Genomic DNA, 72,089 nt, shown 5'->3' with positions numbered 1-72,089 from the left:
ACCCCCAACTCTTTGGGCCCCCAAATCTACTTCCCTTCTTTGCCATGCTTATGGTCCAGGCTGGCATTTTTCTTTTTCTACACTGCAGCAAAAGCTAATGCCTTACCAAACCGTCTCCTTTCCTGTTTAATTCACTTTCACACTGACATCTGTTCCAAACAGCTATAGTCATGATATGCCTAAACCCGCCCAAGCTCCTGTTTAAATATTTCTTCAATAGTTCTCCATACTTTTAGAAGGTGATTTTTTCCATATATAGTGAAACTCCATCTTTAATTAGGTTTCTCTTGACATGCTGAGCTCTGGCCTGTCTGGTCATAGTATTAGAATAATACAGGTCTTGGCACACTTTCCCCAGTCAGGAAAGTGCCTTGGTTTCTCATCATAGGTTAATGCACAGGCATCCTTCATTTGCAGCTGAAGTGGCACTCTTTTTCAGAGGCATACCTCAGACACGATCATGCTATAAGATTTCGAAGCATTGTGTGTTTTCATGTGTCTTTCTGTGTACAGCTTATGACAGCTGCCATTTTATATTTATTCATGAGATCACTTAATAATATCGGTCTCTTCACTAGCCTACAAATGCAGGGGAGCAGGGTCCATGTCCGTCCTTGTGCTGTGTACCTCACCTAATGCCAAGCAGGTAGTAGGCAACCCATAAATATTTATTGAATGGATGTGGAATGAATAAATATTCAGGGGATTGTTTTAGATGCTCTAGGGCATCGGTTCCCAAACTTTAACAACCAGATCACCCAAAGGCTTGTTAAAGCACAGATTGCTAGGCCTCAACCAGAATTTCTGATTCAGTAGGTCTTAGGAGTCACATAAAAATTTACATTTCTAACATGTTCCAAGATGCTGACATTGCTAGTCCAGGGATCAGGCTTGAGAGTCATTGCTTCAGGGAATTGAATAGATTATGATTGCTCATATCATAAAATTTACAAGTATATTCTGTATGAAAATCATAGATGAGACAAATTTTATAAAAGCACTATTTAGACATGAAGGAAACTGGACTTACAGAAGACAAGGCATAATCTTGTATATTCTTGACGCACATAATTGATTGATAGGTCAATGTTATGGTCAACAGTTGCTACTAGTTTTTGAGGAAAATAAATATTTCAGATTGAATAATTAAAAGTTTAGAGGCTATAAAGTGGGCCTTAAAGGAGACATAAGAGGACTGTAGTGATGACTCAGGACTTAAAGTCCTTGACACACAGACAGGAAGTCCAGTAGTCAGACCCCCAGAGTGTACATAAATGGATATGTTGGCTCATCTGAATCTATCCTCACAAGAGACAGATGATCCCTGGAGAAAGCTGGCAAGTGACATTAGACATACTGTCAGGCTTTGGGTTGGACTGAGAGTCATCTCAAGAAGAAAAAAGGTAGAGCAAGGAAGATTTAGGCCTCCACGCACATTCATACACGTGTTCGTGCACCTGCACACACAAACATACACACATAAGAAACACGCGGGGCTTACAGTTTAAAGGGTTGAATTGTCAGGGCAGGGCAGCTTGTACAAATATCTGAGAGACAGCAATAGGTCAGAGGAAAGGATGCAATCAGTGTACCTGGAGACAAAGGGGATGAAGTAACCATGTTAAACCTATGACTGATGTAAAGGTAGAATGTAAAATTAACTAGTAAACGGAGAGATGCTCCGCTTTGGCAGTAGCAGTGCAGGAAAGGTGGGTTAATAACTTCAGTGTGTAGGTTACCAGATGGTGTTGGTTCTTGACCTCCACATATCTGCCTCACAAACAGAAGGACAGTGAATGGTTTAGGGGAAACATGAAACCTGCAGTTATAGAGCAGCAGTCGTCCCTCGTTGGCCTATGCTTCATATAGCTTCTGTGAGGATTTCTGCATCCCCCAAAAGGAGCACCAAATAGGCCAACCATTTCACAATGCTTTGTTCTGTGCTGATAAAAGTAGGTCCTTGCTTTTTCTCTGTGAAAAATGCTACCAGTGTTCCTACTGTCCGAACCGATTCCTTAACCATCGTCTGGGCCATTTCCAGAGACAACTGTAGCATATCCAGGGATACAGTTGAGAGCCCACTGCTCACCACGAAGGACTCTATTGTGAAAAGTAAGACAGATGCCAATCTCCCTGACCAAGTAGCAGCACTCATGCCATCTTGCCTGCTGTCATCCCAGAAAACATGAAAACTCACCTGACCAAGTGTATGCCGTAGCAGCTGTTCATTTCAGAACACATCAGCTTCTTAACCAACTTGTCTTCCGTGTGATGAGATACAAACACTCAATTAAAATAAGCCGAATTCTTCAGAACTTTTTTGTTTACTGACCAGAAAATGTACAGATATGGTTTATGTCATGTTCCGACGCTGTTAGACAATGAGCATTGTGTTATTATAAAGTTTGCCAAATGTTTGCACACACTTCAGGCAAGTGAGAAAAATACGGCCTTTTCTCTAGTACTGCTGACTAGGGGAGACGCAGAGTATTAGCGTCTGGCTAACATAACAGAATAATGGTAGCTTAAACAAGAGAGCCTTGGGGCCTGGCTTGGGCTTCCAAAGCCTCAAAGCTCACCCCCCAGAGACAAATTACCTTCACTCAGGCCATACCTACTCTAACCAGACCACACCTCCCAATCCCTCTAAGTGGTGCCACTTCCTGATGACCAAGCATTCACATATATAAGCCTGTGGGAGCCATTCTGATTCAAACCACCACACTCTTCCCTGTTTTATCCTGAAGTGCACCTGTCTTAGGTGCACTTTCTCCTTTCACTGTACATAAAGCAAGCAGAGGAAAATGCCCTACTCTCCCTTGGTCTAAAGGAACTGCTGACTAGGGGAGATGCAGAAGATTAGCACCCAGCTAACACAACAAAATAATGTTAACTTAAACAAGGGAGAGATTTCTCTAGCTGTTTGGGGGCTTGGAGTCCAAGACCACTGTCCCAGTCATTTCCAATGAGGTCATCCTGAGCTTCAGAGCCATCTTCTCTGTCTCTTCTCCTGGACCTTTCCAGCACATCCACAGACTTGTGAGGTATCGAGGACAGAAAGTTAATCATCGACTCCAGTGTTTTGGCAAGGTGACCGAATTAAACCAAGTCTTCAGTAAAAGAGACTCATAGCCACACTCAGTTTTGAGACAAACTGAGGCAAGTTTGGGAAGAGAGAAGTCAAATGAGAAGTTGCCTTTTTCACATTGGTCTATGGGCATGTCTGTGGGGCATCATGGTGAGAGCGTCCAACCCACTGAGTGGTGCCATGGTGGGCACAAGGGCCTGGGCTACAAAAGTAAAGTAGAAAGTCTTTCATGGCAAGGTACGGAAATCATGCCAGTAAGAAGCATGCCTCATGGTCTGTGCTTGAGTTTTGCTTTGGCTTCCCCTAATGGTGGGCTCCTGTAGGATACATAAACCCTTTCCTCCCCGCATTGTTTTTGGTGAGTATTTTATAACAGCAACAGCGATGCGAACTAGGACACCAGATTATGCCCTGTGCCGTTTGGGGAAATCTGCTAGCAATAAGCCCTTTACCAATGTAGTCCCTGAACATCACATGAGAACATAAGCCAATGTAAGTCTCATGTCTTTGTGTGCCAGTCTCTGGTACTGGGAAAACAGAACATAAACCCAAGGAGCAGCCTCACAATGCTGACACTGATTCTGCTGGGACCCTGTGTGCACATATCACACTGGGAGACCAGTATGTGTTCATGAACAGAATTGGGGGAAAATCCATCACACAGAGCAGGGACCATTGGATCCTCTTGTCCCAGGCCCTGTGCAAAGGAAACTAACCTTAGTTTTTCCAAGTCTTAGGATGGCCTTTGTTTTTCCTCACACACAGTATCTTGGTGGCTTAGAGTTGTGCTTTTCCTTCTTAATACGATTATTAGCCATCTGCTTTAAACTAATCGGAGCATCATGGTGCTTGCTTTATTCACAAAGCAAAATGACACCACCACCAACAGAAAAATTACTTAATGAGTTTTAAGCTTCTACTCATTACCAAATAATCAATACCCGAATGTTCTGGAATTTCCAAGTGCTTTCTAAAAATATTTCTTTTTATTATTTCTAGTTATGTGCCTGTATGTTTCTGTATGGGGGGATATGCACATGTGACGGATATCCTTAGAAGCCAGAGGGTCATCTCTTGGACCTGGAGTTATAGGCATTTAAAGTTTCCCAACCTGTGTGCAGGGAACCAAACTAGGGTCCTCTGCGAAAGCAATCCATACTCTTAACCACTGAGCAATCTCTCCACACCCCAGCCCCAAGTGCTTTTCTTTAAATCCATTAGTGTAGAGTCCCTAAAGATCACAGACAAATCATATAGCATTGTCCTCAGATACAAGGAGCTTTCAATCTCAAGAGAAAAGATGAACGCAGGCCATGAAACTAAAAAAAAAAAACGATTTATACCATGACAGTCAAGTGGCAAGGTGCCAGACACAGCACGAACGATGGAAAGTCAGCCATCTTCTTTACCACATAAACCACATGAAGCCCTGGCATTTCTAAGAATGGAAATAGTGTTAGGTTTTTACATTTCAGTGAACTTTAATCAAACGTTATCTGTGAATTCCAAAACAACAACAACAACAAAAGAAAAATAATAATAACAACCTCCCTGATTAAGAGAAAGGAGAAAAGTACTTGGAGTTAACGAGGAGAAAATAGACCCCTTCTCTCTCAACCCTGGCACACTCAAGAAAGGAAAGGCCTGAGGGATACCAGGGACAGCTGTATAAAAATTCTTCCTTTTGATTGTAGGCTTGCTACTCTTAAAATATCTTTATAAGTTTTCAACCACAGATTATAACTGTACATATTTATGGGGCACAGTTCAATAGTTCAGCTTATGTGGGTATTGTTTTGATGATTAACTCAGGGTATTTAGATGGCCTAGCATCTAAAACACACATGCACACCTGTGCACACACACACACACACACACACACACACACACACACACACACACACACACACATACACACACACATTTTTATGAGAATCTTTGAAGTTCTCTCTCTTTGTCATTTTAATCCATAGAATGCCGACAACTATAATCACCTTTCTATGCGATGTTGCAAAAGGCCTGTTTCCTTTGTCTGTGTACCCATCAATCAATACTCTATTCCCCTGCCCCCAGACTTTGGAAACTCCGACTCCACCCTGTCTCCCTGAGCTCAGCTTTTATATCACATTCAGTGGAGAGTTGGGTACCATTTGTCCTTCTGTAGCTGGCTCATTCCATTTGTCCTTCTGTACCTGGCTCATTTCACTTAAACATTCTGCATCCCAGGTTCATTGTGTTGACACAAACGGCAATACTTTACTTTTACAATACAGCTGGAAAGTCAGCCCTCCAGGCCACCAAACGGCACAGGGCATAACCTGGTGTCCTAGTTCGCATCGCTGTTGCTGTAATAAAATACTCACCAAAAACAGTGTGGGGAAGAAAGGTTTGTGTATCCTACAGGAGCCCACCATTAGGGGAAGCCAAAGCAAAACTCAAGCACAGACCATGGGGCACGCTTCTTACTGGCATGATTTCCGTACCTTGCCATGAAAGACTTTCTACTTTACTTTTGTAGCCCAGGCCCTTGTGCCCACCATGGCACCACTCAGTGGGTTGGACGCTCTCACCATGATGCCCCACAGACATGCCCATAGGCCAATGTGATAAAGGCAACTTCTCATTTGACTTCTCTTTTCCCAAACTTGCCTCAGTTTGTCTCAAAGCTGAGTGTGGCTATGAGTCTCTTTTGCTGAAGACTTGGTTTAATTCGGTCACCTTGCCAAAACACTGGAGTCGATGATTAACTTTCTGTCCTCGATACCTCACAAGTCTGTGGATGTGCTGGAAAGGTCCAGGAGAAGAGACAGAGAAGATGGCTCTGAAGCTCAGGATGACCTCATTGGAAATGACTGGGACAGTGGTCTTGGACTCCAAGCCCCCAAACAGCTAGAGAAATCTCTCCCTTGTTTAAGCTACCATTATTTTATTATGTTAGCTGGGTGCTAATCTTCTGCATCTCCCCTAGTCAGCAGTTCCTTTAGACCAAGGGAGAGTAGGGCATTTTCCTCTGCTTGCTTTATGTACAGTGAAAGGAGAAAGTGCACCTAAGACAGGTGCACTTCAGGATAAAACAGGGAAGAGTGTGGTGGTTTGAATCAGAATGGCTCCCACAGGCTTATATATGTGAATGCTTGGTCATCAGGAAGTGGCACCACTTAGAGGGATTGGGAGGTGTGGTCTGGTTAGAGTAGGTGTGGCCTGGGGGGAAGGAAATTGGTCTCTGGGGGTGAGCTTTGAGGCTTTGGTAACCCACCAGGCCCAGTGGCTCCCGCAGCCTGGGGATCTGGATGTAGAACTCCCAGAAACTTCTCCAGTACCATGTCTGTCTGCTTGTCACACTATGTTTTTGGCTGTGATGACAATGGGCTTAAACCTCAGAAACTGTAAGCAACCCCCAATTAAACATCTTCCTTTATAAGAGCTGAAGTGGTCATGGTGTCTCTTCCCAGCAATGGACCTCAGACTAAGACAAGGGGCCTGGCAGATGTCATTCTTAATTTATGTCACAAACAAATTTTGAGAGTTTCCTTTGTGTCTGGTACTGATCCAGGTGCCGGTACTGTAGTAGACAAAGGCAATGTATCCCCCACTTGCAAGAAATTTTTGTTTTGTTTTTTAATTTTCTACCTTGGCCAAAGAGCACAGGCACAAAATATAAGTAGTTCTTAGCCGGGTGGACACAGGTCTGTAGCCCCAGCTACTCAGAGCAGCTAGAACATCCAGACTGCAAAAATTAAGGCTTGCCAGAGGTAAAGTGTTCATTTCCAGGTCTCAAAATACAAGTTCACACAAATAAACAAACAAACCCAAGACTGTGGCTGTAGCTGAATGATGGAGTGCTTAGTTAGCTTGGGCAAAGCCTTAGGTTCAAATCCTACTGGAGGGAGGGATGGAGAGATGGAGGGATGGGGGAAGGGAGGGAGGGAGGGAAGGAAGAAAGGAGGAAAGGAGGGAGGAGGGAGAGAGAGAGAGAGAGAGAGAGAGAGAGAGAGAGAGAGAGGATTCTCTTCCAATAATGAGAGACAGTAACCAAAGAGAAGGGGTGTACTGGGTGAGGGAGGTTGATTTCAGGCTTCACTTAGACAGGTATCGAGTAAGGGCCCAGGAGGGCAATGGGAATGTGTTAAATGGTTTTCTGTCAAGAGTTTCTGGCCTGAGTGGTATTTGAGGAATAGAAAAGACCACGACCTGTCAGAAAGTGAGATCCAGGACAGAGAAGCTCAGAGCTGAGATCATGCCAGGTCTTGTACTGTACTTACTGGACAGTCTTAATTCTGGGAAGTGGGTGCAAGTGCACGTGCACACACATACAGAGATGGGATGCAGGATATCGGTGTTAGTTTTTGTGTGTTTGTGTGATGGTGCAGGGGGTGGAAAGGTTGGAACCTTGGGCCTCCTACCTGGTGAGGCAATGTCTCTATTACTGAGCTAGATGTCCAGTGCTAATATTTTAATCCAGTCCCTGGGCTGTGGGGTTGAGCCTTGCCTGAGAGAGACAACTGACTTGTTAGGAGTTTATTGAGAAATACAGTTGAGAAATGCTGGTGGGTTTAATCAGATTTGAGCAAAGAAGCAGTAAGAAACAGCCATATTTAGAATATCTTAATAAATTGAAGGTTTTGCTGACCTGGTATGGCATATGGATGAAAAGGAGTTATTTCAAAAATTTTAATCCCAGTAGCCAGAGAATGGTGACACCATTAACTGAGGTTTCGCTGTGGGAGATGTCTGGGGCTTGGTACTGGGACAGCAGGATCTTGGTTTTAGCCAAGTTAGACATAACTCTTATGGAACAGTATGCAGTATCTAAGAAGGAATGACTAACAAAATACATGTTTCCTGGTGGGAAATATATTTCTCAGAGAGGGGATATTGATAGTGGACAGGTTGCTGAGTGTGCTCTCAAGTAGGTGAGCCGGCCTGGGACTGAGGAAGCTCATTCACAACAGCAGGAAAAGGGCAGGCGGTTGCATGGGATGCTGGGCACCTGGAGAAATTTGTAACCTACTACAGTGCTCTCAGTGGAAAAGAAGCAAAGTGGCAGGAGAGGAAGGGAGGGAGGGAGGGAGAGAGAGGGAGAGAGAAGAGGTGTGATGGTATTGGAGGCACGATGAAAAAAATGTAGGAAACTTTGGTTTAGACTAGCAGGGTACAAGGACTTGGCAAAGGCAGTAGAACTGCCTGCGACTGGAAAGGGCCCCCCTCTAAGGTTCCAGTCTAGAGGTAAAGAGAGCTGCCTGTCTCCAGCCACAATGGGCTCAGCAGGTGCAGCGCAGATTAGGCAGAGAACTGGAGCTCTGCCAAGCCGGGAAGACAAAGTGAGAGAGGGTCCGAATAGTGAAGGGTCTGACCAAGGGAGCAATTACCAATGATGGACCACGGAGGCTGAGCTGTTAGAGAAGAAGGGTGATGACAGGAAGGGGCCGTGGGACCTTGAAAAGGTGGTAGGATCGACAGATTGAGGTTTCCTTGGCCGGCAAAGGATTGTGGGAGAAAATGGTACCAGAGGAGAGCTGGTAGGAGAGCAGAGCTGGATGCAGAGAACAGTTCATAAAACAGACGGTGCCCACCATGTCCCTAGTCCAGGGCTCCAGGTAAAAATCTACTAATTAATATGACCTTGAAATAAAGTCTAAAAATGCCCCAAACACTTCCTGTTTATTACAATTTCCACAAAGTCAGACTCATAAAGAACGTTAAGGAATTCCTAAGAGTTAATAACAAAACCACATGCCTGGAAGCAAATTCAAGAGGTCCCGGTACAGATGACTTCAGTCTCCCACCAACACAGACCCTCTAGGAGGAAATGCTACCACCAAGGTGAGCTGGCTATTTGCAAGCTCCAGAACTCTCTGAGGTTACAGATTTTGTAAAACACTTTCACAAAGTTGAAGGCCTTGTACTTTGTTCTTTTTCTGGTGCGAGTAAGAGAATGTCAGTGTGAAGAGGTGGTAGTGGCCATGTTTTTATTCCCAGCACTCAGGGACAGAGGCAGGTGGATCTCCAAGTTTGAGGCCAGCCTGGTCTATAGATTGAGTTCCAGGACAACCAGGAACCAGGGCTATACAGAGAAAAGGAGAGAGAGAGAGAGAGAGAGAGAGAGAGAGAGAGAGAGAGAGAGAGAGGAGGGAAGGAGGGAAGGAGGGAGGGAGAGAGAGAGAGAGAAAAACAGAGCCACAGAGAGACAGAGACAGACAGAGAGTCAGGTCAGAGAGGGACAGAGAAAAAGGGAAAGAGAGGGAGACAGACAGGAAAAGGGGGAGAGAGGGAGAGAGGGGAGAGGGAGAGAAGGAGGGGGTTGTGATAGAGTGGGTGATACCTGTTTTACAGCCTTAATGGTGCCGGAGGCATTTTTTTAGTTGTGGCTTGTTATATGTAAGCAATTATTTGTGAAGATGGTAAAGAAGACAATTTAGGACATGGAAGTCTTATCCCTCAGTATTCCCACCACAACTGAAGGACTTGCCTGTGATGACACGGAGCCGCACTCAGAAACACCGAGCTGATGGAGAGAGAGCCTCTGTCTGGTTTTCTGAAAACCCATGGTGTGTCCCTGGTCAGTCTCTTCTCTTGCTCAAGTTAGTCTGGAATGTTTCAATTGCCTGTTTGGAAATTTGCATCTTCCTGGTTTTGCTGAGCTTGTTAGGGGCTTTCCTCACAAGGACAGGCTGAGTCAGGGGCTCTGGAGAAGGGTTTTGTTCCTATTGTCAGGTCTTTTATATAGTTTTGAATTGTGGGCTCTTTGCGGTGCACTGCATCCCTAAAATCTACGTAAAGTCAGAGAGCAATCTCTCTCCTTTTTCTTCTCTGCGAGACTAGAAATAAGCACACTGGAGAGACCAGCCAGATGTGACAGTGCAGAGAAACAGCTGCTTCTGAGGCCGAGCTCCCAGTGCTGTTGCTACAAACTCCTGATTATCCACTTCTGGTTCTTATTAAAGGCAAGCAGTATTTTAGAAGGAAGTGCCCTTTAAGAAAGGACTCTACAAGCCCTGTACTCAAGAGTGAAGGAGAACAGGTTAGATTATTTTGAACTTACCTTATTTGCTGCAGCAACTTAGACCTTCAGAAACACTGCCAAGGAAATCTAAGAGAGCACAGAGACTCTGAAGGAAGAGACTTTGGAAAGAAATACATTTTTTCAAGGTGTTGCGCTTCAGATGGTAGGAAGGAGGCAGGAAATGATCAGATGGCTGAAGGAGGAGGGATCCAAGAGTTGTTATAGACTGAGTTTAGGAATGGCCTCAAAGGAGCTTCCAGGAAAATGGAACTTGGGGGACACAGCCAGCTGATTCCAGGGGATTCCAAACAGGAGCGGGCATGATGTCAGCCACCACCCCTCTCTCCTTCCAGCCACACGGGGGGTTCTGGGTTTCTATCTGTGCTCCCTTCTTTACTTAAGCCCCCCTCCCCAACTCCACAACGCCTCCTCCTTTCCTCTCCATTCTCCTTCTCTACCATTGAGTTTTTGCTACTCAGCATGGGATACTCATGTATATGCCCGGCAGCTCTTTGAAGCGTATGTTCTGACATCAAGAGCCAAAGGGCCTGAATTGCCTTTACACAAATTCTTACTCCTTGAGAGAAATTCTGATAAACACCATTACGGTCAAGGTGGGCTCGGTGATTCAAACAAGAAAGCCAAGTTTCGAAGTCCCACACCCGCGGATCACGGCCCGCAGCAGCTCTCTGCTCCCAAACCCCGTGGGAGAGAGACCTCACCGCCTGGTCAGGTGGGCGCTCCTGAGGCTGCAGAGCGGAGGAGACCACCAACACTGCCCACCCCTGCCCACATCCCTGGCCCAAGAGGAAACTGTATAAGGCCTCTGGGTTCCCGTAGGGGAGGGCCCAGGAGCGGCAGGACCCCTGCGCCTGAGACACCGCCGGAACCTGAAGGAAACAGACCGGATACACAGTTCTCTGCACCCAAATCCCATGGGAGGGAGAGCTAAACCTACAGAGAGGCAGACAAGCCTGGGAAACCAGAAGAGACTGCACTCTGCACACACATCTCGGACGCCAGAGGAAAACACCAAACGCCATCTGGAACCCTAGTGCACGGAAGCTCCCTGAAAGGGCGGCCCATATCTTCCTGGTTGCTGCCGCCGCAGAGAGCTCGTGGGCAGCACCCCGTGAGCAAACTTGAGCCTCGGGACCACAGGTAAGACCAACTTTTCTGCTGCAAGTGACCTGCCTGGTGAACTCAAGACACAGGCCCACAGGAACAGCTGAAGACCTGTAGAGAGGAAAAACTACACGCCCGAAAGCAGAACACTCTGTCCCCATAACTGGCTGAAAGAAAACAGGAAAACAGGTCTACAGCACTCCTGACACACAGGCTTATAGGACAGTCTAGCCACTGTCAGAAATAGCAGAACAAAGTAACACTAGAGATAATCTGATGGCGAGAGGCAAGCGCAGGAACCCAAGCAACAGAAACCAAGACTACATGGCATCATCGGAGCCCAATTCTCCCACCAAAATAAACATGAAATATCCAAACACACCAGAAAAGCAAGATCTAGTTTCAAAATCATATTTGATCATGATGCTGGAGGACTTCAAGAAAGACGTGAAGAACTCCCTTAGAGAACAAGTAGAAGCCTACAGAGAGGAATCACAAAAATCCCTGAAAGAATTCCAGGAAAAAATAAATAAACAAGTAGAAACCCATAGAGAGGAGACACAAAAATCCCTGAAAGAATTCCAGGAAAACACAATCAAACAGTTGAAGGAATTAAATATGGAAATAGAAGCAATCAAGAAAGAACACATGGAAACAATCCTGGATATAGAAAACCAAAAAGAAGAGACAAGGAGATGTAGATACAAGCTTCACCAACAGAATACAAGAGATGGAAGATAGAATCTCGGGAGCAGAAGATTCCATAGAAATCATTGACTCAACTGTCAAAGATAATGTAAAGCAGAAAAAGCTATTGGTCCAAAACATACAGGAAATCCAGGACTCAATGAGAAGATCAAACCTAAAGATAATAGGTATAGAAGAGAGTGAAGACTCCCAGCTCAAAGGACCAGTAAATATCTTCAACAAAATCATAGAAGAAAACTTCCCTAACCTAAAAAAAGAGATACCCATAGGCATACAAGTAGCCTACAGAACTCCAAATAGATTGGACCAGAAAAGAAACTCCTCCCGTCACATAATAGTCAAAACACCAAACGCACAAAATAAAGAAAGAATATTAAAAGCAGTAAGGGAAAAAGGTCAAGTAACATATAAAGGCAGACCTATCAGAATCACACCAGACTTTTCGCCAGAAACTATGAAGGCCAGAAGATCCTGGACAGATGTCATACAGACCCTAAGAGAACACAAATGCCAGCCCAGGTTACTGTATCCTGCAAAACTCTCAATTAACATAGATGGAGAAACCAAGATATTCCATGACAAAAACAAATTTTCACAATATCTTTCTACAAATCCAGCACTACAAAGGATAATAAATGGTAAAGCCCAACATAAGGAGGCAAGCTATACCCTAGAAGAAGCAAGAAACTAACCGTCTTGGCAACAAAACAAAGAGAAGAAAAGCACACAAACATAACCTCACATCCAAATATGAATATAACAGGAAGCAATAATCACTATTCCTTAATATCTCTCAACATCAATGGCCTCAACTCCCCAATAAAAAGACATAGATTAACAAACTGAATACGCAACAAGGACCCTGCATTCTGCTGCCTACAGGAAACACACCTCAGAGACAAAGACAGACACTACCTCCGAGTGAAAGGCTGGAAAACAACTTTCCAAGCAAATGGTCAGAAGAAGCAAGCTGGAGTAGCCATTCTAATATCAAATAAAATCAATTTTCAATTAAAAGTCATCAAAAAAGATAAGGAAGGACACTTCATATTCATCAAAGGAAAAATCCACCAAGATGAACTCTCAATCCTAAATATCTATGCCCCAAATACAAGGGCACCTACATATGTAAAAGAAACCTTACTAAAGCTCAAAACACACATTGCACCTCACACAATAATAGTGGGAGATTTCAACACCCCACTCTCATCAATGGACAGGAGCCAGATGTAGATCGCTCCTGAGAGGCACAGCCAGAATACAGCAATACAGAGGCGAATGCCAGCAGCAAACCACTGAACTGAGAATAGGACCCCCGTTGAAGGAATCAGAGAAAGAACTGGAAGAGCTTGAAGGGGCTCGAGACCCCATATGTACAACAATGCCAACCAACCAGAGCTTCCAGGGACTAAGCCACTACCTAAAGACTATACATGGACTGACCCTGGACTCTGACCTCATAGGTAGCAATGAATATCCTAGTAAGAGCACCAGTGGAAGAGGAAGCCCTGGGTCCTGCTAAGACTGAACCCCCAGTGAACTAGACTGTTGGGGGGAGGGCGGCAATGGGGGGAGGGTTGGGAGGGGAACACCCATAAGGAAGGGGAGGGGGGAGGGGGATGTTTGCCCGGAAACCAAAGAATTATTATTAAGTATTAAATAAATTAAAAAAAAAAAAAGAAAGCCAAGTTTCTCCTTCCGTGCATAGAAAATGGAAGTCAGGGAAGACTGTAGGCTGGGGTAACATCCCTAGAGGAACAGATATGGAAGAGTTTATCTCTCGAGCTTGATTTAAACAGGACTCAGATGCATGTGCAGTTGTCACAGTGGCACAGTGCTTTGTAAGACTGTGTCCCTTGGCATATTGGGTAGTTTCCCTCCTGAGAAGAGGGAACTTGGGAAATATCACCTCATATGGTTAATTCCCAGTTCCAACTGCTCTATTTCCCAGATCCGTCACCATTCTGTTACGTTCGAGAGCCTTTAGTGACAATGTGGCTTCACTGTTTGGTGCTCATTGCTTGTAAACAAGACTCTAGTTTTGAACTACCTCCCTTTCTCTCCAACACGTGGAAATTGAATTATCGGATGATATTAAGAAGTATTTTTTTCTTTTACTTTTGAATCCATCAACACCACGTTAGTAATTACGCTATTATGACGTATCAATCTTATTAATTACATCTTTCAACACTGGAGGAACTTCTAGTACCAAAATATCTCAACACATCTCTGACCACAAGCTCATTTGCTAGTTATTTATGTTCTATGAGTATGACAGAGGAAGACAAAAACCTGTGTTCTTGAGGAAGTTGTTCTGCACTTTACAAGCAACCTAGACAGTCTTCCCTGAGTGAATGGCTGTGTATTTCTGCATCTGTTTGTGCTGGTAGCATCACAAATGTGTGAATCATGTTGTCTGTTTTGTGTCAAATATTACTCTCCAGGGGCTGCAGCTCCTCATGCGTCCTCCTTGTTCAGAGCGAGAGGAGAGAGTCTTTTTTTCCTTTTTTCTTTTTTTTTAGTATATGTGCTCCTGAAGCGAGCACGAGTCTTTTTTTCTTAATAGGATGCTTGTGTTAGGTACATTTTGGAGATAAAATTTAGAGTTTCTTCTTTTTGTCTTTGACTTTCATGGTTTGCAAGCCTCTCGGCTCATGTATTTATCTTGCCAAGAAGCTTTAAGACATGAATCTATATTTTGAGACGCCATCTCCAACCAAGAGGTAAGCTGTGAAATTCTTTGCCATGATTAGCTTTAAATTCTTGGAAGTTATTTGGTTTGCTCTTGCTGGTGTTGATGTGACTCTTTTAAATATAAAATACAAAGTTCTAGTTTCATTTAAAGAAAGAAAACCTCAACAATACTGTTTTGTGCTAGGCAGTAACTCTCACCAGGAGGGAGGCCTTCCCCGTATCTAAGAAGTCTTAGAAACCACTTAATCCAGGTAAATATTTTTATAGACATTATTAATATTCTTCTTGCTACTGGCTTGTATAGATAATATTTGAATAGGGGGAATTGAATATAGGCACGGACATGGGCTTAACATAATGGCAAAATCTATGGTGGCATGAAGGCTTCTCATTCCTGCTCTGATAAGTCCTGGCTGTATGTAACCATGAGATGCCACAATCTCTGTGGAGCCCTTTTCACACAGGTGAGAGGAAACAGTATCTATTGCACAATCTTCTCAGGGATGGAAATCAGGAAATTCTCACTGTAATCTAGCGAGAGCTGGTATAAAGACTTATTGGAATAGCGTTTGCTGGTCACGGTGCCTGCTGGCCGCGAGAGCTGGTATAAAGACTTATTGGAATAGCGTTTGCTGGTCACGGTGCCTGTGGGCCAGCCAGCTGTAGGGATCCGAGGAAGCCCTGAGTGTGTGAAGTGCTGAGTGAATGTGTGTGGGTGCCATGGGCATAGCTGTGACAAGGGCCAAGGACAAAGCCTTTCCCTGTATAGACCAGGCTTGACCAGCTTAGTTACAGAGACCCCTCATTGAGACTACCCAACCCCCTGCTTCTGTGCTGTACAAAACAAATGCAGTGAGGTTTGGGCAGTGCTGTAGTGTAGCTCCCCTGGAGTATCTGTATCCCATCTGCCCCAGCTTTTCCGTCTGTGTGTCTGTGTGTCTGTGTGTCTATGACTACTTAGCCCCTTGACCGCTCCAGTCAGGTTTCCCAATGTAAGCAGACAACTAGACAAGAGTCTCAGGGAAGCACAAGTTTTATCAGGTTTCAGCACCCAGGCACTTTGATTCTTTGACTTGATTTCAGACCTTCTGAAACACTGAAAAATCTGTCTTATGTTACTAAAACTAACATCAATATGGATAAATTCCTAATTTTATTAAAAGAGATAGTTGACTTCTCGAGAGCGTACCCTTCAATGTCCAGGCATTTGGCTCATTATTACGGGATTTCCACTCCAGGAGTTAACAGGGAAAACATTTTTGTGAATGCTGTACGGGTTGGTGATTTGGAATCATAGCAGAAGGACTAGTTTGGATGGTATCTCAGTGATATCACAGCCCATCTGGTGCCTTTTGTGTGTACACTTGTTCTGTGCTTGGAGAAAACTAAGGTAGATCCGAACATAGGTGTTTACAGAGCAGGAAGAGGCTATGGAAAAGAGAAATATCACATAGGAAAGTGGCAAGGGGCCTGGAAACAAGACCACATAAAGCTAGATACAGAGGGAATTGAGAAGTATTCCTAGAGAAAGTCTGATTAAGGAGCTGATGGGTGCAGAAAAACAAGCACTGACAGCCAGACTGGCAGCCGGATTCGCAAGAGTGCAAGGTTGTGGATACTGGGGTACTGAGTGCAATGGGGAAGAACAGAATGTTTAAGCATCATAATGACGTGACTCCTGAGATGTGCACTGAGAACACAGTTCTTAGTTGGGCAATAGAATGAATAGAAACATTCCACTTTGACAATGATGGTCATGATGCTTGCTTTTTGAAAAGTCCTCAATTGCAAGGCATTTTATCTTGCTGTGCTTTTTTTTTTGACAGATTATTTTACTTTTAATAAAAATCATTCTAGTATAGTTTAGTAAATCAGGCTTTTTTTGAGTGTCTAGCATGTGTCCAGAATGCTTGACCAGGATTTCTACCCATTCAGTCCTCAGGTAAAACAAAGGCTGGTTATAGTTGGGACATCACACTTTTCTGTATTTAGCCTATGAACTTGGAAGATGCTACAAGAAAAAAGCTGATGTCTTAGACCAGTTTTTGAAAGGATTTGCTTAGGTTTTTAGTAAATCAAAGATATGTGCAACCTTCAATTTTATAACATGATTTCACAACATCTGCTCACTTAAAATTGTCTTAGATTATTTATTGATTGTGTGTAAATGGATGTGTGTGCATGTGTGCCCATATGTGTCACAGGACATGTGTGAAGGTCAGAGGACAATTCTGGGCACTCTTTTCTCCTTCCATGATGTGGATCCCAGGGATCAAACTCAGGCTGTCAGGCTTGCTGTCTCTCAACAATCTCAACGGTCCCTTGTCATTTAGAAGAAACTCTGCTTGTTAGCTAACAAGGGCATTACTTCTGCCCTCCTTCCCTCCCCTCACATAGATCTAAGCAATCATTAACCAGGTTTCTTTTCTATGGATTATCTTTTTTTAACATGTTGTGTAAATAGTATCATATAGGGTAAGGTATTTAGTGACTTGTTTCTTTCACTATATCTTTATCTATACCTATCTATCTTTCTATCTCTATCATCTGTCTGTCTGTCTGTCTATCTATCTATCTATCTATCTATCTATCTATCTATCTATCTCACCATGGGTCAGTGGTGTGTTTCTTGCTATGGCAGGTGACATTACATTGTGAGACTATACTACATTGCTTACTCAGTCATTAACTGATAGACATTTGGTTATTTACTCTTTTGCCTAATATAAATAATGCTGCTGTAACATTTGTGTGCAAGATTCTGCATAGACGCACATCTTCATTTCTCTTGGCTATATATAGGAGTGGAATTTCTAGATTCTGGCTTTGCTTAACTTTTGGAGTAATATTAATTTTTTCCAAAAGTAGCCAGATTTACATGCCCACTGGCACTTGGGCCCTTGATATTACCTGACATTTTGGTAGCCATCTTGTGGGTATAAAGGATTATCTCACTGAGACATTGGTTAACATTACTATTATGGTTTTATATGCTTATCAGTCATTGGTGTATCACTGTATTTTTATTTTTCAGATAGAAAGATTCCTTTTTTATTTTAGGACAAATCCCAACAAGTGTCTATTTATACACACAGTGTGAGGCTTCTGGTGTTTCTTCTCAGAATTGTACTCCCTGAGGTTAATTTCACAAGTATTTGTTGTAAATCTATGGTATCCTCACCACCACAGAGGTAATAATAAATATAAGATGGATCTCATTGGGAGGAATTAAATTACGATTTTGTCCTATCTGATAAACTCAGAACTATTTTCAATCAGTGTCCCATAGCATGTTAAAAAGACGGTTTACTAAAGAAAAGTTCTGAACCCCCTGTTCTTCTTTGCACTAACTCCGGACATGTTCATGTAATTACATGTTCATGTAATCAAGCACAGCCTCCGTTGTTTTATATGGGGCTGGAGAGATAGCCGGGTGGGCTCTATAGCACTTACTGCTTTTGCGGAGGACCCAGAGTTTGGTTCCATTTCCCCAAAAGGTAGCTTACAATTTTACAATAGTCTGTAACTCCAGTTCCAGAAGTTCTGTTTCCCCTTTCTGGCTTCTTACAGGCATTACATACAGATGATACTCATGGACACATGCAAGTAGAACACACACACACACACACACACACACACACACACACACACACACACACGTCATTGAAAACGCATAGTCTCACAGTTCTTCTAAATAAAGGTTGACTCTTTTACACTATTTAAAATGCAAGTACTACTGCCCCACGTGGGGATCCATCATGTCTGCAGACACCAAATCCAACACCATTGCTGTGCTCAGGAGGTGCTTGCTGACAGGATCCTCGTGTGGTGGTTCCTGAGAAAGTCCAGCCAGCAACTGACCTTGGCTTGGAGCCAAGCATCAGACCGAGATCAGGGAATCTGGTGGGGGAGGTGGCAGAAGGATTGGAGGAGCAGAGTGGGGATTGCAACCCCATAGGAAGAACAACATAGGCTGGCTGGATCACCCAGTTCTCCCAGAGTCTAAACTACCAACCAAGGAGTGTACCTGGAGGGATCCATGGCTCCAGATACGTATATGTAGCAGAGGATGGCCTTGCCTGACAGCAATGGGAGGAGAGGCCCTTGGTTCTGGGGAGGCTTGATGCCCAGTGTAGGAGGATGCTGGAGAGGTGGAGTGGGAGAGTGTGAGTAGGGGAGTACTCTCATACAGGCAAAGGGGAGGGGGAAGGGCAGATATGGGATGGGGGCTGGTAGAGGAGTAACCAGGCAGTGGGATATCATTTAGGATGTAAACAAATGGAATGATTAATAAAGAAATAATATGGTCTGCAACTACAAAAAACAAAAACAAAAATTAAAATGCAAGTACTGTTTAACCACTTGACTGCTTAATGCCATATGTCCACACTGTTCCTTCATTAAGAAGAAATGATTTTCCCAAGCCAAATATCTTGTGAATTAAACTCATTTACAATGTGTTCATATTTACAGTCTTTAAGTAAATTAAGGAGTGAATACATTTTGGTAAATCTCTTCAAATTAATTTTTAGAATATGATTTAGATGTGGCCTTAGCATATGTGTTGAGGAAAGGAATGTTGACTTGAAACATGACGACCCTCAAAGAACTGGGAGTCTGACAGAGCAGTTAATATTCATCGTGTCTAAATCCATACAGTAATTTCAAATAAAATACATTTTTGTATTGATCTCACCTTTCCAATGGCTTCCCTTTTTGTACACAAGTGTCTGGCCTCACCCTTAGAAATAATTCCATGTCATGTGTGGTGATTTGATGTGTAGTAGACATGACACCTCTGTGGGAACCATCTTGGGCAAAACATTTTCTGGACGAGACTTAGATATGGTGGCATGCAGGCTAGAAAGTACCTCAGAGCGATTTGATGCAAGGTTCTTTCTTTCAGTGGACAACCTGAGATCTCTACAGAGAAGAATCTGCATGTGAGCATCTGGGGAATTCTGATAAGGCTAAGGCCTAGAAGAGTTCTCCTCCCTCTACTTCTGTGGGATAAGAAACTGGCATGCCCACCATTTACTTTACAGACATCTTATCAGAGGTCTTCCACATCTCAGTATGCTAGTGTTCTGTAGAAGAGTTAGGGAAATGGTACATTTGTTTAAGAGACAAGACCTGAAGAACAGGTAACAGATGATATCAGTAGACCCAATACTACCTTTGCCCTACAGGGATCTCTGTGCCGGGTCGATGAAGAAGAAGAAGGATTTATCAGGAGGACTTCAGAAACAATAGATGTTAGATGGCCAGCTTAGTCCTTCAGGGATGTAGTTAAAACATTAGAGGACTCTGTACCCTCAAGCACAATTCTTCATTTTGGTCTGGCTTTACTGCAGGTGTGTGGAAACACATCTTTCTGGTGGAATGGGCACTTGAAATCAAGGGCAGCAATGAGACAAGAGAGCAAGGTCCCAATGCTCTGTCTGGAAACATGACCCAAAGTGATGTAAAACATCCCTGACCTCTGTTACACTGACAGGTCACACATCTGTCCTTAGGAAAGTGCTACTCTGCCTGCCTTCTCCCACTCTGTTCCTCATCCCACAGATTGACTCGGATGTCTCCTGCACTAGCACATCGGCTACAGTTCCCTGTCATTGTCTTTATTCTACTGGGAAGTGTGACAGTGGGAAAATGGAGAACTAGAGCAGCGTTTTGTGTGCTCAAATCTACACCTTGAGTGTCTTCTAATTCGAATAAGCTGTGTGGGGATTCATTAATTCAGCAGCTTTCTCTTCTCTTTCTTCCTTCCTTCCTTCCTTCCTTCCTTCCTTCCTTCCTTCCTTTCTTTCTTTCTTTCTTTCTTTCTTTCTTTCTTTCTCTCTTCCTCTCTCTCTCTCTCTCTCTCTCTTTCTTTCTTTCTTTCTTTCTTTCCTTCCTTCTCTCATTTTGAAGTTCAAGGACAGTTTTATGATGATTTAACAGAAAGATCAAGTGCAGATTAGTTGAAAATCCTGGCAGTCACTAGGAGGTGATGGAGAATAGGTGAAATCTCTTAAGTTAGAAATAGAAACAGCTTACTAATGAGAGCAAAGGCACCGAGGAGAGAGGGGTTGGGCTAGTGAGCTGAGAAAACCATGGAGGCATCAGCCATGCGGTGTTTCATCTTTCATTGTCCGCTCCCTCCCTGTTCGTGTTTCCTGGGCGTTATTTCACTGGGAGCAGCTTAGTTTTTTAACCTCTTACCATGGAGGTAAGTTTGGGTCTATAGCCAGGCAAAGTTTACATAATGAGTCTTAATTAGAATATAAGTTTAATTAATTGACTACATTTAATTAAGGAAATCTAAAATATGAGTTCCCGTCTAGTGGGACAAGGAAAATGTCAAGGAGTAGCGTGTTTTGTCATTATCTGTGTTATTTCGTGTGGTCATTTTAGGCTTCCGAGGATGGAAAGGCATGTCCTATGTAAGTACTTTCACAGCCGGAGAATGGAAACTTCGGTGTTTCAGATCTTAACAGGAACAACTTGGTCTTTGGACTTAGAAAGCTATCAGGTCAAGGGTCATTTTAGTGGAAGCTACAAAGGGAGGAACAGTTTTAACTCTCTGGCAGAATACTCCTTGATCGGATCTAGGGCTCAATAAGAGAACCACACCTATCTCCAGAGAGAACTCATCATGTGCTGTTCTGCATAACCAGTGCACTATAGAAATAAAAAGCACACACACACACACACACACACACACACACACACACACAGAGAGAGAGAGAGAGAGAGAGAGAGAGAGAGAGAGAGCAACTCCTAAATAGAACTAAAATATTTTTCAAAGCATTCTTTCCCTACTCTGATTATAAATACAAAGGCGTTATAATGCATGAGTGTGTAGGGCAACTCCTTGTTGTCTTTGTCCATGATCTAATTGTAGGTTAGACTTCAGATTTAAAATATGCATCGTGATTGCATGTACCTAAGTCACAACTGAGACCATGTGAAACATACTGCTCACTGAATGACCTTTTAAAGAATTTACTCGTGAGTCTACTGTTGTGCCCAGATATGTATATGTGTACCATGGGAGTGAGGGATTGATTCCTGTGGAGATCAGAAGATGGGATCAGAGACGCTTCAAAACTGAAGTTACAGATGGCTGTGAGCTGCCATGTGGGTGCTTGAAACCAAACCCAGGTCCTCTATAAGAGCAGCACGTGTCCTTAGAGAGCCATCTCTCTGGCCCCTAAGTGGTATTTTTAGTAGACACATCTGGAACAAGTCAGTTCATACAGGGCTGGTTTTAAATGGCTTCATGGGCATTGTCATCAATCTCTCATCAACTATCAATTAATTATTAAGTACCAATGGGTATACTTTGTAATTGGTAATAATTTTACTTAGTGTAAAGAGTGCCAACTAAAAACTGCTCAGGTGATAATTTTGAGTAGCAAATTCAGCAGTTTTCTTAATTCCTGGAATGTTTGTTTCTTATACTTTTCGTGCCTCACAGAAAATGAACTAACTACTGTTCTTATTAAATAATTTCATTTAAATACTCAAAACCATATCATGTTTATATGGATATTTAGATCTCTAAGTTGACTAAATATAGAAAATAAATGTCTGCCTTTCAGTATATCATGATAAACAGCATTTGCCTTTTATTCCAGTGATGTTATAGATTATGATCAAGGCTTAGTCTAAATTTTCCCTAGATGAGAGGCTTTTGGTTCTCTCACTATTGCACAGCATGAGTGTCTGTAGCAAAGTCAGAGGCCAGATTCAATGTCAGCTGTGAAAAGAGCCTTGGATTTACAGTGGTAGCCCAAACAGTGCTGCACATCCAGTTGGTAGCCCCTAAATCCTTTCAGACTCATGATCATTAGTCATATACTGAACTTTATGGGGAGATGAGAGGAAAGAGAACACCGCCTCAGTACAAATGCTGCTAGGAGGAGCCATTTCTGACAGAAGCAACCTAGAGAACAGGCTCTTGAGAGTGACTTGGGCTTTGTAAATCAAAGCCACCTCTGCCAAGGCCATGCCTGGAATCCCACTGCCAGGAGGAGCTAGGCTGTTCAGGAAGACTTTAAGGAGTTCGTTTTCAGAACATTTCATTTTTATACAAATAGTTTCTTCAAATTCTTCAACTGCTGCTGAGGCAGGCAGGACTTTTAGGCCTAGAGTCAAAGTCATGCCTGAATTTTCTTCAGGGAAACTTGAGGCTCCTTGTCTCCTTTCCTAAAGTGTCGAAGTCCCAGAGTACCAGTGGTACAGGCGATGAGTTATGTACAAAGCATTTTCTTTCTGCCACGTATCACTTAGTGCTGTATGTCATACTTCGCCAATGGAAGCAAAATGCTCCTGTAAGCAGTCTCTCTAGTGCACAGCATGTTGCCTTATTAACAAAGGCTTTGGCATGCATATAATTAAAATGACTATTTCTTTATTGATGACTTATGTGAAATGCTGCTTGCATGATCAGAACCACAGTAGTGCATATTTGAAACATCTCTATATGTATTTAAGATGGGAATAATTAAAGTTGTCCTAGTAACTGGTGATATACTCAAGGCAGTGCATTGCAATACCAATATACGTTGGTCAGAGCTCTTTGAGGAATGTTTTTCTTAATTATCATGACCCTGAAAAGAAAAGCTAGTGAAAACGTCTACTCTTTGAAGGTTTAAAAAAATCAACCCCCCACCACAAGTAAAAATAGAGAAACTTTAGATTTTAGGGGGCTCTTGGCTCCAAACCTAAGTGTTGCTTGAAAAATAGCCCTTTCAGCTTCTAGCCAACAGCCACTGTTTAAATACACAAGGGAAATTCATAACAACTCTGCTTTAAATGGATGTCTACCATTTAAGAGGAGTGTACTCTTTTGAAAGGAGAGGAAGAGAAGGAAGAGGAGGAGGAAGGAAGAAGAAAAAAGGAGGATGAAAAGAAGAAAGAAAGCAAAGGAAGGGAGGGAGGAAGAGGAAAAGGAAGAAGAGGAGGAAAAGGAGGAAGAGGAAGTTACCTTAGTAAATCATGTAATTCATTCCCTTTGAATTAGACATGTAGGAAAATGGAAGTAAGGTGAACAGCAACACCGACAACTTCTAATTCCTATCATAAAACTCTTCCAACATTTGTTAGAAATGGAGTCTACAGTCACCTAGAGTGGGAGTTAATGTAGAATAATTCTAAAGAGCCTGTTAAAGTGGAGAAATATAAATAACATTCTTCCACTTGTGTCCGCCCATGTTGAGAGTCAGCTGGCCACCAAAGAATGGCCTATTACAAAATGGCATGACATGGCATCTTGGTTACAAGTATGTAACTCATCTCAAACTTCTTTCCCCTTATTTGCATGTGCATCTGGTCATTCGAGTAGGTGTGTTCGTTCATTAGCTAATATAAAAGAAAGCCTCCTTGGATGGGGAGGTGTACAGGGAAATGCTAGTGCACGTGTTGACAGCATGTGTGGATAATCTTCACCATAGTTATCTCCTCCTTATCCCCAATATTTATGGCCTGACAACTCCTCCCCTACAGAGACTGCTCCTACTGAGACAGCTAAACCTGTCTCCTTGACCCAGCTGCATATAACCCTGCCTCCTTGCTCATGTGTGATAACGCCACCTCCTTGATTAGCTGTCTGCAATAAACTTGCGTTGCTCAACTCTAGATGAACACCCGAGCCTAGCTTGCTGTCAAGTGTCCATCTGTCTTTTCTTCATCTTCCCCCCCCCCCCCCCAGTTAGATCCAAGTCCCTGGAACTGTACAAGGACACAGTACAGCTGAAGTTTACTACCTTTAAGGGCAGAACCAGAATGTCATCCAGTGAGAATGGGAGTTTGTGATAATGGGAATACAGGTTTGAGGCAAAATAGAATTTAACAAAAAGTGAAGTCCAACAATAGATAGCTGGATACAAAAGTTATTGGGACTAATATTATCAACATGAGATGTATGGATTCATAGAGAATATTTAATTTGGCTTAGAGGGTACAAAGAACAGCAAGTGAATACAGCTTGTCTGTATGGTGTCATGAAGGACCATGACTTATTAGAGAAGACCCTGAAACTGATCATTCTGAGAATTCTGCTATTAGCTATACTTACACTGTTGTGCATTAGAACTCACAGGATTTCCTTCCTGTTTAACTAGTTAGCATCTCTCCATCTCTAAGCCTTTAACCCTACCTCCCAGAGATTACTACTCTACTGTCTCATATGCTTCAGCTTTCTCCACTGGCAAGGCAGGACTTACTTTGTTTCCTGTGCCTGGCTCATTTCACTTAGTGTAGATTCACCCATGTTGTTAAATGGTAGAATTTCCTTCTTTTCAAAGGGTAAACCATTTGATGGCATACATGTAACACCTATTCTTGATCCATTTATCCACTTGTAGAGACTTTGGTTAAACACATATCTTCACTATTTTTGAGTGCCTTAGTGAACACAGGAATGGATATATTTCTTAACTACCCCTACTTTCCTTTGTAGAGATATCTTGAAGCTGAATTTCTAGTCATATGCCAGTTATATTTTTAATCTCTCCAAGGATGCTCTGTTGTGCTTTTCGTGATGTTTATCATACTTTGGATTCACACTAGTGTATGATTACCTTTTTCTGAATCCTTGCAAGACTTACCATTTGTCACTTTGCAAATAGCTTTTCAAGCAGGTATGAAGTGGTATTTTATGATTTTTAATTTTAAGTTATTTGAGGATGAGTGATGGTGAACATTTTTTGGTTTGCTATTTGTTTTATTCTGAAAAATATCTATTCAGGTCCTTTGTCTATTTTTAATAGTGTTAGTTTGTCTTTGCTATTGGGTTTTTAAATTCTGTGTACACACACACACACACACACACACACACACACACACACCCCATATATATAGCTTTAAAAGATTTTCTTTAATGTGATAGGTCATTACTTGCTTCTTGAATACACAGTGTTGAGAAAATAAAAATAAGTAGGAGAAACCAGTTATAATGGACAATGTCTATAATCAAAGCACCTGGAACACCGATATAGGAGGATCATAATTGGAGGCTGGTCTAAGAGCAAGACACAACCTCTGGAGAATGAATGAATTAATGAATGAACCAACCAACCACCCACCCAGGCATCCACCCACCCAACCAACCAACTCCAAGAAAGCAAGCAAGATAAATTCTCTGTAATTGGTGTGGGTCATGATTAGTTTTTAATCTGATTCCAAAGATTCAGGCAACAAAAATGGAAACAGGAAAAAAGGAGTGTACAAGATTAAAAATTCTCAGCCCTTTCTTTAAGCAAAAAATTATTAATAACTGCAAAACAGGAAGACAAGAAAAACATGTTTATTTCTTTACTTGGTGGCTAAACATTTAATGTTACATATTCAAAAAGGGATTGGCAGGACACTGGGATTCCTATATGGATGTGGACAATGTGAGTGCCCCATTCACATCCTCTTTGATACCTATAGAGCCCTACACTTTCTTAGATTTCCTGTGTTACCCCATGTTTCCTACCTTTTCTGTTGTATGTCCTGTAGGTCACAGCAGAAGGCCAATGAGTCCTAAGTCTAGCATTTGTACCCCAGGGATTTTCTGCAGGACAAAGCTCAGGGTCAGATTTGATGTGAAGTGGCTCCTTACGTGGCTTCCTGGCCTTTCCACTGATGTGTTCCTCTCCATCTCTCATTCGTCTTCCTGCGATGCCTTTTGCCCATGCTTCCTTGTTCAACACAGGGTCTGCTTCAGTGACACCATCCACATAACTGCTTCAGTGACACCATCCACATAACTGCTTCAGTGACACCATCCACATAACTGCTTCAGTGACACCATCCACATAACTGCTTCAGTGACACCATCCACATAACTGCTTCAGTGACACCATCCGTATAACTGCTTCAGTGACATCATCCACATAACTGCTTCAGTGACATCATCCACATAACGATACGTTGGGTAACTAAAGGTGTTTTTATCCACATCTCTCATTCTGATTTCCAAATATTTGGATTTAAAGTCTAGTTTATACCTAGAGTTTGACTGTGCTCATTGCCATGACAATATTCAGAAATCCTTGAATGGGTCGTCAGCTGAGTTGTGTAAGAGTACTCTCTAAGAGTTTTATTTTTGACAATTTTGAAAGTTTAAGCTTATCTAACTATGCAATGCTCTGTTTTAAGAATCTAATGTTAGTTTTGCTTGTTAACGCATGGTGTGTGTCAGACACTGAAAGCGATTTACAGATATTACCTTATAAAATCTTCTTAGCAGCAAGGTTGGCCTACAGTTTACAGATGAAGAAATCATGGCCTTGATGATTAACTAACGGATTCCCAACTACACTATAAATAACTAGACCTTGACTTTAAGCTTGGAATTAACTCCCAGGTTCACATACCTTTGCCATCAAATTTCACTGCCTTAAGAGAGAAAAATAAAAATAACAAGAAAGACTTAAGGAGTTCAATATAAATTAGAACTATATGCGGAGGAACTGATTTCTTGATTAAAAGTTACTTAAAATTCTGTCGGCTCATATATTTATTTGTAGAGGATGCTCCTGTGTGGCACAGCATGTGGTTTTGAGAGAACGCTGTCCTACAGTAATAACAGACCCTTTGGGAAAGGGCTCCTACACAGCTGTCTAAATGAAGGAACTTGTCTTTGACAAATGATCATTTTTATATTTTAGGCCATTTAAAAATATTAAATCAGCTTCTTTTAGACACTTGACTAATGAAACGGTAGAAAGTAGTGAGTTAGAAAGGAGTCACTCCGGTGACTAAGTTCTTTGTGTCTCCCCTATCTGGAAGATGGATGAGGTGGTGCTTTTCTTTAGGGAGTATCTTAAGAATTGTTAAACACGCCGTCTTCATAGTTTCCCATCAGTCTCCATATCATTCTCTGGCCTAGGAAGCCCATTGATAGGATTCACTCAGGCAGAGAAAGGGCAGATACGTTTGCCAGGAGCTGCTTGAAACTCTACCAGGAGATGTGGCCAGATCTGCTTTGGTATGATGACAGATGGGCCATACATCTCTCAAAGAAATCAGCCATTGCCTGATCCCAAGCCGCTAAGTCAGAAACAATGACGACTACACGAGTTTATGTAGAGGAATGGCATGCAAGCTCACAACTACATTATAACTAAATAAAGTAGTGTTGTAGGAAATATGGGGGGAAACCCAGCCTTGTGCCCATGGAGGAAAAGAATAAAGAAGAAAATTGAATTCAGGGACAGTCTTCCCCCAAAGCTAGTTTAACTTCCTGCTTGGGAGTTGAGTACATAAATGAAAGAGGCTTGCCATGGAGTGTGCAGAGAAGGGAGAATTAAGAATATCTGATTTTCTGTGGGAGAGGACAAACCTTCTGAAAGCCATTCCTTTCTTTCTTTCTTTCTTTCTTTTTTTTTTATTAACTTGAGTATTTCTTATTTACATTTCGAGTGTTATTCCCTTTCCTGGTTTACTGGCCAACATCCCCCTAATCCCTCCCCCTCCCCTTCTTTATGGGTGTTCCCCTCCCCATCCTCCCCCCATTGCCGCCCTCCCCCCAACAATCACGTTCAGTCTTAGCAGGATCCAGGGCTTCCCCTTCACTGGTGCTCTTACTGGGATATTCATTGCTACCTATGAGGTCAGAGTCTAGGGTCAGTCCATGTATAGTCTTTAGGTAGTGGCTTAGTCCTGGAAGCTCTGGTTGCTTGGTATTGTTGTTCATATGGGGTCTCAAGCCCCTTTAAGCTCTTCCAGTTCTTTCTCTGATCCCTTCAACGGGGGTCCTGTTCTCAGTTCAGTGGTTTGCTGCTGGCACTCGCCTCTGTATTTGTTGTATTCTTGCTGTGTCTCTCAGGAGAGATCTACATCCGGCTCCTGTCTGCCTGCACTTCTTTGCTTCATCCATCTTGTCTAATTGGGTGGCTATATATGTATGGGCCACATGTGGGGCAGGCTCTGAATGGGTGTTCCTTCTGTCTCTGTTTTAATCTTTGCCTCTCTATTCCCTGCCAAGGGTATTCTTGTTCCCCTTTTAAAGAAGGAGTGAAGCATTCACATTTTGATCATCCGTCTTGAGTTTCATGTGTTCTAGGCATCTAGGGTAATTCAAGCATTTGGGCTAATACCAACTTATGTGTGCATACCATGTGTGTTTTTCTGTGATTGGGTTACCTCACTCAGGATGATATTTTCCAGTTCCAACCATTTGCCTACGAATTTCATAAAGTCGTTGTTTTTGATAGCTGAGTAATATTCCATTGTGTAGATGTACCACATTTTCTGTATCCATTCCTCTGTTGAAGGGCATCTGGATTCTTTCCAGCTTGTGGCTATTATAAATAAGGCTGCTATGAACATAGTGGAGCACGTGTCTTTTTTATATGTTGGGGCATATTTTGGGTATATGCCCAAGAGAGGTATAGCTGGATCCTCAGGCAGTTCAATATCCAATTTTCTGAGGAACCTCCAGATTGATTTCCAGAATGGTTGTACCAGTCTGCAATCCCACCAACAATGGAGGAGTGTTCCTCTTTCTCCACATTCTCGCCAGCATTTGCTGTCACCTGAGTTTTTGATCTTAGCCATTCTCACTGGCATGAGGTGAAATCTCAGGGTTGTTTTGATTTGCATTTCCCTTATGACTAAAGATGTTGAACATTTCTTTAGGTGTTTCTCAGCCATTGGGCATTCCTCAGCTGTGAATTCGTTGTTTAGCTCTGAACCCATTTTTTAATAGGGTTATTTGTCTCCCTGCAGTCTAACTTCTTGAGTTCTTTGTATATTTTGGATATAAGGCCTCTATCTGTTGTAGGATTGGTAAAGATCTTTTCCCATTCTGCTGGTTGCCGTTTTGTCCTAACCACAGTGTCCTTTGCCCTTACAGAAGCTTTGCAGTTTTATGAGATCCCATTTGTCAATTTTTGATCTTAGAGCATAAGCCATTGGTGTTTTGTTCAGGAAATTTTTTCCAGTGCCCATGTGTTCCAGATGCTTCCCTAGTTCTTCTTCTATTAGTTTGAGTGTGTCTGGTTTGATGTGGAGGTCCTTGATCCACTTGGACTTAAGCTTTGTACAGGGTGATAAGCATGGATCGATCTGCATTCTTCTACATGTTGACCTCCAGTTGAACCAGCACCATTTGCTGAAAATGCTATCTTTTTTCCATTGGATGGTTTTGGCTCCTTTGTCAAAAATCAAGTGCCCATAGGTGTGTGGGTTCATTTCTGGGTCTTCAATTCTATTCCATTGGTCTATCTGTCTGTCTCTGTACCAATACCATGCAGTTTTTATCACTATTGCTCTGTAACACTGCTTGAGTTCAGGGATAGTGATTCCCCCTGAAGTCCTTTTATTGTTGAGGATAGTTTTAGCTATCCTGGGTTTTTTTGTTATTCCAGATGAATTTGCAAATTGTTCTGTCTAACTCTTTGAAGAATTGGATTGGTATTTTGATGGGGATTGCATTGAATCTGTAGATCGCTTTTGGTAAAATGGCCATTTTTACTATATTAATCCTGCCAATCCATGAGCATGGGAGATCTTTCCATCTTCTGAGGTCTTCTTCAATTTCTTTCCTCAGTGTCTTGAAGTTCTTATTGTAAAGATCTTTTACTTGCTTGGTTAAAGTCACACCGAGGTACTTTATATTATTTGGGTCTATTATGAAGGGTGTCGTTTCCCTAATTTCTTTCTCGGCTTGTTTCTCTTTTGTGTAGAGGAAGGCTACTGATTTATTTGAGTTAATTTTATACCCAGCCACTTTGCTGAAGTTGTCTATCAGCTTTAGTAGTTCTCTGGTGGAACTTTTGGGATCACTTAAATATACTATCATATCATCTGCAAAAAGTGATATTTTGACTTCTTCTTTTCCGATCTGTATCCCCTTGACCTCCTTTTATTGTCTGATTGCTCTGGCTAGAACTTCAAGAACTATATTGAATAAGTAGGGAGAGAGTGGGCAACCTTGTCTAGTCCCTGATTTTAGTGGGATTGCTTCAAGTTTCTCTCCATTTAGTTTAATGTTAGCAACTGGTTTTCTGTATATGGCTTTTACTATGTTTAGGTATGGGCCTTGAATTCCTATTCTTTCCAGGACTTTTATCATGAAGGGGTGTTGAATTTTGTCAAATGCTTTCTCAGCATCTAATGAAATGATCATGTGGTTTTGTTCTTTCAGTTTGTTTATATAATGGATCACATTGATGGTTTTCCGTATATTAAACCATCCCTGCATGCCTGGGATGAAGCCTACTTGATCATGGTGGATGATTGTTTTGATGTGCTCTTGGATTCGGTTTGCCAGAATTTTATTGAGTATTTTTGCATCGATATTCATAAGGGAAATTGGTCTGAAGTTCTCTTTCTTTGTTGTGTCTTTGTGTGGTTTAGGTATAAGAGTAATTGTGGCTTCATAGAAGGAATTCGGTAGTGCTTCATCTGTTTCAATTTTGTGGAATAGTTTGGACAGTATTGGTATGAGGTCTTCTATGAAGGTCTGATAGAATTCTGCACTGAACCTATCTGGACCTGGGCTCTTTTTGGTTGGGAGACCTTTAATGACTGCTTCTATTTCCTTAGGAGTTATGGGGTTGTTTAACTGGTTTATCTGTTCCTGATTTAACTTCGGTACCTGGTATCTATCTAGGAAATTGTCCATTTCCTGCATATTTTCAAGTTTTGTTGAATATAGGCTTTTGTAGTATGATCTGATGATTTTTTGAATTTCCTCTGAATCTGTAGTTATGTCTCCCTTTTCATTTCTGATTTTGTTAATTTGGACACACTCTCTGTGTCCTCTCGTTAGTCTGGCTAAGGGTATATCTATCTTGTTGATTTTCTCAAAGAACCAACTTTTGGTTCTGTTGATTCTTTCTATGGTCCTTTTTGTTTCTACTTGGTTGATTTCAGCTCTGAGTTTGATTATTTCCTGCCTTCTACTCCTCCTGGGTGTATTTGCTTCTTTTTGTTCTAGAGCTTTTAGGTGTGCTGTCAAGCTGGTGACATATACTCTTTCCTGTTTCTTTCTGCAGGCACTCAGAGCTATGAGTTTTCCTCTTAGCACAGCTTTCATTGTGTCCCATAAGTTTGGGTATGTTTTACCTTCATTTTCATTAAATTCTAAAAAGTCTTTAATTTCTTTCTTTATTTCTTCCTTGACCAGGTTATCGTTGAGTTGAACATTGTTCAACTTCCACGTATATGTGGGCGTTCTTCCCTTATTGTTATTGAAGACCAGCTTTAGGCCGTGGTGGTCTGATAGGACGCATGGGATTATTTCTACCTTTCTGTACCTGTTGAGGCCCGTTTTTTGACCAATTATATGGTCAATTTTGGAGAAAGTACCATGAGGAGCTGAGAAGAAGGTATATCCTTTTGCTTTAGGATAGAATGTTCTATAAATATCTGTTAAGTCCATTTGGCTCATGACTTTCTTGGTCTGTCTACGTCTCTGTTTAATTTCTGTTTCCATGACCTGTCCATTGATGAGAGTGGGGTGTTGAAATCTCCTACTATTATTGTGTGAGGTGCAATGTGTGTTTTGAGCTTTAGTAAGGTTTCTTCTACGTATGTAGGTGCCCTTGTATTTGGGGCATAGATATTTAGGATTGAGAGTTCATCTTGGTGGATTTTTCCTTTGATGAATATGAAGTGTCCTTCCTTATCTTTTTTGATGACTTTTAGTTGGAAATTGATTTTATTTGATATTAGAATGGCTACTCCAGCTTGCTTCTTCTGACCATTTGCTTGGAAAGTTGTTTTCCAGCCTTTCACTCTGAGGTAGTGTCTGTCTTTGTCTCTGAGGTGTGTTTCCTGTAGGCAGCAGAATGCAGGGTCCTCGTTGCGTATCCAGTTTGTTAATCTATGTCTTTTTATTGGGGAGTTGAGGCCATTGATGTGAGAGATATTAAGGAATAGTGATTATTGCTTCCTGTTATATTCATATTTGGATGTGAGGTTATGTTTGTGTGCTTTTCTTCTCTTTGTTTTGTTGCCAAGACGGTTAGTTTCTTGCTTCTTCTAGGGTATAGCTTGCCTCCTTATGTTGGGCTTTACCATTTATTATCCTTTGTAGTGCTGGATTTGTAGAAAGATATTGTGAAAATTTGTTTTTGTCATGGAATATCTTGGTTTCTCCATCTATGTTAATTGAGAGTTTTGCAGGATACAGTAACCTGGGCTGGCATTTGTGTTCTCTTAGGGTCTGTATGACATCTGTCCAGGATCTTCTGGCCTTCATAGTTTCTGGCGAAAAGTCTGGTGTGATTCTGATAGGTCTGCCTTTATATGTTACTTGACCTTTTTCCCTTACTGCTTTTAATATTCTTTCTTTATTTTGTGCATTTGGTGTTTTGACTAGTATGTGACGGGAGGAGTTTCTTTTCTGGTCCAATCTATTTGGAGTTCTGTAGGCTTCTTGTATGCTTATGGGTATCTCTTTCTTTAGGTTAGGGAAGTTTTCTTCTATGATTTCGTTGAAGATATTTACTGGTCCTTTGAGCCGGGAATCTTCACTCTCTTCTATACCTATTATCCTTAGGTTTGATCTCCTCATTGAGTCCTGGATTTCCTGTATGCTTTGGGCCAGTAGCTTTTTCCACTTTACATTATCTTTGACAGTTGAGTCGATGATTTCTATGGAATCTTCTGCTCCAGAGATTCTCTGTTCTATCTCTTGTATTCTGTTGGTGAAGCTTGTATCTATGGCTCCTAGTCTCTTTTTTTGTTTTCCTATATCCAGGGTTGTTTCCATGTGTTCTTTCTTGATTGCTTCTATTTCCATTTTTAATTCCTTCAACTGTTTGATTGTGTGTTCCTGGAATTCTTTCAGGGATTTTTGTGATTCCTCTCTGTAGGCTTCTACTTGTTTATTTATGTTTTCCTGTGTTTCTCTAAGGGAGTTCTTCACGTCTTTCTTGAAGTCCTCCGGCATCATGATCAAATATGATTTTTAAAGTAGATCTTGCTTTTCTGGTGTATTTGGATATTCAGTGTTTGCTTTGGTGGGAGAATTGGGCTCCGATGACGCCATGTAGTCTTGGTTTCTGTTGCTTGGATTCCTGCATTTGCCTCTCGCCATCAGATTATCTCTAGTGTTACTTTGTTCTTCTATTTTTGACAGTGGCTAGACTGTCCTGTAAGCCTGTGTGTCAGGGGTGCTGTAGACCTGTTTTCCTGTTTTCTTTCAGCCAGTTATAGGAACAGAGTGTTCTGCTTCCAGGTGTGTAGTTTTTCCTATCTACAGGTCTTCAGCTGTTCCTGTGGGCCTGTGTCCTGAGTTCACTAGGCAGGTCGCTTGGAGCAGGAAGGTTTGTCTTACCTGGGATCCCGAGGCTTAAGTTTGCTCATGGTGTGTTGCTTATGAGCTCTCCACTCGGGCAGCAACCAGGAAGATCTGCGCAGCCCTTTCCGGGAGCTTCCGTGCACCAGGGTTCCAGATGGCGTTTGGTGTTTTCCTCTGGAATCAGTAATGTGTGCAGAGTGCAGTCTCTTCTGATTTCCCAGGCGTGTCTGCCTCTCTGAAGGTTTAGCTCTCCCTCCCACGGGATTTGGGTGCAGAGAACTGTTTATCAGGTCAGTCCCTTCAGGTTCCGGCGGTGTCTCAGACGCCAAGCCATTCCTTTCAATGGGAAGGACATGCACAAATATATCATTCAAAGAGAATTCTTGCATATGCACCATGTCTGTTCTTTTAAATGTGAGGGATGAATACTCTATCTGAAATAGCTTTTGAGGTCTGGAATCTAGTGCACACAAATGCAGCACATGTGAGTGTGTGCTTATGGTGGGGCAATGGCACATTCGTGAATAGGTCAGGTACATGAATGTGGATTGTTTGAAAGAATGATTCATCTCCAGCCACAGAGGCAAACGGGAGAAGAAAGGAAGATGAAGGGGCTTACGGAGCAGACATGGTGAAGTGAAGGCTAAAGGTGAGAGAGGAAGGGCTTAAAGAAGCCAACTCTGTCATCACATGTGCGAAAACTTCTCCACCCCATAGCGTTTTAGTTGCGATCCTCTCTCCCTGCACCCTCACTCCAGGCCAGGTTTATTTGTGTTGGCCTTGCCCTTGGTTGGCTCCATTTGAAGTCTTAGCCTTCCAGACTCAAAATTTGACAACTGTTCATTTTGAGGTTTATCTTGTTCAGGGAGAAATACATCCAAACTCGTATTGCTGGTTTGGAATCACGTTTATTTAAATGGACATACCACGTCCTTGAGAATTCTCTGGAAAATGGGGGGCGGGGTGGATTGGAGTGTGCTCTCCTCATTAAAATATCTTCCTGTGTGTGCTGAGAATGTCAAGCGGCCACTGCATTCTCCTCCAGGGAGTTCATAATCAAACCCAGGACCTAGTTAGATGAAAAAAAGAGCCCCCTTTTAGCCCTAACAAAGTCATATTCTTTCTTCCACCAATCCTTGCCCTCTGTAAAACATAAAATAAAAATTTTAAACCTGTTTATAGAAAAAAATGTTTCCAACTATTAGAGCATAATAAGGAGCTGGAGTTTTTAGAATGTAGGCAGAATAAAGCTACACGCTCACTGTGTCGTGCGCGCATGGGTAAGCAGCTCTTGAGAAACTGGGGTTTCTGTTAATGATGGTCATGTCGTTCCTTGACTATTAAGTACTTGTCAAGCCCTTAGGATGTTCACTTTCATACCATTTAGGTGTTCGGAAGCACTTGGCGGATATAAGGAATCCTCTGAGCTCGGTCTGCAGAGCAATAGACATTTACCCTCCCAGGTCAGTAGGCAGGGATTATTTGCATAAAATTCAGGTATGCAAATTCAGATGTTGCAGATGCTGGATAGGTAACGGGAAGGAGAGATTATCGCCTTTGGGGGCATTTGAGACCGATGGGCTTGATAGGTGAGTTGAAGACATTAAAATGATATCAGCTCTGTAAGGCACAGTCTTTGACTACCTGTGAATTTATCATACTTGGCCCAGAGGGATTATGCGATTACATGAATGCACCTAGGGGAAATAAAATACACTGGAAATAGTGCCAGCAGTTTGGTGACTGACTGGCCTTTATTGGGAGAGGTTTTCAGGGAGGAACATTAGCGTCGCTCTAAACTGAAGAAGAGATACACTGGGAGAGCCCTCCTGGTGAAAGGCTGGTTCGAATCGACCTCTCTTCGTAATATCTCCCCAGATCATTGCGTCCTCTTCACTGTTTCCAATCAGTTTATCTGGAGTCTGGGAAAGCAAAAGAGGTGGGGCTCAGAAAGAGAATTCGGGGCTGAAAGCAGCGTGGAGGCCTTCCCCCTGTTCCGTCAGCCGTAGAGGCCGGTGCCGAGTTGGGGTGGCTTCCCCTCTGAGAATTTTGCTTGCTGTGGGTGTGGAAAAATAAAGGCCATAATTTCAGGGAGAGAAAACCAAATAGCCAAGCACTGGCTCCTAATTCTGCAATGATGAATCACGTATTTATTTCAATGTCAGAGAAAAATTTCCCAAGAATCTTCTGTGAGTATTAGGATGCCATTCTGGGGTGTATTTATCTCTCCAAAGGCTTACCCTTCCCCTTCACTTTAATTGGCTATGTTAGATTGATTTTTGAAAAATGACAACTTACGGAGGAAACATTCTGGTTTCCTGAAGCAATTATCTTATCTTCCCAGTTAAAAGTTCTACCCTGCCATCCCTTCAGAGGCTACCTCAGTGGAGGTTTTTAAACACATCTTAAAGTGACGTTGGGAAGAAGAGATAAGGATGTCTCCGTTGAGGATTTAAACTTTTCTTTAAAGGAATTCTAGGTGTTAGCAGCTGCCTGAACACCAAAGGTCTAAAATCAGGGGGTAATGTCTCTAGAAAATCAGACTGCAAGTCCGCTAAGCAGGAGACTCAAAGTACGAAGGCGCCACAGACAAGATAGGGGCCAGTTCAAGCCTGGAGTTTCTCCTGTGCTGTCCCAGGTGGTAATCCAGCTTATCTTTGAAGTTTCCCAAGACTGAGGGATTTTGCTGTCTCCCTATGAACCGCATTCCATTTTTCTTGGCTTCTCAAGAGATTTGTAAATTCTTCCTTAAAGGCAAAAAACAAAAAACAAAAAAAACCAAAACACACTTTTTTTTTAAACTTCTACTTATGTGTTGCACATTATATGAGTTTGAATTCTCCTGTAAATAGATTTTCATATATTGGAAGAAAACATTCACTATCACATTTAGATAGAATTACCAAATCTGGATTTCCTTTCTGTTTCGTTTTTGTAGTTCATTCACAGTTTTTGCCAGTACAGAGGACACCGGAATGTATTCTCTAGTCAGAAGGTTATTTCTTTAAATTTCACACGGGGCAGGATGGAGTGAACATAGAGTGTAGACCTCCAAGATTATCAGCTTGGGAGGAAATAAAGTCACCGATGGGCTGGACTCCTTAGAAACTCTACTGTCTGAAGGAAGGGTAAGGACCACAGTGCTAAGAGCTACCTCATGAAAGAATCTAAAGGCACGTTCCAGGTGCAGGCTCTGGAACCAGGTGGGGCGAACATTATGAAGAAGCCTTGGGGCTCAAGAAGTGATGTAGTACAATGTTACCCCAAATTCGAGAATAGATGTCAAATGTCATTCATAGTTTACTTCCTTGTTTCCTGTTGAAAGCAGAGACAGATTAGTATAATAGTGACAAATTTAGACAATACCAAAATACAGTGAGTGGCTAGTAAATGAATTTAACTTTGAGGCAGAATGTTATTCCTTTTCCTCCCCCACCATGCAAAAAGTGCATCCATTCCAGAGGTGGGTAGAGGTTGTAGTTGATCACAGTGTTTAGTTTTATTCCAAAATAACTGTTTAAGGATATTTTAATAAGTTTTCCACTGGTTGTTTATTGTGTCTTGTGCTCAGTAGAAAGGGATAAGGCTTTTTTTCCTCAAAAATTATTTCTAATGCAAGTGTCAGTATAGCCAGTATTGTTATTCTGTGTGTACAGCAACATATGTTTTAATTTTAGAGTGAAAATAGGCCTCTCTTACTTATTTGATGACTTTCTTTCTGTATAACAAATCCAGGTAGGGATATTATTGTAAATAGAACTATTTTCCATTGACTTTGCTTTCTCCAAACAATTGCATCATGATAAAATTAAAAACACTTTTTCAGCCTCCATGAATCACTAGTGTTCACTAAACTTTTCTCTACATTCCCCCTGACCAGTATTTCCCCGTTAGGTTGCAAACAAGCATGGAAAATTTCACCTTTCCAGACAGGACCTTTTGGAAACCATGAGCAGCAGGAAGGGAGGTTAAATTTATATTTAGCTTAGATTTTTTTTAAATCACGAATGATATAATATGGGGCACCGAGCAATCAGTTTTTGGGTATAATTGAGCTGGCTTGTTTGCTGGTTCAATTATTTATGAGCCACTTACAGATTTATTTAGGCATCTCAGCCTACCCTGACCTCCATCTCCCAGAACCCAATATCTTCACAGTTTGTTTTCCCCGTTTGGAAACATAAATAAGCAGGCTTCATACCAGTATAAAACACGTTCATGTGGCAAGACAAAAAGGCGATTATGTGCTATTTGAAGTTAGCCCCAAACATGAAGTTCCTCCCATTACTCTGTGAGGGGACCCCTAAAATATGAGGAATAAGCATGAAGTTCCTTCTGTTGCTCTGCGAGGGGACCCCCAAAATATGAGGACTGTTGAAACAAGGTGACTAAAGAAACCCTGTCTATTTTAATATGACTCAACAATGCATTAAACAAAGAGTGGGAGCAGTGTTGGGAGAGCCACATGTTTGCTACTTCTCTCAGAAGGCTTTATGATTAAAAAAAAATGGGCAAGCTAGGAGTCTGAGAATTTTGAACTACTAAATCAAAGGTGACAGCCTTTCTCAGGAGAAGTATTCAGGATTGAACATGGAATTACAGAGCTGAGATAGGATACTAGTGTTTAGGTAATTGGGACTCCATGACTTTGACCACTAAAGCATGCAGACTAGAATGGTACAGGAATTTAGAAGAGAGAGTGAAGCAACCAGAGGTAGAAACACCAAGCAATGAAAGGGACTTGGTGAAAGTGTATTGTAAGATACAGGGGGGCAGTGGGAAGCCATAATTTTGACCGGAGCTGCCTTCTTGTAGGTGTCCTGGAGTTCTTCGGGAAGGTGCGGACAGGGCGAGGTCATGGCAGTTGTAAGTATTTGGGATGAAATGGGGAACAAGGCTGGCTTCACAGTTGGCTCTTATAAAAGCCGGAAGGCGTGCCCTGAATCTGTCAGCAACTTTTCCGTTTGTATTGAGTTGGATAAACAGCAGAGCATGGAGATCAAAACCAACTTATTTTTACTCTGTGTCTTTGTGGGCTCCTGGAGAAAGTGACAATCTCACTGACATTATTTTCCATTATAATTTTTTGGCCTTAATTCTGTTGAGCCTGTTCATTGTTGGTGTTAGCATTGTGCTTAGCAGGCCGTGTATGGGATTAGCACTGCTGTCTACCTACGCTTTTCCATGAGCTACCTACAGCCACATCAGTTACCGTTTGTTAATTTCAGAAAATTTGATCACATAAGTGAGGGCATTTCACTTGTTAGCTTCTGGTCTAGAGCCAGTTCTTTTTTTAAGGTGGCCTCAAGTTGTGGTAGTTAGGTCCTCCACACTTCTCCCCCTCTTCTGTGACAAGTACAAGTTATTCATAAGGAAACAGAGTACCATAAAATCTAAAACACAGCCTGGGCTTCACAGTGACAGAGCTTGCATCACATGACCTTCAAACAGCAATGAGTATTTAATTAAACTAGAAAGAAAGGGATACACTGAGAATAGCGAACCCAAGCCTGAAGGCAGGAGTTAAGGAGAGATGCCTCATGGTGTAGTTCAGAAATTTAATGTATGATTGTGCCTTATACACCTCAGGAGGAGAGAGATGTTGCGGGTTACACATCCCAAATCTGGTTGAATAGACTTTTGGTTGATATGTAGCACCCTATAGATTGTAATATCTGCAACGTAAGTTTAGAAAAGTGTTCCAGCTTTGTTGACGGGAACTTCCCCCTCCCAAGAAGATTCTTGCATTTCTGGTTAGCTTTGGTTTTGAAACAGGTCTTCCTATGTAGTATAGATTGCCTTCCAAATCTTTAAGCCTACCATTGCAGCCTCCAGAGTTCGAACACCTGCCTCTATGCCCAGTGAGTCCGGTTGGGAATTTAGCTCAGTGATAGAGTGCTTGCCTAGCAAGCGCAAGGCCCTGGGTTCAGTCCCCAGCTCCGAAAAAAAAAAAAAAAAAAAAAAAGAAAGAAACCTTGTTTTGGATATTTCACCCAAGTACTAGGGAGACATTTGAATCTGTGGAACACAAAGACATGATGATCATGTGAGAGATGGGTGTGTTTCATCTCTGCTTAATTATCACTCAGTGCAAACTCATCTTGAAGCATCAGTCTTGTGACTGCATAAAATCAACTGAAAATAAAATGGAAAAACTGAACCCAACCACAATAAAAAGTAAACAAAGTTCAATCCCAAGCAGGGAGCTGCCATGCGCACACATTGTGGGGTCAGCTGAGCTCTGAGCATGAAGGTCTCCTACTTCTTCCTTGAGCCCGAGGCAGACCTTCAGCACTGTGGATGGCCAGTGATTCTGCTCTGAGGAGTACTTTCTGACACATGCATGACTCCCCTGGTTGTATTTCTCAAGCTTAAAGGCACCATCCAATGCCTAAGAGCCTGTTGACAGAAGCCAGGGGTGCAAGAGAGAGCTCATTGATGAGCCAGTGCACCCGAGGACCAGTTTTCTGAATGTACCAGTTTCTAAATACTTGCTTCTTGTAGGTGACCCTAAGCAGTTGGCTCTGGGTAACTTTACTCACATCCTGTGTCCCTGTTCGTGCAAACCTAACTCCTCAATATTAGGGTTTCATTCACAGTTAATGTTTCCTAGCAGTGTTAAACCTGGTGGGGAAAAGCAATGCACATCTCTTGAAGAGTACAGGCTAGACTAAACAGATGAAGCAAAGCCCAAGGTAACACTGATGTAGTCTTTCGTGTGCCTAGTTTTACAAAATGTACTTTATCAATACTTCTTCAGTGGTCACAAAGAGACCCCTGAAATACAAGGTGAAGGATAAGCATGCTGGGACTTGAAGTTTCAAAGTGCCTTTGGAAACTAATCGCCTCCCTCATTTCTTACCTTGCTCTTTTGTGTTGTATCATTAATAGGATTCTTTGCATTCTGTTGGTAACTAATTGCTGGGACTCCTGTACTTTGGCTTCTGTAGGCAACTTTATTGTTTTCCCTAGTCAGGATCTTGTAATGTAGCCCAGGCAGGCCTCCAACTCCACAGCCCCATTGGTTCCCTGCTTAAAACCCCTAAATGTTGAGATTGTAGGTTCAGCCCCTCTGGTTTAAGGGATTTAATGGTGCTTGTCAGACTGGATGTCTGAGTGTAGAGGAATGCAAACACACTCTTATATATCACCCTGTACAAAACTCAAGTCCAAGTGGATCAAAAGCCTCAACATAAAGCCAGATACACTGAACCTGATGGAAGAGAGAGTGGAGAGTATCCTTGAATGCAGTAGAACAGGAGGCAACTTTCTGAACAGAACACCAACAGCTCAGGCCCTGACAAAGTGTGTGAGCCTACAGAATGGGAAGCGATTTTTACCAACTCCACGGTTGATAGAAAACTAACACCCAAATTAAATAATTAGCTATAAAAAACCCCTAGGAATAAAAAAAACCAAATAATCCAAGTAGAAAACGGGGCACAGATCTAAACTAGAATTCTCAATAGAGGAAACTCAAATGGCTGAGAAACACTGAAAGAAAATGTTCAACATCCTTAGTCATCAGAGAGATAAAATCAAAACGACTGTGAGATTCCCTCTTCTGCCTGTTGGAGTGACTAAGATTAATAAGTAACAGCTCTTTCTGGGGAGGATGTGGAGCAAAGGGGATGCTGCTCCATTGCTGATGGGAGTGCAAGCTGATACAGCCACTATGGGAATTAGTATGAATGTTCCTCAGAAAACTGGGATCAATCTACCTGGAGATCCAGCTATACCACTCTTGTGTATGCACCCAAAGGATGTCCATAATAGCACAAGGACACTGGCTCAGCCCTGTTCATTGCAACTCTATTTGTAATTGCAGAAACTGGAAACAACCTAGATGTTACTCAACAGAAGAATGCATAAAGAAAATGTGGTAATTTTACTCAGTGGAATATTACTTAGCTGTGATATCAAATGTCAGCCAGTGAGCTGAGCCATCTGAACCTCTGAGTAATTAATTACTCTACAGATGTCCCCCAGTAACTAGAGCAGAGGCTTACCCTGACTCTGTTGCCTTCCTGTGGATCCTGCTCCTCTAACTGAGCTGCCTTGTCTGGCCTCAGTGGAATAAGATGTTTCTATTCCAGCAGTGACTTGAGGTTCCAGGATGGACTGGTTCCCTGGAGGGATCCCCCTTCTCAGAGGTGAAGGGGAGGGGAGGATGGGAGAGAGGCCTATGAGAGGGGTACTGGGAGGAAGAGTGTAGGCTGTGATTGGGATGTAAAGTGATTAAATAAATAAGTTAATCAAAAAAGAATAATAAAATTATAAAAAGAGACATCAAGAAATTTGTAGGCAAATGGGTGGAACTAGAAAAATCAGCCTGAGTCAGGTAACCTAGGCATGGGGCAGGGGAAAGTTATATATTCGCTTATAAGTGGATATTAGGTGTTAAGTAAGTGATAATCAAGCAACAATTTGTAGACATAGAGAGGTTAGTTATAGAGGAGAGGAAAAGCGAGGACACATGGATTTCCCTGGGATGGGGAATTAGATTTTATGGGTGATCTGGGGAGTGGGGGGGGGCAGGAGAGGGAGGATCAGGTGGGGAGCCTGGAGACATAGGGTAGAGGGTGAGAATGTGGAGAGAGATAGCTGGATCTATGGGCATGTGAGGGATGAGATGATAGAGAAGCTAATGCAGTGGATGAAGATAATCCTAATGAGGGCTCCTAATAATGGGAGAGTCAGAGTCTCAGCTGGACATCTCGTCACCAAAGGAGGCTTTCTGTAGCATGACTGAGCTGCATTTAATTGAATTGTTGGCCAAAAGGATCTCATGGAAATTCCCAAACAAACTGGCTGTTGCTAAGGTGATAGGTTGCTCTCTGCAAACTGACAGCAGGGCCCCATTCGCTGAGGACAAGACCCATACACCTCACTGAACACTGAGAAGCTGAGCTGGTCCCTGCATGGAGCCTTCACCCCTATGTTCTAGTCTCTTTGGTGTGGGAAGGTACTCTGCAGGCCACTGAAAGAGAAATGTAAGCACCAACCCAGCCATGAAACCTTTAATCTATAATCTGTCTTTCTTGCAAAATATGCTAGGGCAATGGTGGCTCAGGACCAATCGATGACTGATTTGACCTAAGGCTCACTCCATGAGGTGGAACCCATGCTTGACACTGTTAAGGTGACCTAGAACCTGAGACCAGGTAGCCCAGAGACATAGGTAAAACCAGATACTATTTGTCTAAAATAAAAGTATCAATAAAGTGAGTCCTATTGAATTCTACTATATTTAGACATTGATGCTTTATCCAGTCATCATCAGAGAAGCTTCCTTTCACAGCACATGGGAACAGAAGCAGAGACCCTCAGCTAGACATTATCTGGAGAGAGTTTTTAATGGGATGTCTCCATTAAATCCCTCCCCTCAGAGTCCAGGGAATCCCCCAGAAGAGGAGGCAGAAAGATTTTAAGAGTCGTGGGGGATGGAGGACACCAGGAGAGCAGGGCTTTCTGAATCAACTAAGCATGGCACATATGAGCTCACAGACATGGAAGCAGCAAGCACAGGGCCTACATGGCTCTGCACCAGGTCCTCTATGAGTATATTATAGTTATTAGCTTAGTATTTTACTAGGACTCCTGACTGCGAATGACTGAACCTTTGACTCCTACCCCTGCTCTTGGGACTCATTCCTCCTCTTGGGTTGCTATGGCCAACTTTGCTACCATAGTTTTAACTTTATTTTATTTTGTCAGGTTTGTTTGTTAAAGACTCTTAGGAGTCTGTTCTTTTCTAATAAGATACAGAAAGGGAATAGATCCAGAGGGGAAGGAAGTTATGAAGGGACTGGGAGAAGTAGAGGGAGGGGAAACTATAATCAGGATATATTGATATGAGAAAAATATCTACTTTCAATAAAAGCAACAAAAACCCTCTTTCGTATTAAACTGGATCGCAGGGCTGTAGTTTTTATTTATTCATTTACTTTTATTTTGATTTTAATTAATTAATTAATTAATTAATTAATTAATGATTGTGTATGTCTCTGTGTCTGTGAATGTGCCCAAGGAGGTAGGAAATGTATCAACTCCCCAAAGCTAGATCTCCAGGCACTTGCGAACTGTCTGCTGTGGGTAATGGGAACTGAACTAGCATCCTCTGTATGATATGTGCTTTTAATAACCACTGAGCTATTTTGTCAGCCCACAGCTTCAGTTTTAAACATGAGTCACACCCAGTGTTCTGTACTTGAGTGCGTTTTCATTTAATCATTGACATTTAATTTTGTGCTTCTGATGACTGCTGCTACTTACATTTCAATAGTATAAAATATTAATGAAAGGAATAGCAACTTTTGTAATTATATTTATAGTTTTAATTGACACACAGTGGCTCTGCATATTTATGGAGCACAGTGTGATGTTTCTACATACACATAGAATCTATCTATCTATCTATCTATCTATCTATCTATCTATCTATCTAGAAGGTGGAGTAAACAGATAAAGGGAACAGACATCTTTGTGACCTCATGTGTTGCAAAGCTTTAAAATCCCCTCTACTATCTCTTTAGAGCTAGTCCAGCAAATATTGTCAACCCCCTGCCTGCCTGTTGCCCATTCACTTTGCCATCCTCTCTCCCCCTCTCCTTCCCCTGTCCTTCATGCCACTGATAACTACTATTCCATTGATAAATGAGATTTTATATGTTACAAAATATGTTATCTTTACATCTATGTGTATGGCAAATTTATTTCACGATGAACTTTTTTGCCCAGTTGCACATACTAGGTGGCAATGCAGGAGGCTGGCATGCCAAGGCTAGTTTTGAAGCAGTTTGTTTTGAAAAATCCTTGTGATGGCATATTTTTTTAAGGGGAAAAAAAAACCACAGTGTGTTCAAATTTTGGTTCTGTAAGATGCTAAACAGGTTTGACTGTTCATATCTAATTTCTGCTCATTTAATCCATTCTGGTTGAAATATTTAAATGTTAAATATTTAATAGGCTTATTTCTAGACCTCCACAGCCCAAGAAATGATCTGGGCTGACAGGTGTTTAGGAGCCTTTGTTGCTACCGTGCTGTCTGCAACCGCACTAATTGTGGTTGTTCTCATTAATTTGGTGCAGTTGCACTGCAGGAATTAGGGTTAATCTTGTGAGCAGCTCTGATTGTTCCAGAACCCAGGTTCTGAATCCGTTTCAGTTTCGTTTTCCTGGTGAGGCATAATTGAATGCCACCACAGCACCAAGGCAGTAGTTGGAACCATATTTATCTACAGGGAGGGTGGTTTCTATCTGCGACTCCGGGGCAAGCTTTGCAGACTTTAATTATACCCAAGGGAAATGGTCGTGCTTAGCAATATATCAAACTTTTGATGCCTCTGGACTTCATTACCATACAATCGTCACACTCTCTGTCACACCTTATTGCTTAATTTTTGTGTTTCAAAGACTCTTTATTGGCTGCGTAGGAAACAAAACGGCTTTGGCCATCACAAAGCTGGCTTCTATGGCAGGCAGAACGCCAAAACAATGCCTTTTAGTATTTCAGCTCAAAAGATGACGGTAGTTTTCATCTGGGTTTGCTTTTACCTTTTAGTTTTTTTAGTATAGATAGGACAGGCCACTGTAAGTACTATTCAAAGTTCTTCAGAAAGACAGAAGCTACCACACATGCACCCATACAGAGCATGCACACACACACACACACACACACACACACACACACACACGTAAACATACATGCCAACACATGCACATTGCACACGCATACGTGTTTGTTTATTAGAATATGATTCTGAAGGCTGAGAACTTCCACACCTGCTGCTGCAAGCTGGAAGCCCAGGAAGGCTTCACTGTGTGGGAAGTGGGTAGGGAAATGCTTCACTTCAGCTATGATCCAGAAAGCAAAGCACTTCCAGTGACACTGTTCCAGACAACTCAGAAGTAATGCTCAGGTAACCACCTCAGACGTTCTCAACCTCTGGGTTGGGACCCTTTGAAAGGATCAAACAACCCTTTCACATAGTCACATAAGACCATCGGGAAACACAGATATTTACATTTTGACTCATAACAGTAGCAAAATTGCAGTTGTTATGTAGCAAAAAAAATAATAATTTTATGGTTGGGGGTCACCACAACATGAGGAACTGTATTAAAGGGTCACAGAATTAGGAAGGTTGGGGACCAGTGAACTACATGGTCACTCTGTGGCTTAGCGCAGTTGACACAGAAGACCACTTAACACACTCTAGTATTAGTTTTGCATTGTGCCTCTGGATCGCATTGGGGGATTTTGTGTATGTAGGATGTGTTCATGTTCTTCCTTAATGAATATGGATTGATCATTTACTGTGTGCTAGGTACTGCTCTAAGCATCCAATAAGAAGAATTACACAAGGAGGGTGGCATCACAGTAAGAAAACAGGAAGCAAACATGAATAATCAGTAAGTTAGAGAATGTACAAAGGGAAGTCTTAAGAGATGTGTGGGAATGGTTGGAGGTAGCACAGCAGTAGCCACTTAAGCAGGCGGTCAGGGGGTTAGCAGAGATTTGCATGTTGATAAAGAGCCTGGAGCTAGAGATTGAAAGAGGATGGGACCCCAGAAAGCCCTGGGGCTGCAGGAAGGCGGTGTGTTGGGACTGGAGGAGCAGAGAGCATCTTTGTTTAGTGACTGGAGGTTGGCAGGCAGCATCCAGAATACAGGTGTGGAGTATAGGAGGAGTTCCGGTCAGTTCTAAGCTGGGGAGGTGAGGATAAGGTTCATTTTCTTTTCCCAAGAGTTATCCAGCAGTGCTGGGGAGAACGGAGTGCTGGGAGGAGGAGAAGCAGAAGCCAGCTGTTCATTAAGAGCCTGACACTGCGCTCCAAGGGCAGAGCCACAGCAGAAGAAACTGGAGCAGTAGCGAGCAAGGACTGGTTACTTAGGAAACACGAATACTTAATTAGCAGGAGGAAAAGCAAGATCTAGACTTCCTAAGAGGTTGTTCTTCCAAGTACTTTGTGACAGCTTTCAGGGAAAGAGACAAGAAGGACAAACCCAGGGTGGGTGTTAGAAGGAGTTAAGGCAAGGGAATGCAAAATTGCCAGGTGGTTATCAGACAGCAGACAGACAGACACGCACGCACACACACACACTTGTGTATATATAAATATAAAACTATTTTATTTTAATGCCAGATAGTCTTTTTTTTTAATGTATATGGATGCTTTGTCTGAATGAAAGTCTGTGAAAGGAACACACACACACACACACACACACACACACACACACACACACACACTGAGGACAAAAGAGGGCATCAGATCTCCTGGGAGTTAAACACAGTTCTGAGCTGTAATGTGGGTACTAGGAACTGAACCTAGGTCTTCTGGAGGAAGAGCCAATATCATCTTTGGAGCCCAAGGTGTAGGTATTTTTATATCTTGTTGTGACTTTTCCAATATTTTATATAAAGACTACTGATGGAAAATACAAAGTTTCACCTTGATGCAAACACTGGCTCATATGCCTAAGCTGTCATAGCATCCATAAGGGAAGAAGACACAGTAGCATCTGTCATCCTGTAGGCCAAGGGTATAGTATCAGAGGCATTTGCCAAAGACTATTACAGACTCTGTGGGTATCAGGTCTTAACTGGGGATGAAAATGAATCATGAACTACAGATATAATACAAATACATGATTAGATGTCAGTCATTTATCTATAATAATTTTTAGACTAGGCTAGTTCAGTGATAAACTACTTGTCTGGCGCACATAAGCACTTTGGTTTGACTCAAATTCTGCATTTAAAACAACCTCATTACACTTAACGTAATTATTTTATTTATAAAAATTAGAATACAAACTCTTGAATTTCATTCCAGCATGTTCACTCATAATTTGCTTCTCTTGAACCCTCTCAGATGCTCCCCCTCCCCAGCTCCTTTTGCCCCCTTCCCACTGGTCCCTTTTCTTCCCCAGCAGCCCCTCCTCTGCCTCCGTGTACATGGATTCTATTATCTGTTAGTCCCTGCCCCCTTCCTCTTTCATGGGTCCTTTCTCTAGTTTCAAGAACTACACCACCAATACCTCTATACACACACACATGCACACATACATAAAAATTAAAATCTACAATCTGTGTGTGAGAGAAAACATGGGCAACTTGTCTCTCTCTGCTCACTTAGCCTAAACACCTAGTTCCAATTATTTTCTTACAAATGTCATGGTCTCACTTCTTTTTTTTTTTTAGCCAAATAGACTTGCCCCGTGTTTATGCACCATGTATTCGTTCTCCATTAACCTATCAACAGTTAGGTTCCTTCTATTCTCTGGCTATGACGAAGAGGGTAACAACAAATATGGATGTGCAAGTGTCTCTGTAGGGCTTTGAGTCGTCAGGGTGATAGAGCTGGGCCCAACAGTGGCTTTGTTTCATGCTCTTGCAGAACCTCCAGACTAGCTCCCATGGTGCTGTACCTGTTCACACTCATGCTGGCACTGAATGAGCCTGATCTTTCTTTCTTTCTTTTTTCTTTTTTTTTTTCGTGTGTGTGTGTGTGTGTGTGTGTGTGTGTGTGTGTGTGTGTGATCTGCACCAACATTTGTTTGTATGGGTTTGTTGTATTATTACCCAAGGGTCATTCTGATGGTTCTGAGATGGAATTCAAAACAGAATTAATTTGCATTTCCCAGATGGTTAAGGATCATGAAAACTTAAAAACAAAATTACCATTTATATTTCTTCTTTTGAGAATTATCTGTCCAACCCATCAGCCCTAATGTCGAGTGGAAGATTTGATTTTTTGCATCAGTTTTGTACGGTTTTAAAAAGATACATTTTCCATATTAACTCCCTGCTTGTCTGAAATACGTCTGGCAAGCGCTTCCTCTCACTCTGTGTGCCGTCCCTCCAGTGTTTAGTTTGTCCTTCACACAGCTTTTCTTTGCCATGAGAAGCCTTTCGATTTCATGTTATCCTATGCCTCTGGAGTTCTGTTCAGAAACTCCCTGCCTCTAACTGTCTGAGACTGTAAGAGTTCCAGGGTTTTTGGTTTTAAGCTAAGGTCTTTGATCCATTGGGAATCACCTTTTGCGTAAGGTGAGAGATATGGATCTAATTGGCAGGCAGATATCCAGGTTTCTTTGGTATTGTTTGTCATAGTTTCTAGGGCCTACTTTTTTTTTTTTTTCAAAAATTAGGTGACTGTAACTGGGTTTATTTCTGGGTCTTCCAGTCTGTTCCCTTGGTCTGTTTGTCTGCTTTCTGTCAGTCCCTTGCTGTTCTTGTCACTAATGTCTGCAGCATAATCTGAAAGTATAAATTTTTATATTTTCAGTAGCACCATTTCTACAAGGGTCATTGTGACTAGGATGTTATCATTTCCCCTTCCCCTTTCTTTCTTTGAACCCTCCTATGTTCTCTTTTGAATTTATGGCTTATTTTTCATTAATTGCTGATATGTTCACACACACACACACACACACACACACACACACACACACACACACACACACACAGGCTCCAAAATATAACCTGCTCAATCTGTAGAATGTTACTTGTGTGTATGTTATTAGGGATGGTTCACCCATTGATATCAGATAACCAATTGGTGTGCTCTTTTCTAGGGAAGACTACCTCTCCCCTTCTTGGCATTCGTTGCCTGCCTGTAGTTCTTTGTGAAGGCCTATGGGCTTCCCCATGCACCCGTCTACTGCTGTTCTTGTTCGGCTCACGTTTAGGCAGTCAAGTTAGGGAGACTTTATGGGTGTAGCTTTTGACATTACTAAAAGAAACTCCCCGATCTGGCTTTTACAATTTTTTCTGTCCACTCTTCTATAATGTTCCCTAAGTCTTAGGTACAGCGGGTTTCTATAGCGCATGCCCTGAGACAGTGGCTCTCTTTGTTGGCTTGATGCGGGATGAGCACTAAACCTATCCGCACATATAAAGAGAAATATTTACAATGTATTTAACGATTATATTGGTTTAGTAAAGTGGCGACTATATATTCTCCAAGATTCATGACTACACTAGCCCTGGGAAGTTGGCTAAGTTTCTGGTACCAGGCATGGTTTCCATTTGCTTACTAGGTTTAAATTAGGTCTAGTTGGAGACAGCATGTTACTGTATAGGTTATTGTGCCATGCGGGTCATGGTTGTGGTTTGCGGCTGTATAAGACTTTGATTGGATGTTTCCCTCACTTGGAAGCTTGCATGGAGCTTCCTGGTACACGAAAACTAGTCCTCCGGGAGGAGACATTCAAGCCCATCTAGGCACTGTGTGTTTGAAGTGCATGGTGTTTTCAGTAACAGGGATTTACCTTTCACCTCTAGGGGGCAACAAAGAGCAGTAGCAATAGCTTGTCCTATTTTGGAGTCTCTTGGAACAGCCATCAACTCAAAAGTGAGCGTCTCCTTGCGTTGGGGGTGTTAAAGAGCCTTTGACTTTTGGAGGAAGCACTGTCACCACACACGAGAAAGTGTCGTTTAAGCTATAGATGTATATTTATATGCACACACATACATGATTCTTTCAGAATCCCTTAATTCATTTCCCTTCTTCCCTTCTTCTTTTGCACCTTCCTCTCCCTCCCTTACTGAGCCCCGCCCCCCACTTCCTGTTTCTCCAGCCAGATCACTCCTACCCTGCTATTCCCTCTGTTTTTTCCTTTGAAGCACTGGTCTTGGGTCTTCCTTAAAATGTGGTGGAAATCAGCGTTACTCTATCCAGTCTTGTGATGTTGTTTGTGGGAGGCTTTTAGGTCTGCCTCAGGTGTTGCTTGGATTGCATCTATTTAAGTGTTTCTGTGTTCATTATTTAATTCTGGTAAGCTGCCTGTGTTTAGGAATTTATTTCTTCTGGGCTTTTCAGCTTTTTGGAATATGTTTCAAAATACTCCTTAGTGATTCCCTGGAAATACGTTATAATAACTACCATTTCATTTCTGACTTTCTCAGCTTGAGTCTTTTCTTCCTTTTAGGTAGTTTGCCTGGGATTTGCTAGTCTTGCTTCTATTTTATAGTACTTGCTCTGTGATTGATTCTATGCCCTGGTCCCTTCGTGTCTTTCATTAATTTCTGTCCTATCTTTATTATCTGTCATCCCCTGTCCTTAGAGTCTGGTTTCCTGTACTTTTTTTTTTTTAACTTGAGGCACATCAAGTTTTTTTTTTTTTTTTTTTTTTTTTGTTTTTGTTTTTGTTTTTGTTTTTTTGAGAAAGACTCTTTATATAGCTGAGACTTGCCTCAGATCCTCTATAAAGATCAGGGCGGCCTTGAACTCAAGGCAACCCTTCTGCTTCAGGGTTTTTTAATTGGATTTTTTTGTTTTGTTTTGTTTTGGTGTGTGTGTGTATGCACGCTGAGATTTCAGTGTTTCCTCACGGTGTCTGATGTCACTGATGTTTTAAGTGAGCACCTGTGTCCTCTAGAACTATCCTGTACATATCTATTCTTATAGGTCATACTTTCACTTTTCATTTAATCTTTTTGAGGATTTTTAATGTCCTCTCTGATTTTTCTAATCATCCACTGTTCACCCACTGAGGTATATTGTTCAGTCACTGAGAAGAATGTGCATCTCCTATCGGTAAGATGAAATATTCCATCCATATCTGTTAACCCCAATCAATATAATGAATAAATTAGCTTTGAAGTTACCGGCTGACTTTTATTTTGAAAGTCCTATGTAAAGGTGGCAGTACGGTTTGAAGTCATTCACTGCTGTGGTATTAGGACTGAGCTAACGTCTCGTATCTGTTAATGCTCGATTTGTAAAATCGAGAGCTCACAGATCTGGTTAATTATCATATCATTTTTGCATGTGCGAATATGTACATGTGTGTATGTGTGCATGCATGTGTATGTGTACACATGTATAAGTGTGTATGCATATGTGCAGAGACCAACCCCAGTACTGTTTTTCACATACTGCGCAACACTTTTGCAGACACCCTCTCACTGGCCTGTCTCTATGTCTCAGATTATAGGTGTGCAGCACCCCGAGTATAATGGAATTGATGGTTCTGAGCTTCATACTCAGGGCCTCGTGCTTGCAGAGCAAATGCATTACCAGTGGAGCTATCTCCCCATCCCCACCATTGTGATGAATTCTTCCCTTTATTCATATGCTATGACCCTCCTTATCTCTTCTGACTTGTTTTGAGTTCTCCTTTGTCAGATATGGAAACTGCCACGTCAGCTTCTTCATGGCTTCAGTGGTTTGGTGGGTTGATGTCTGCCCTTTGATGCGCAGCGTTTTGAGGTCTTTGACAGTGAGGTGTATTTCATGGAGACAGCAGATGGCTGGATCTTGATTTTGAATGTGGTTATTTGACCCCCACCTTTAATTGGTGATCTAAGGACATTTGAGATTTTGTTTTTCTTGCATTTGAGGTTATCATTGTGCTAGATCATTCCACAGGCAGGGCTTCTGTGGCTGAGGCTGTGGGGGCTGGGTTGAAGGACCACTCCTCTGAGGTACCTTGGCACACTGTCAGGATACTGCTCTGGGCCCCATAGCATTTTTTTCCAGTGAGCCTGTCTAAGTCACTCAGGAAATAGAGGGAACGAGGGTTCTTTTTTTCTGGTGAATTTCTTTCTGGTCTCAGCATCAGTTTCTTTAACTACACATCTGCTTCTCTCTCTAATGCCTACCCCGCTCCATTGCTCTTTGAGCAAGCATTAAGCAGGCTCAGGCTGAATCTCACAACCAGCAGCCTCTCTCTGCCTTTCAGGGAGCATTCACAAGGGACCATACTCTTGGCAGCTGTGGCTGGCAACAGTTGGTAGGAACAGCATGGCGGGGCTGGGCACTGCCTGCAACTTGGCTCCTTCTTTGAGGAGAAATTTCTTCCCTCGTTTCTGTTTTTTTCTCTTTTAGCTCCTTCTCTGACATATGAAAATCCTATATTATATTTTCGTCTATGCATTTTTAGGCGTAGCTTCTAGTCAGCCATCTTACTTGGAAGTTCCTCATTATACTCTCCAGGAGCCTAAACATTCTATCCTTGACTCTTTTAATACTTATCAGCGACTGTTAACTGGGATTGCTTAGTAGTAGTTCATAGTTAACAAATGTATTCAGTGGAATTTATTTAGTCTTTCCTGTTGTTCTGTACTTTTATAAATTTTTTTATTCATGATATATATATATATATATATATATATATATATATATATATATATATATATATCCAATCCAGGTACCCGAAATACTTTGCCCATTTAGAACCATCTAGTTGAAAGTTGGCTTCCAGGGTGCTCAAATTCTAGGTCTTGCTCAGTGAAATCAGATTATCTTTTAATCAGTCTTATTAAGGCCTTGTGTAATTTTTACCATGTTTAAAGTAACTCATTACTATCCATGGTTATTTATATGAAATTAGTTTCTGAACTCTGGTAAGAAAATAGCCTTTAAGTGATGAGACAGGTTTAATAGACGTGGGCCATGGGGATTCTGGGTGATATTTAGCTGCCTAGTCTTACACTATCTGTGTCTACTTGAGTTCAGATGACACGAACTAGGCTAGTAGTTCTCAACCTTCCTAAGGCTGCGGCCCTTGAATACAGTTCCTCATGTTCTGGTGATCCCCAACCATAAAATTATTTTCCTCGCTACTTCATAACTGTGATTTTGCTGCTGTTATGAATCATAATGTAAATATTGGATGTGCAGGATACCTGATATGCAACCCCCAAAGGGGTCATGACTGACAGGTTGAGCACCACTGCTCTAGATCCTCACTGAGAATCAGCCCAGTGCTGTGTGACCACTGAAGATCACACGCAGACCTTTATGGGACTTGTGGAAGAGGTTAGAAATGGGAAGTGAACTCACACCCCTTTCATTATCATAAATACCAAATTGATATATTCCAGTTTATAGGGAATAGTTGGGGGGTTCCTTTAGTTTTCTGGTTACACTTACGAAAATACTTACCACGGTGGAAATCTGCTTTATTCTTGACAGCATTGCTGTTTGTCTCTGCCACTGTGATGGTTTGAATATACTTGGCCCAGGGAGTGACATCATTAGGAGGTGTGGCCTTATTGGAGTAGGTGTGGCCTTATTGGAAGAAGTGTGCCATTGTGGGTATTGGCTTTAATACCCTCTTCTTAGCTGCCTACCCTCTTCTTAACTGCCTGAAAGCCAGTCTTCTGTTTGCCTTCAGAACAAGATGTAGAACTCTCAGTTCCTCCTGCACCATGCCTGCCTGGATACTGCCATACTCCCACCTTGATGATAATGGACTAAACTCTGAACCTGTAAGCCAGCGCCAACTAAATGTTGTTATAAGAGTTACCTTGGTCATGGTGTCTGCTCACAGCAGTAAAACCCTAATGAAGACACCAACCCCCTCTCCTTATTTTTGGTCTATTAGGATGAGGAAAGCTGCAATGGAGATGCTAGGTGTTGGCATAGTTACTGTATGCTCTCCCCAGGCTGCCCATGTCTGAGCCAAGTGCTTTCTCAGATGGCTTTTATTTTCAGCTTTTGTCCTAGGTCACTTGTTAAATCTTATTTAATTTTTCCTCAGCTGTTGAGTCTATTTATAGGAGATGTTTCTGTTTCTGATTTTTGGAGTTTTGAAATGTTGCAGGGTTCTGAGTGTGGCTTTTGTGAGACCCAGGGCTATGTTTTCGGTGCTTCTGTAAGTTATCTCAGTCTGATCCCTGTCTCCAGCCCTCCACATTCTGGAATCTTCTACTTACAAGGGCTTCTGCTCCTGCTTCTTTGTAAAGTCTTTGTGAATGGCCTCATTTACCCAAAGCAGTTTAAGAGTTGTAATAGCTGCTATTGGGGGCTTTTGATATAACTAAACTTGTTTGTCTGAAATGTGCCTTGGAATGAAATATACTTTGGAATGAAACAGTTTCAAATATCCAGTAGTTCCCTCCCACACTGGCATAAAAAGGAAATTCAGATTTCAAAATTGCATACCAAAACTGCAATATTGCAATATTCCAAAACTTATCTTTTTCACATTTCTTTTCTCACTACTCAGACTCAATAGCTTATAGCATACAATGACTGGTTTTCTTTTCCTCCTCTCTACACTACTGTTGTCCTCTGCCTCGGTCTCCTTGTGTGACCAGCTTTTCATCTCCCTTCCACCACTTTAAAGATGAACACTTTTCAAAGCCAAGAAGGACCCACTTTTAGAGTTGATTGAGGCCCTGACTTGCTGAGAGTGCAGAGCTCAGAGCCATTTTATAAGGCTTACTAAGCTCAGATCAGGCAGAGAACAATTTTAGGAGAACATGGCATGGTTTTAAGACCCTTCCAGCCAGGAGTGCCAAAGCTTTACCAGCTGGTTTGTATGTTAGTATGAAACTCAGATGTGATAAATTATAAGAAGCAGAATGGAATGGAAAAACCTGACTGAGTTGTAAGGAATACTGAGGACAGGGGACGGGGTAGAAAAGATTAGATTAGGATCAGTCTTTCAGAGGCTATCCCCAAAGTATTTTATACCAGTCCTGAGAATATAGAAAAGATGAGCCCATGGAGGTCTCCTAAACATGTTTAGAGAGCAGTCATGAGATCATTGCAAAGCAAGGGTAGTTCTAACTTTCTCCTTCCTTTTTTGTAAATGACATGAAACCCAAATAGAAGATAAAATAGTAACTGTAAACTGATTGGAAGAACCTCACTGCCAGAATTCTTCTGTTAATGAACTTAATCATTGTGTTTAGTAAGGACTCACCAGGTTAATAATACCAGTGGCTACACTAACTCATGATGAGAAAAAAGTCCATTCGACCACAGTGGCTAAGGACTCCCAGGTTCCGTCACCTAGAGACCCAGGAAGGTGGGCTAAGGGCATAGGATGACATGTCTAGACCCAAATGTAGACAGGAAGCAGAGAGGAATGAAGCCTTCCTTCCACCTTTTCTTCTACTCGGGCCTTTGAAGATGTAGTAAATTCAACTTCTAAACTCAATGATGAAATATCTTTACAGATACACTAGGCATCTCAGCATGGCCAGCCGAGATGGCACATACTTCTGAGTAAGATGGTGGCTTGGGAACCATGGCTACTTGCTCAAGTAGATTAATATAGTGAAAGAGAAAGGCCAGGTTTGCTGTGCCTCAGACTCCACACTGTGCCTTCCAAACCCCACAACTCACCAATGGACCCAGTGCTTGCTCTGTACACTAATGTCTTCTCCCACAATCTCAGTACCTGTAGCCTCAGCTGCCCCTGCAGTCGGCATAGGCATAGGCAGCATGTGGCTCAGTCTTAAACGCTACTTCTAATGAACCACCTGTAGAAACGGTACTATCAGTGATCTTGTACAACAAAGACATCCCCAGTGACCACTGCTCCTGGGATGAGTCACCACACTGCAGCTACCCCTACCATGATTTTGTTATGGTGACAGCTGCTATTGAGCTAGAATCACTGCAGCTGCCCAACACCATGGACCAGCATCAACTGTGTTTGTGTGTGAACTTCTTGTGGTCTGTCTCCGGGAGTCTGGGAGAGAAACACCTGAATGGGAAACAGGGAGTGCAGAGCAGAGCAGGTTAGTATGAGAGCATGGCAACAGAAAGAGAGGGGCACACAAACGAAACACAGCCAGCCAGCCAGATAAACAAACCTCTACTCAGTCCTTCTTAGGTCAAGTTACAAGGGAGCATTGTGCTGTGGGATCCAGACTTTGCCAGTACACAAAGGTACTGTGGTGGGAGGGTCTGTCATATCCCTCCAGAGCATGAATCACAGAGGACTGACTGTGGAAAGTTTGATCCCTAATTTATAGGGGGCTGGGTTGTGTCTGGCTGAGAGTTTAGGTGACCTAGGCCAGGAAACTCTGGCAGGAATAAGTCTATGCTTACAGAATCCTCTCATCTGAAATTATACACAGGCTAATTTATTTGAACTGCTCATTTGAGTCATCCTCCCTGCCTACATGGGGACTCAAGCAAATGACAGTTCTAGTAGAGGGAGAAATCATATATCTAAATGCAAAAAATAATTTAGACCAGTATCTTCTGTGTTGATGATTTTTGTCAACTTGACACGTACCTAGACATACATGGAGAGAGAAAGTCTCATTGGAGCCAAAAGCCTCTATGAAGTTGACCTGTCACAAATGTGTGGAATATTGTCTTGCTTAATGATGGATATGGGAAGGCCTAGTTCCTTCTGGGTGGTCCTTTAAGAAAGGCTGAGCAAGGCTATGAAGAGAAAGCCAGTAAGCAGTATTTCTCTGTGGCTTCGATTCCTGCTTCCAGCCTTGAGTTCCTGCCCTGACTTTCTTTGAGGATGGACTGTGATTTAGAAATTTACTATGAAATAAGTCCTTTCATTCCCGGATTGCTTTTGGCCATGGAGTTCTATCACAAATCCTAACAAAGATACCTTCCATCTCAGGGTGCTGGACCTGCTTCACTATTTTCTTTCTCTGGTTTGTTAAAAAAAATTTTATCACCAGTTGCAGTTTTGCAGGTGAATTGTTTTAGTCCATTGCACCAGGAAAGACCTTCCCAACTGGCTGCTACTGTGCTACACCTACAAACATTTTTGCTACATGTTTGCATATGTATGATCTAGTCCCTTCATTCCTTCAGACCACATGTGTCCGTTCTCATTCATATTTTACCCTCTTTCCTCCCCCTTGTTCCTTTCCCATTCACTAGTTCAATGCTAAAACCTTTGCCTTAGCAACCCTATGCACCACATTGTATCCAGCCAATGCTCTGATTTCATACATGTGATACGGAAAAGTCCCCTCAACTAGACAAAACCAGGAATGTCCTCTCCTCTCAAATAACTGCAAGACCGATGGATGAACTGAAGAAATCAATTTATGGTCTTGACAAGATAATCTTCAAAGTGAGTGAAACACTGAATTGGAGAAGAAAATTAAAAAAAATATAGAGGAAAAATTCAGTAACAAGCCTGAAACAATGAAAAAGAACCAAATATAAGTTCTGGAAATGAAAGAAGTAATCAGTCCAAAAGAAAAAAAGAAAGAAAGAAAGAAAGGAAGGAAGAAAGGAAGAAAGAAAGGGAGAAAGGAAGGAAGGAAGAAAGAAAGAAAGAAAGAGAGAAAGAAAGAAAGAAAAAGGAAAACAACAAATTGACAAGACCATGAGAAAAATCTGTTGCAGGGATGGTGCACAAAGTCAAGGCAATCATACACTCAGTCATATATGAAGAAAAAGTGAAAATATCCAATATTTCCAAGTGCTTGGGGTACCTGCACGCACTTGGAATTTAGTAACTCATGAAGTAGAAGAAACTGATATAATAGCTAAAGGAATACAGTCTAAAGAAACCCAAAGAAAGAAGCTGACATTCAAACACAGGAGGTCATTTCAAGCCCTCAAACAGTTATTACCCAAGAAGAAACCCTCTGCGACACCTCCTAGTTAAGGTGTCAAAAGCACAAAACAAACAATTCTAAAAGCTGAGGTGAAAAGCTCTCAGACAAAGGCAGGAACGTCAATTAACTTTAAATTTTTCATGAAGACCCCTGCCTCCCCCAAATTCAGTAATACACAAGCACTCTGTATTTCAAGTCCCGAAAATGAATAACTGTTAACCAAGATTACGACACCTAGTGATGCTATCCTTTCAAATTAATGACCAAGCAGGGCTATTTGAAGACAAACGGAAATTAAAGAAATTCATGACAAGCAACATTGCACCACAGAAACTTCTTTAAGGAATACTACATATTCAGGAAGAAGGCAGTGCCATCCATGGGGACTCATGACAGTATATGCTCCATGAAATGAACAAATGAGCAAAGAAGAGATGGGGAAGAGCCAACCACGTTCAACCCAGGAAGCCAGTAAATGCCCAAAAATAACAAGGGAGGAGGAAAAGAAAGAGCAATAATTTAATTAACTACGTCACAAATTTGTACAAAATAGTAAGTCTTTTATTGATAGGCACAAATGTATATAGGGTCAACTCACCAATAAAAACATACAAACTAAGAGACACTTGTTTACAAGATGTGAGAAAACTATTTTGTCTCCAGAAAACATATTTAGATACCAAAGACATCCAAATACTCAGTGTCAGGTAAAAATAAGATGGAAACCAGAAAGCAAAAACTGATAGGCATGGCTAATAAGATATCTGGTATTGGTCTAATTAATTACTTGGATTGTGTGTGTGCTTGTGCGTGTGCTTGTGCGTATGTTCATGTGTATGTGTGAGTGTGTATAAGTGTGTGTACTCATACATGTGAGTGTGAATGTGTGTGTGCACCCACACATGAGAGTGTATATATGTGTGAGTGTGTATGAGTGTGTGTATGTGTGTGTGTACATGCATGCACATGTGAGTGTGTGGGTGTGCACTTGTGAGTATATGTAGGCATCGTGAAATATATTTAGAGGTCAGAGGACAAGTTTCAGTTGTCATTTTTCCCCTTCTACCTTATCCAAGCAGGATCACTCTTGTTTCTTCTGTGGTGAGTGTCCAAAGCTAACTGGCTTGTAAGCTTCCAGAGAATTATTCTGTCTTTACACCCATTTTTCCAGAAGAGTGCTAGGATTGCTGATACACACCACTGCATTTAGATTTTTGCATATGGGCCTGAGAACCAAACTCAGGTTGTTGAGCTTATAAAGGAAGTCTTGTACCTATCAAGATATTTCACCATGACAAAGTATACTTAAAACAAAAATAGAAAAGATCCAAAGGATAATTAGATATTGGTAAAGGAAACAACTTATTAAAAGGAAATAATGATTGTAAACATTTATGTACCAAATCAGGGTTTCTAATTTTATAAAACAAACACTAAAAGGCATAAAAGGCATAACAGTGAGAGATGTTAATACCCCATGTTCATGTTTAGATGGCTTTCAATAGTTATCTACCAAACATTTCATCCAACAGACAGAGACTACATAATCCTCTCCAAAACAAACAGAACATTCTCCAAGATTGATCATAGACTATGAAAAGAGCCATAACAAATACAAAAGTCAGAGACAATACAGTCTTGTATCCCATCTTCACTGATATTTGGAGAATGAACAATCCACTTCAGAACGGTCATTGTGTCTTGAAGAAATCACGGAGGAAGTTAGAAATGTCCTTGAAGCACATGAAAGCCAGAAGGCAACCTCTTCTGGGATGCACACAGCAGTTCTAGAAGCCGTCAGAGAGACTTAAGAGAAATAAGCAATGAAAAACAACAAGAAGCCATTGTAATAAAGACTAGGGCTGAAATGAAAGAAATGGAGATTAAAGCCACAATATATAGACCCTCATCAAGCAAGATGGATGGTTCCATTCATCCTCTTAAAATACCCTCCTTCTGCTTCTATGCTGTGTGTGTCATTTTACAAAAATCAGAGGACATATTTGTTTTTCTTTTTTCCCCATCCATTGCCACTCTTATTGTCTCTTTCCTCTCTCTTTTGCTACCTTCCCGTTCTCTCCACAGAGCACATGCATGTGAATGAGCAACACACACACACACACACACACACACACACACACACACACACACACACTTCTGCATATGGGAGAAAATGTGATTAATAAGTGCTCTTTATTTTATTCTTTATAGCCAAATAAAACTCCATTGTGTGTATTATATTCTCTTTGTTCATTCATCCACTTATGGGCACTTATGCTGGTTGTGGACAGTACTACACTAAACATAGTTGTGCAAGTATCTCTTATATCTTAACTTATATTCCTATGGGATAACCCTAGAGTGGTGAATCTAGAATGCATGGTAGTTTTTGAAGACCTTCCATATGTATTTCCATATTGGGTATATTAATCTACATACCTGAACGGCAGTTTACTACCCCTACATGTCTGCCAATATTTCTTGTCTTTTGTTTCCTAGGCACTTTGATTGGGATGAGATGGAGTCTCAACGTAGCTGTAAATTGCATCCCCAGATGTCCGAGAGTGTCAAACATTTTGAGTAAGAGCCTCGATAGAGATCTTTTAGCTATTGTAAGCAGATAGGACCTAGAAAAAGAACTAGCTTTTGTAGTTAATAGCAAAGAATCTAAAGGTAGCAGTGAAGCAAATAATCAATAGTGGTACTCCAACAGAGAAAAATCAAACCCTCGGTTTTCCAGGGTGACCTTGAATTCACAAAGAAAAACTGGAAATTTGTTTATTGATATATGTACTATGGGACATTTGCCACGCTTAAAAGCTATAAGCATTTGCCCACTCTTTCCCTAGAAACTGACAAATCACTTAAGAAGTAGGTAGCTCCAACAGTCCTCAGACATTTCTGTGTCCCAGCTGTCGCCTTACTGTGAAGATGGAATTGCCAGGTTAAATGTTAATATTTCCTTCATAGTTCTTTCATGCAGCTCCTGAAATCAGAGTTAATTGGACTGATTGATTTCCCAACCCCCATTTTCCCAGCGAGCACACACTAAAGAGCTCAATGACGTGCAGGCTTTTGGGCAGGACAAAACATTTTACTGGCACAGGCGGGGTTATTGGGGGCAGAACACATTAAAGCTGGAACAGAGTCACTGAAGTCACGGCTTCAACTTACATCAGACCAGAGAAAGATTAAAAGCAATTGAATACTAATAGCTGAAATCCCGATCAATAAAAGGAGCCATCAGATCTTACACAGCCCTTGTTACTCATTTGTTTTTTCCAGGAGAGAACACACAAACAAACCATGAATGTGGACATTGGCGGATTTTTTGAAAAACAACCATTCTCTACTTCCCTTGGTAGTTTAATCCATGTATATTTCATTTCCGGTGCCCCTTAGAGTATTACTGTACTTACCTGGGCAGGAAGGAAGATACTATAAGCAGAGATTTGTGTCCTCTACCTTTGGCTATTAGGGTATTGGAGCAATGGATCCTAAAAAATTGGAATTTTCCAACTGTCTTATAATATGAAAATCGAGGCCCATGCCCCTGATGGCAGCTGGAAGGAAAACTTATCTCCTGGAAAGAGACTTCACACAGTCTGACAACTTGTCAGATTACCTTTCAGGGGAGTCTTGAGCTGAAGCATGATAGATCGGTGGTGGCAAGAGTCCCATCATTACCAAGACTGCTTAACTATGCCAACCTCTTGCCCTCTTTTTAAACCCAAAGCCCCATGTCACAACTCAAGAGATGGGCGGGGTTGGGGGAATAGGGGAAGGGGGCACTCGATCTCTTCATCTCTTCACTTGTTCCTCTTCCCAACATGGCCACATTGAATAAATCTCCTTTTCCTGATAATTACTATTTCTTGTGTCACTAACTGACCTCTTGGGAATGTGTGGCCAAGCCTAGTGTGCCAAGACCCTGCTCTGGCACTAACAACTTCAGTAGCAATGTGTTTTACAGTTGTGTAATTGCAGTTTGATTACGATTGTGTTTTATGAAAATGTCTTTAGTGTCCTTTTACTATCTAAAATTTAAATGAAAACAGTTAATTTTTTTTTGTCTTCTGGATAAAGCTGCGAATATTCCTGGACTATCATACTTCCAAAATGTACTGAGGCACTATCCACCAGAACCTCAAAGGCATTTATTTAATTTCCTTTTTGATTCTAGTCTTAACCAATATTTGCATGCCCTGTATCCTGTTCTGAAGATGAAGCTCCAAGACAGAGTCTATCAAGTTGCTCAACTCTCAGTTTGAAAATGTTAGGTTCCAACCTGAGGGTAAGAGTTTCTGAAAAGGAAAGTTTTTGTCTAGAGCAGAATTTCCATAGGAAGACAACGTCCTTCTTCGTGATAAAAAAGCATGTGCTTTACAGCCTCGCTCAGCTTTTCTGAAATCACTTATGACTTAAGTCCATGAGGACAGAACACCTTCACTTAGATCCTAAACGTAAGTAAGACGTTAGTGACTTAAAATTAGTGCTCTCACTGCTAGCTGCATAGAACATGACCTAGCCATTCTGTGACTATCAGTTTATAAAAAAATATAGTCCCCTGAGACAATGGACCATGTCAGGAATCTCGGTAAGGTAGAGTGGGTCTGAGACCCTGGAAACGCAGGTATACACACTTGATTGAAATGGTAGGAGATTTCCTGCTCCCTGCCAGATTCCCGGCCTGGAACATGTGCCATACTTCCCACACAGTCCCTTGGCCTTCTATTCAATTTCACAGTAAGTATCAGAGATCAGTAATTCTCGACCAAGTGGCAGGAGTCCACATGCAATACTAGAACCACTTCCATCAGAAGCTCATGCAGGCTTGACATTGGACTCTCCTTGAGTGTCCTGGTCCTTTATGAAATGTGCTGCTTCTTAACTAGTTGGCCTTCCACCTCCTGTGAAATTGAATTTAGCTCACATTTTGTCATTGGAACACTTAGACTTCTGTCATTCTTCTTTCATAACCCAAAGAGGGCAGATTCATGACCACCTGAACTTGCTATGCTCCAAGGGTATTCCTTTAAGATGACGTTAACAAATCTAAGCTTCCTTTTTACTCCTGGTGCTGCATGCCTTAGGAAGGAAACAAGGAAATTTCAGGGAGGATTTGCCAGTCTCATCTCACTTCTGGGATATGGCTCCTTGCCAAGTGGAGAGATCTGCCCAGATGGCAGAACTTACTTTGTACACCAGATTTTGTCATTATCTAGAGGTTAAAGGGTTAATAAATATACAGACATCTTTTGGGAACATGATTTTGTAACGCCGAGGAAATAAAAAGGATTGCTGATCTAATTAGGAGCCCCTAGTAAGAATCGCGGGAAGAAGTTAAGTGTTGGAATGTTAGGCTGCTCCTGGAAGAGATGACTATGCATTAGTGGATGCTCAGACAAAAAGCTGCCATAGAAGCTAACACACTTACAATGCCATGGCTGGTCACTGCAGAAGCACTCCAGGAGGCCTCGGGACTACATCTTTAGACAAGTTCAAAGAAACTTTTAGAGAATGTTTTTAGCTGGCACTGGCCAGAACCCAGGGGAATCATGGATGTAGGTCTGGTTGAAGCCAGCTGCTTTGTTCTCTCTTGGCTGACTCGGGTACTTTTGTCTGTGTTAACTGTAGGATCCTGCTTTTAATGCTGCTTCATGGACTCCTGATGATTTCTTGCTATGAGCCCCATACCTGGATAAAATTGGCGAGTGAACCAAATAGACATCTAGTCCGTCACTGTTGGGTTGATGCACATTGTTACTTGAGGATTTGGTACTTCTCTATGGCTGTAGTAGCAATAATCAATTGAGGTCCTGAATCAATAAATTCACGTACAAACCGACTTTAAAGAAATATTTCTTAATTAATATTAATTTAGTTTCAAATGTATACAAATTTAGATTTTTGACTGATGCATTAAAATTGTTATATTTAGGTGAAGTTTAGATATCTAGGGAAGCAGGTGAGGTGACCAGACACTCCAAATTCCCTATCACAACATAAATAGAAATGCACGCTCCTAGAGACTGAAGGAATGGCCATTCAGAGCCTGCCCAATCTGAGGATTCAGCCCATATACATACAGCCACCAAACCCAGACAATATTGCTGATGCCCAGAAGTGCATGCTGGCAGAAGCCTGATAGAGCTGTCTCCTGAGAGGCTCTGCCAGAGCATGACTAATACAGAGGCGGATGCTCGCAGCCAACCATTGAATTGAGAATGGGGTCCCCATTGGAGGAGTTAGAGAAAGGCTTGAAGGAGCTAAAGGGGCTTGCAACCCCATAAGAACAACAATACCAACCAACCAGAGCTCCCAGAGACTAAACCACCATCCAAAGAATATACATGAACAGACCCATGGTTCCAGCTGCATATGTAGCAGAGGATGGCCTTGTTGGGCACCGATGGGAGGAGAAGCCTCACTCCTGCCAAGGCTGAACCCCCCAGTGTAGGGGAATGTCAGTACGGGGAGGCCAGAAGGAGTGGGTGGATGGATGGGGGGAACACCCTCATAGAAGCAGGGGGAGGGGATGAGATAGGGGGCTTATGGGTGGGAAACCGGGAAAGGGAATGACATTTGAAGTGTAAATTAAAAAATATTCATTTAAACATGTTAAAAAAGAAAAAAAAAAAGAAAATCATGCTCCCATTGCCGCTGAAAATGGTGACCTGGTAAGGGAAGCATTGTCACTAGATTGTCATTGATACTGAATGTGACATAAGGCTAAGGAGCAGACAGCCTGCACTGCGATAGGTCACATTTTCACAGATCATATTAAGCGAACTAATAATTTCTGCACTGTAAATTTTATTTCCTGATGTGGAATTATTTTTCATAATTGTTGTTAAACTATTATATAAAAAATCTAGTAATCACCCCCGCCTCTCCTGTACAGAAAGAGAATGTGGGTCTCACTGCACAGCAGTGCTGTCTTCTAGGGAGTACGATAGCACAGGCTCTCTTGGGTCGCATCGGTTTCTCCTTTAAGAGAAACACACTATTAGAAGCAGGATTCTAATGTAAAAACTAGACTCTGAGAATCCAAACCCAAGGGGATTCAAGGGGATGCTGGGTGGCTTTTTTTCCCCTTGGTCTTCTTAACTTCTCTATTTCCTACTCTAGAAGAGGCCCATGAAGTAGGAAAGAGAGCTACACATTAGTTCTCATGAAAACAGCAGGTAAAATAGGCAGTATTTCTTCTCTTGGGAGGGTTGTGCACTTAGTAAGCGAGGAACACATCTAGTTCTAGCCAGAAATACTCTGGATATAACATTTGGTCACCCAAGGGGGAGCATGCTTTAAGTATGCTGCTGTACACTTGCTCTCCCATGAAATGTTCCAACAGATGATCACTCAGTGAAACAATTAAAACAGGAAATCCAGACATTTATGGAGGTTGAAAGGTTAAGTTGTGTGATGCTAAGAAAGATATATGAAGTCCCAAGATAGGGCCTCCTCCCCTGCCTCACCTCCCCACCTCATTCTTCCTTACTTTCTTGTCTCCCTTCCTTCCTCCCTTCCAATTTCCTTTCTTGCTTTATCAGCGCTTATTTATTGAGTGTGAGACATTCTCTTAGGCACTTTCCTGGGAACTGGGTTTCGAGAAAGGTTGACAAGGTTCCTGTCTTCATGAAACTTCTATTCTACCAGGGGAGCAGATGATTTAAAACAGTGGAAAAAATAATTTCAGATAGATGGCAGTTCTATTAATTAACCCAAGCAGAGTTAGGAGAGAAAAATGGGTGGGAAGACGGAGCAGATAGGGAAAGCCTCTCTGAGAGTGATATCCACTGCAGATGTAGTTGATAATGATACGGAATGAACAGCACTAGTATCTGAATAAAGAGGGCTGGACATGGAGGGAAAACAAATTATCAAGTGTTTTTCTGACTTGCTATGCTTGGGGAAGACAAAGAAGTCATTCTGATTGGAGGGGACAGACTGAAGGAGAGTCTAGCAGCCCCAGTAAGGGATACTTGTGCTGTATGAAGTTGTTCCCATAGAGTCCAGAGAATTCTTGGCTAACAGGCAAAAGTATCTTATCCTCAGTAGCTGAAGATGGGCCTCTGCACTTCACTCTGGAATGACCATGCTGAGTCCTGCGATCCTCCCGGAAGTTGCCTACAGTTGTCCTCTCTGGTGCTTCCTCAAATGCCAAGGTTCCTATTCCTGGAAGCCTTAAGAACCTATTAGAAAGTAGTTAAATAAACAAAGTAAAGGGGCTGTCTTTACTTCGCTGCCCGATTATGGGTGGATGGTATTAAGATTCTAGTCAACTCACCAGTTCTGCCATTGGGTTGGCTATTTGACCCGGACCCAGAAGGTGAGCTCCTGGAAGCAAGATTCTTTTTAAAAGGCTGTAGTAAACATGAGTCACTGTTTAGTTTTGGAATCACCAGAGTAGTTGCTGAAGGCATGGTGGCGGGGGAGTCTGAAAGAGAGGATACATTTTTCCTAGAATCCCTGGCTCATTGTGTGCAGTTCAGTCCTTGGGGAGTTCCGAATCTGTACCATGGGCAGTAAGATGGAAATTTCCCACTGCCTTCAGCCAATGGACACTTCTGGAGCAAAGATGATATTAACTCTATTTATACTGAGTGACACAGAATGTGGAGATTTTCCCTTAGGAAAATACCCTTGGCAGAAGAGCGAAGCAGAGTCAGTGCTTAGGGGATACCAAGAGTGAGCATAAGATCAGGGTTGGACATAATACAGCCTGTGAGCCAATGCCTGCCTATGAGCTGTCTTGGGTAGCCCTGGAGCTCAGAATAGATTTACTCCGCACTCCCAGCATTAGGATTGAACCTCAAGCTTGTACTTGCTAGGCAAGCATTCTACCATGAAGCTGTATACTCAGAATTAAGCTTTACCTTTAAAACAACCAGAGAAGACAAATCAAAAGGAGTATTTTGCGGACCCCCCAAAATGATGCGAAACCCCAACTTTAACATATATTACAAAAGTTTTCTTGGAACACTAGCATGCCCTGTTGTCAGTCTTGCCTGTGGTTGCTTCTACAGCACAGGGACAGAAGTGAGTGACTGTGCTAGCCTGGGACAATGCAAAGAGGAAGGGAAGCAGAGCTCGGTCTATCCTGTACGTGAAAAGCTTGCCAACCCCAACACTACATCACTTAAACCAGCTCGTTTGACGGCTAACATCACTGGGAACCTGTGCTAAGGCCTTGACTATGGTTACAAAGGATCGCTCTTCCTCCTCCCTCCTTTCACTGACACAGCTCTGCCCACCTCCCCTGAACCCCCAGGTCCCAGCCCCATGTGTCAGTCTTGTCAGAATGCTCCTCCCAGGTGGCAGCAAATGGTAACGTACAGTGCTGGGCTCAGTCTGTTCCTACAGTTAGTGAGCCCAGAAAGCATGCATTTCCCAGGAGCTTTGTGCAAAGCCCAGAGGAAAATCCTTGGTTCCTACGCCTTGGATCTATAGCTCATTGATGGAATAAATTACTGTGCCAAAAGAGTGAAGGATTCTGATTAGCCAGGTTAGAAAAGTTCTCACCCAGAATCCTAAGGCCAGAGGACTGACAGCCCCTCCAATGGGAAGCAGGGAATTCCCAAGAGGAAGATGCCAGAATGCACTAGGTACTTCCAGAAAACCCTCCTTTTACAGTTTTAAAAGCTTACTTCTTGTTTTAATAGATGTTCAACTAATCACTGGATTTATTTCAATGAAATCCCTTGTACTGTGATTATTCATTTTATTTTTAAGCTCCTACTGAATACATTTTTAAAATGGCAAACAATAAAGCCAGTGTCTTAAAGATAAGATGGGTATCCCATGGTGATTTGCTACATTGCACACATTATAGAGTGCATGTGCCCTTCTTTCTAGAAGCTCTTCCAGTTCAGGAATGTACAGTGATCCTATGACGAGAGATCTCTCACTCAAAACTTCCTCTACACTTGGGAGAATTGTTTAGGTTCTATTCTGCAATAAGTTGTTGGCATTGTAAAAACAGATTCTCCTCTCCTCCCCGAAGCCAATGCGAGAGAACCTATGTCTGCTTATCCAGTTGAAGCATGAAACAAAAGGGAATGTTTCTACAGCAAACAGATTTTCAGAGAACAGTTGCTTAGGCAGTTTTGGGAGCAATGGGATTTAGATGTGGTGGAAAACATGTAAAACCCAAATACCTGATGAGACTTGTCAACACTTTGAATTCTACATCTGTTGTTGATCACACCGCGGGACTTGTTAATATGTTTATGATCATGTTGCCACAGTGGAAAACACCAAGTTAAATTGTCATGTCTAGTCAGGTAGGGCACCAGGTCCTTCATGTATATTTGATGACAAACAATTTCGCTAAAACATAGCTGGGTTATTTCCTTAACGTAGCTCATAGAAAGCCCCATGTTTGGTTTTGTTATTCTTGATGCCCGAGGCGTAAGCCAGTAGAATTGAAGACGCTTAAGCCAGGGAACTGGAATAGTAATTAGCTCCCCCATTAACAAAGCATCAGTGATGTGTGAAGTGCTGGTTGGAGTTTCAGGGTTGCCATCTCTCATCTGCTTAGCGAGTGAACAGAAAATCCAGTGTCTGGATGAAATGTGCTAGGGTTCAGGTTCTTGCTAAATACCTTTGGTTATTAAAATCGGGAAAAATTCTAAGCGCTTGTACCAGCGAGTGACAGTTAGGGTTCCACACGAAAAGAATCTTTCAAAATGATAAATTGGGCTTTCCTTAGTCTCTGCTACCTCTGTCCTCCCCTCTCCCTTCATGCCAATGAGTGACTTGTAAGATATAGAATTCCATTCAATAAAATCTGCTCAGCTTGATTAGATCCCATAGAAAGTCTTCATGATAGTCCCACTTAAAAAAAAATCATGTGCTGATAAAATTATGAGATAAGATCTACTTGGAATTGTCAGAGGAAACTTGAGTTAATCAGCTCATATCACGAAGGAACTCATGTGATTGAATTACCATAAACCCCAGCCTTGTTGACCTAGCCTCTGTGCACCAAAGTGCCATTGCTGACATAACAACATCATGTATGTATATATATGAAACAGTGTCTCCCCAGATACACATTCCCTTCCATTTTGTTGCAGTTTTATACATATATAACTCACACACCAAAAGCCATCATCCTTAAGGGTGAGAACATACTAGTAGGCACTGAACACTACGGACTGCCCTGGACTGAATATTTTGAAGGAAGAATATGACCGTTTATTATATCTAAAATTATGTACCTGTGGGAAACAGAACATGTCAGTATGGGGTGGTATTCTTGTCTTGTAATCACTGGTTATTTTCTTATGAATTGAAAAATGTTAATGTTCTGGTCAAGAGAGAGGAATATCAACCTAGTGCCCATAGCTGACCTTTCACTCAGACATTTAATAGAAAGTAAAGCACAGGATAAATAAATAAAACCAGGAGATAATGAACTCTTTCTTAATGGAATTTTATTGATTTACATTTCAAATGTTAATGCCCTTTCCTGGCCCTCTCCCCCCTGCAAACCCCCTATCCCATCCCCATCCCCCTGCTTCTATGAGGGTGCTCCCCCACCCACCCACCCATTCCTACCTCACTGCCCTGGCATTCCCCTACACTGGGGCATGAGCCTTCACAGAACCAAGGGCTTCTCCTCCCATTGATGCTCAACAAGGCCATCCTCTGCTACATATGCAGCTGGAGCCACGGGTCCCTCCATGTATACTCTTAAAGGGAAATAAACCGGCTATTCATTTGGAAATGCTCATTAAGACCTGACGATTGGAAGACTAAATAGCTCTACAAATGGTAACTGCCTTGTGAATATCACTTATTTAGGAACCACAGCTTACAGGCTGAAAAATAGGAAACTTTGTCAATGGGCAAAACCAAAGGAACAGCCACCCATAAAGCATGGCAGGTGGTAGACCAAAAATGGTTAGAAAGAAAAACGTCAATAGACTTTTACAGCAATATATGAAAGTGTGCCTATTTCATGTAGGATGAGGAAGAAATTTTAATTTCTTCAGTATGGACTCGCAGAGCTAAAGGACAGGGCTCCTGTTACCTCATAGTTTAAACCCAACGTCTACAGCAATCGTCCACACATAGTATGTATGAGTAAGGAAGACTGCCATGTGTAAATGGTGATTGGTGGATATTAGAGCTTCCTCTCCTACTGTCCAGCTTCGATGCTGTCAGAATGTGAGGACAGAAGGGAACGTGCAGAGGCTGACCATTGGTGGCAAACCGTTAAGTTCATAGTCTTTGTCCGGGGTCCCTCCTGTTTGTTATCCTTTTCCTTCTCTTGCTCTCCTGCATCCTTTTCTTCCGAGTGGGAAGCATCGCTTAAGGGGAGCATCTTCCCTCTCAGCACGAACATAGACTTCAGGTGGCATGATGTATCCTTAAATAATGACAATTTCTCTTTTTAGTTTATGCAGTATTTACCAACTGGAGGATGTTGTTTTCGTTTCCACATTTTCTGTAAACGGGAAAAAAAAATTGTTTTCCTTTGTGGCAAGAACCTGAAAAAGGATTTATTCCCAAATAGGTCTCATTAAGACAACAAAATCAGTTTATGTCCCCAGAGTTTCCCGAGGCACCATCTTGTGGCAGTCCCATCTGTTTTTGACTGTTGGTATAACAGTTAAAGTAATATTTCAAGTTGAAACATAGCAACAAGCTAATTTAGCAGACATGTGAAGATGATGTGTTTTTATAAAAGTTTGCCTGTCAAAATTGATGGAGTTCGACTAAGAAAAAAAAATGCCAAAAGAAGACATAACTGTTCAAACGAATGTTTGCCTTTATAATTAATATCTGTGATGGTAAGGGGAAAAGCCGTCGCCAATGGAAGATTTCAGACAGGGAGCGTGCTTCCTAATGCTTGCTCCTGGGAGACGCCCAGCACTTAAATTTATTGCCAGTGAAATAACAAGACGAGGCTCACTTGTGCTCCTGGTACTGTGCTGGGTCCAAAGAATAATGTTTTGAACTTCCCCTCTTCCTCTGACCTCTTCTCATAAAGCATAAGGGTTACCAAGCACCAAGAAGCTCAAACTGCCATTTTTCAAGCTAACAGAGCCTTCAATGTAAACAAACCGTGCAACTCTCTGCCTGTCGGTTGGTGAGCAAAATCATGCCAGAGTATCTTATGTTGGCTAGTGTTTGAGCGTAGTTAATTTTCTGTCCTCAGAGTTATCTGAGTGAGTGCTATAAATTTAAGATTACAAAGATTTCACAAACAGTCACTATCGGCAGAACAAAATGAGCTGGAAAGTGAGAATGCACCATTATGGTTACTACTATTGTTTTAAATTTTTTTGGGGGGGATGGGGACAGGATCTCCTGTAGTCCAGGTTAACCTTGAACTTCCTATGTGGTTGGGGGTGGCTTTGAACTCAGAAACCTGCTGTCTCTCCTACCAGGCATGCACTGCCATGCCCAGTTTTAAGTAGTGCTGGGTGTCAAACTCGGGCATTTTTGGATGCTAGGTAATCATTTTACCCATTGAGACAAACCCCAGTCCTTAGTTTGGAGTTTTGACACAGTATCTCACTGTGTATTCCAGGTAGGCCTTCAATTCTCAATCCCCCTGCTCCAGCTTCCAGAGTGCTGGAATTGTTGGTGTATACCACTCTACCTGGCCAAGACTTATCATTTTACAAGTGGATTTAAGATAGAATGCTCATTTCTCCAACTTGCAAATAATAAAATGCCACGTCGCTTACTTTGAAAAGATGTTATAAAAGTCAAATAACATAATATGTAAAAACATGTGTCGAGTACCACAAAGATAACAGACATTGTTATGGATTTTCCTATATGTCAGAGTTCTCCAAGGACACAGTGCGATCACTAGGTAAATATGAGTCAGTGTGTGTGTCCTGGTTACAGTTTATGCGATATTCCATTTACATAATAAATCTAGGAAGAGAATGATTTTTTTAAAGATTTATTTATTTAT

At 41.9% G+C, this 72,089-nt stretch overlaps 1 long non-coding RNA gene across 3 annotated transcripts; it reads left to right on the top strand.

Moving 5' to 3' along the window:
- Positions 1-33,258: 33,258 nt before the first annotated feature.
- LOC108352542 (uncharacterized) lies at positions 33,259-63,995 on the top strand. Of its 3 annotated transcripts, XR_010057025.1 has the most exons (5): positions 33,259-34,142; positions 34,428-34,501; positions 38,668-38,718; positions 60,647-60,727; positions 61,433-61,903. It is a non-coding gene; the product is annotated as an uncharacterized LOC108352542 (long non-coding RNA). The 3 variants fall into 3 exon arrangements; XR_005492498.2 differs by lacking the exons at positions 33,259-34,142; positions 61,433-61,903 and adding an exon at positions 63,785-63,995 and having other exon boundaries at positions 34,160-34,501; XR_010057024.1 differs by lacking the exon at positions 33,259-34,142 and having other exon boundaries at positions 34,160-34,501.
- Positions 63,996-72,089: the final 8,094 nt, after the last annotated feature.

The sequence above is a fragment of the Rattus norvegicus genome, chromosome 13 (assembly GCF_036323735.1).
Source record: "Rattus norvegicus strain BN/NHsdMcwi chromosome 13, GRCr8, whole genome shotgun sequence".
Lineage (NCBI taxonomy): Eukaryota > Metazoa > Chordata > Mammalia > Rodentia > Muridae > Rattus > Rattus norvegicus.
Note: the sequence above shows the minus strand (reverse complement) of the source record. Positions and strands in the feature narration are given on the sequence as shown.